Source organism: Anabrus simplex, chromosome 3, assembly GCF_040414725.1.
Source record: "Anabrus simplex isolate iqAnaSimp1 chromosome 3, ASM4041472v1, whole genome shotgun sequence".
NCBI classification, from domain to species: Eukaryota; Metazoa; Arthropoda; class Insecta; order Orthoptera; family Tettigoniidae; genus Anabrus; species Anabrus simplex.
In genome coordinates this window covers 12,136,484-12,208,572 of record NC_090267.1, presented here as the reverse complement: position 1 = coordinate 12,208,572, position 72,089 = coordinate 12,136,484, and the positions used below count along the sequence as shown (strand labels likewise).

At 39.0% G+C, this 72,089-nt stretch overlaps 1 protein-coding gene across 1 annotated transcript; it reads left to right on the top strand.

Moving 5' to 3' along the window:
* Nucleotides 1-13,687: 13,687 nt before the first annotated feature.
* LOC136866937 (zinc finger protein 860) lies at nucleotides 13,688-61,703 on the top strand. The gene is made up of 5 exons (XM_067144026.2): nucleotides 13,688-13,711; nucleotides 14,645-14,727; nucleotides 33,212-33,343; nucleotides 56,903-56,961; nucleotides 58,872-61,703. The coding sequence occupies exons 2-5, from the start codon at nucleotides 14,659-14,661 to the stop codon at nucleotides 59,149-59,151; spliced, it is 540 nt and encodes a 179-aa protein (XP_067000127.2). The 5' UTR covers nucleotides 13,688-13,711; nucleotides 14,645-14,658; the 3' UTR covers nucleotides 59,152-61,703.
* The last annotated feature ends 10,386 nt before the right edge of the window (nucleotides 61,704-72,089 follow it).

Sequence of the window (72,089 nt, the reverse complement as noted above, 5' to 3'; positions counted from 1 at the left end):
TTAATACTGTATATTTGTGACGCATTTCTTCCTTACTGTATCTAAAGCTTTATCATTGAATTATTTGCCAAAGTTGCCAGCAGTGCATATATTAGTTGTTCATTTGTTTTATTCCAAGAGTAGTGTGCCGAATTAGACAGTGTGTTGCTATCTGTTGTGGTAAATGTAAACTATTTGTGCTCTCTCCTTCGTTCCCAGAAGTCATGAAGAGCCGTCTGCCAAACCGGATGAACGAATGAACGAAGGCACCTGGAGGCGGAGAGCGGCCTGACATCCTCGGCTCGCTCCAACCTTCTAGCTCCCAAGAGTAGACTCTTTTGAACGACTTTCAGCTGGGAGCGGGAGCGAAAGAGCTAGTTCAACCCATCACAATTTGATGGTACATTGAAATCATAGCCTTGATATCGCATTCGTGGAAGCTCCAGCCTGTCCATCCTTAGGTGGACTTAAAATCATTGGTGTGCAGATATGGGGTTATGTGCAATTAATTTGTGATATATAGGTTAAATCTTTGGTGTTGGATTGTGAGGGTGTGTATGTGCATATAATATTAATTCACATATCATTAAACATTACAGTGAGAAACGTACCGTAGATTTTTATGCTTGTCAGTTATTTGCCACTGGCAAAGTGTAGGCGAAACTGTACATCAGTGGGCTCATAGAATACACCAGATGGGAACGGATCTACAAAACACCGCGGTGCAGGGAGAAGAACCCGTAGCAAGGGAGCACCAGGCGCATTTAATCCAAAAGCTTGTGAAAGCTAGTTTCGTACAGGGTCTGTGCGGTGAGCGAATTCAGAGTTTAATTAAAAGCTGAAAAAAAAACAACTCGTGAGCAGGCCATAGATATTGCGTGCGAGGAAGAGACAGCTGTATTATGCAGTAGGGCTAAACAACAGATGATAGGTCAAGAGAGACGACCGATTGAATTCCGGCCGATGCCGAGGCCACAAGTGCCGCAGCCGGCACTTAGGCCTAATAGCCAGAAATTTTATAGAAAGGCTCATGTGCGAGTGATCTATTATAATTGTAACCATGAGAAACACATATCCCACTAGTGTAAGGCTTCGAAGACCAGCGAAAAGAAGCCCCCATTATGCAGACACTGTAATAGGACGGGCCATACGGAGAAAGAGTGTAGGATTAAACAAAGAGATAAAGTAAAGGATACGTTACAGGAAGTTAAGGTTTGTACCATAATCCATTGCTGTAACTGCAACAAGACGGGACACAAACAGTCTGAGTGATGGGAGTGGCATAGACAAGCAGGCAAAAGGAAGTATTTTACCTGCGGCCGCAAGGGCTACTTGCAACGAACATGCTGGTTCAATAAGGCAGAATATACTGTATGTCTCGCAGTAGACAAAGTAATTATTTGAGTAATCGAGTGACGTCTTCACACACCTCTGAACGAACAAAAGAACAGATAGGAGGATAACCACACAATCAGGGGTTAACCGGAAAAGGGACCGCCGAGTGGAACACTGGATCTCCACAGAAAAACAGTACTCAAAGACATCATGAAAGAGGATCGTAAAATCATCAGAAAAATTCTAGGCCCAAAACTGACTGACGAAGGATACCGACTGCAATCTCGTACCAAAACCGGGGAGCTCTCAAAACTTGCGGCCGACATCAGAAAAGAACGGCTGAAATTTTAAGGACACATCAAACGCCTTCTAGAAAATAGACTGACAAGAATCTTGCCAGAGCCAATGAAAGATGTTGTTCATGTGTGAAACTTACTGAGATGTATTGTAATGTTTTAAGCTCAGCCATAAGGCAACATTCCTAATGAAGCCACAGTTCATTTGTATGAAAGAAACTTGTTTTCAAGGATAAACTCACATGTTTTCGATCTAAACCCAATGGACACGCATGTTTATCATCTTATTAATATAATTTCATCAATGTTCTTAAAAATACGTGGGAATCATGCTTTAAAAGAGTTGAATGGAAACGGGATCTGACCATAGAAGGGTCTTAAGAGGATGGCGATTTTCAAGCATTTATAAATTGATATACCAATGTTTCCTTTTCTTAAGAGTAAACTAAAGGAGCTAATAGGTCTAATTAATCAGTATTATTGTTATTATTCCGACGTGCATTTAACTATTTTAAGTATTACCAGTCAAATATTCCATTTCGGCGACTTCAGGATAGTGCAGTGTGGGATGTAGCGGCGCCTTCAGAATCTTGTTGTTCATTGCCAGTCTAAATCCATATGTCTGTGGAAATAAGTGTCACGTAGGACACGTGGTGATTTTGAAGCATCAGAAAAATACTTTGTTCCAGAGTGTTCCAGGACACTCCCCCGTTAGTTTAGTGGGAGGAACACGTGAGCCAATCAGATGGAGACACAACAGCACTCTGCAGTAGTAGGGAATGATATTCGGGAAGGCGCTGGAAAAATTAGAGAAAAAAGGTAGTGAGCATATGAAAAGGAGTTTGGGAAGCTTTCAGGGATAACTTGTCCAGTTACCGTGACTTGCGCATCGTGGCAGTGAGCCACAGGGATAGTCTAAGGCAGAACCTGTGAGGCTACTATGAGTTACGTGTCATGGTAGTGAGCCACAGGGACAGTGAGTCAGAGAGACGGAGAGAAAGAGAGAAACCCCCCCCCCCATGTTAGAGGGGTTCAAGTGGTGGCATTGTGCCATGAGAAGGTGCACAGCTCGACTTTGTGGATCAGCACTTTCCTACGACTAGACTTCATGACGGCTATGGCATCGCAGAGAGAAGAATCAAGAGAGAAGGCAGAAGAGAGAAGATCCTGACATACGAGCTAAGTATTCTCCAAGTTTCACAGACATATTTCAATTGTAAATTAGCTTGTCTCAAGAGAATTCAAGAGGACACAGACTTGAGAAGACCTCTCTCACACATAAAGTGTTGTATACAATTGCAAAGAGAAGTTTTTTGTTTAACTGTGTAAAAGTAAGAGAGTGTAAATATTTTTTTAGTAATACAGAGAGTTGATGGTACATTGAAATCATAGCCTTGTTATTGCCTTTGTGTAAGCTCTGGTTTTACAATATTATTTTAGAGGATTGTATGTGAGATTTAATTGCTTTAAAATGCCCTTGCCCTGTTTTGTATTCTGTACTTCGACATTTTCATAGTGCAGTCAAACGAAGGCAGGTGATGTAGGAAATATTAAATTAGGAAATGAAGTAAGGAAGTAGATGAATATTATTACTTGGGTAGTAAAATAACTAACGATGGCAGAAGTAAGGAGGACATAAAATGCAGATTAGCACAAGCAAGGAAGTGCTTTCTTATGAAAATAAATTTGGTCACTTCCAACATTGATACAGGAATTAGAAAGATGTTTTTGAACACTATCGTGTGGAGCGTGGCATTGTATGGAAGTGAAACATGGACGATAACTATCTCAGAAAGAAAGAGAATAGAAGCTTTTGAAATGTGGTGTTACAGAAGAATGCTGAAGGTGAGATGGATAGATCAAATCACAAATGAAGAGATACTGAACTGAATTGGCAAGAGGAGATCATTTTGGCTAAATTTGACGAGAAGAGACAGAATGATAGGACACATCTTAAGACACCCAGGACTTGTTCAGTTGGTTTTTGAAGGAAATGTAGGTGGTAAGAACGGTAGGGGTAGATCAAGGTAAGAATATGACAAGCAGATTAGAGCAGATGTAGGATGCAGTAGTCATGTAGAAATGAAAAGGGTAACACATCATAGGGTGGCATGGATACTGCGTCAAACCAGTCTATGGACTGATGACTCGAACACCAACACATGTGTGATGATGTAGAACAAGATTTCTATCAAGTAGGTATATTATCGATGTGATGTGTGATGTCATACACACCGCTAAAATACCATGCTCTTCAAAAATATGATGAATTGCTTAGTCCAGAGAAATTGTGAAAATTAATCATTTTTGCATCAAAATTTGCTTTTTGGATATGGTAGAATTATTCATCCTTTAAGCACACTTCCTTAAGAATGCACTGAGAGTGGATATATCAGGACCTACAAGAATGGTTTATGTACTAACCAAGGAGACCTTCTATGTTTTGGACCTGAGGAACCAATTGTTCCGGTCTTCTTTTCCTTCTTAAACTGTTTACCCTCCAGGGTTGGTTTTTTCCTCAGTCTCAGTGAGGGATCCCACCTCTCCTGACTCAAGGGCAGTGTCCTGGAGCGTGAGACATTGGGTCGGGGATACAGATACAACTGTGGAGGATGACCAGTACCTCACCCAGGCGGGCTCACCTGCTTGGTGGGGGATGGGTAGATAGGAAGGGATAGACAAGGAAGAGGGAAGGAAGCAGCCGTGGCCTTAAGTTAGGAGAAGTGGGAAACCACGGAAAACCACTTCCAGGATGGCTGAGGTGGGAATCGAACCCACATCTACTCAGTTGACCTCGCGAGGCTGAGTGGACCCCGTTCCAGCCCTCGTACCACTTTTCAAATTTCGTGGCAGAGCCGGGAATCAAACCCGGGCCTCCGGGGGTGGCAGCTAATCACACTAACCACTACACCACAGAGGCGGACTGTTCCTCAATTCTACTGAACAATATGCAAAACATCTGGAGAGAAGATTGGCTAAGAGTAAAGAGATAGACATAGACTTCTATGTTACAAGCGTCATGTTAGAGAGAAACTCCATGAAGGAAAACCAGGAACTGAGATATTTCGTGACCCGATACGCCATCCACGGCTTTCATACAAAATATGCGCGACCAAATTGTATCACAATCGCAGTGAAAATTGTATATGTGAACTGTGTAATCAAGAATGTGACAGATATCACTTAACAACGTGCATAAAAAGAACAATGCACTTAACACATTATAGTAAGATATTCTTATTTTCTCTGACCTTTCGGCTGCAATACATTCTTATATTATTCCATGTATTAATAGGTCCACAATCCTTGTCTTCTTCGTGTCAGCACTGCATGAATATTGTTTTCTCATAATTTACTCAGAGGCAGCAAATCTCAATGGCATAGAGTACACTTCCTTCATTATTCTACCAACTTCTAAGCAGAATTTTCAAATAATTTTATTTTGGAGAAAAGGGGTACTAGATATATACAAGAATAATGCGAATACGTCTTTCCGCATTTACAGACAATGATTCTGCCTGGTATACACAACTTTCTCCCTAAATCGTTGAATCTAGATAGCATGGCGAAACTCGGGTATGAATTGGTATATAACTTGCCGGCAATTTTTTTTTTTTTTTTTTTCTATTTGCTTTACGTCGCACCGACACAGATAGTTCTTATGGCGACGATGGGACAAGGAAGGGCTAGGAGTGGGAAGGAAGCGGCCGTGGCATTAATTAAGGTACAGCCCCAGCATTTGCCTGGTGTGAAAATGGGAAACCACGGAAAACCATTTTCAGGGCTGCCGACAGCGGGGTTCGAACCTACTATCTCCCGAATACTGGATACTGGTCGCACTTAAGCAACTGCAGCTATCGAGCATATTCGAAAAGAAACCTAGTTATAAGGTAAAGTTTACCAGAGCAAATTAGAGCTTGCACAAAATATGTGGAATTCTGAAACAGTTTAGCCAGATTCCTAATTATTAATGCTAATTATTACGTTGAGGAATATTGGAAAATGAAAACTTGTAGGCCTACGCCATTTCATTCTCTGCTATTAGGTATATTACAAATATGTATTGTTTGCCAGTAAGATTAATCCCTGGGTAATATTTAATGTAGACAGACTAAATCAGTCATAAAATAGAAATATGTGACGTTGGTTTTGGTTTAATTGAAATAAGTGTACTGAAAGATAAAACTTACCGTAGGTAGGCCCACCTGTTTCCTTTATGTTTCTTACTGAAATCTAGAAGATTGGTAACAATAGTGATTGAGGCTCGAACCTTATGGATGATGTGTTAGAGGTTATGGATAGAGTGTAAAATGAAAGAAATCGCAGTGCGTTAATGAAGAAATTCTTAGAGAAATAATACAATTAACGGAGTGAAATTAACAAGGTAATACGATATAATAGACACTACCCGCAAATGAATATCAATATTAAATAAACAAGCCTCACACTTCGAAACAAAACCTGGATAGAATAAGTGCAAAATTAAAACATCATTAATCTGCATTTAGGTCTGTCGCTTAGGTGGCAGCCACCTTATCAGTTGTTTACCTAGTCTTGGTTGTTAAATTATTTTCCAAGAACTTAGATATATATCGAACACAGTGGCGTATCCTGGAATCTCCACTGAGGCATGCAACTAGTAACCATGCAGTCAACACAATGTATTAATAATAATAATGTTATTTGCTTTACGTCCCACTAACTACTTTTTAAGGTCTTCGGAGACGCCGAGGTGCCGGACTTTAGTCCCGCAGGAGTTTATTTACGTGCCTGTAAATCTACCGACACGGGGCTGTTGTATTTGAGCACCTTCAAATACCACCGGACTGAGCCAGGATCGAACCTGCCAAGTTGGGGTTAGAAGGCCAGCGCCTTAACCGTCTGAGCCACTCAGCCCGGCACACAATGTATTAAGTGAACTCGAACCAAAAAGTTTTACTGTAAGGTTCTGGATTGAACGTGCGTACACAATTCTTGTTTTCTGTTTTTAAATTTACGAGAGTCCACCTCGACCAGGGTCCGCCTCTGTGGTGTAGTGGTTAGTGTGATTAGCTGCCACCCCCGGAGGTCCGGGTTCGATTCCCGGCTCTGCCACGAAATTTGAAAAGTGGTACGAGGGCTGGAACGGGATCCACTCAGCCTCGGGAGGTCAACTGAGTAGAGGTGGGTTCGATTCCCACCTCAACCATTCTCGAAGTGGTTTTTCGTGGTTTCCCACTTCTCCTCCAGGCAAATGCCGGGATGGTACCTAATTTCAGGCCACGGCCACTTCCTTCCCTCTTCCTTGTCTACCCCTTCCAATCTTCCCATCCCCCGCAAGGCCCCTGTTCAGCATAGCAGGTGTGGCAACCTGGGCGAGGTACTGGTCATCCTCCCAAGTTGTATCCCCGGCCCAGAGTCTGTAGCTCCAGGACACTGCCCTTGAGGCGGTAGAGGTGGGATCCCTCACTGAGTCCGAGGGAAAAGCCAACCCTGGAGGGTAAGCAGATTAAGAAGAAGACGAAATTTACGAGGGAAGGTAGAGGTCTCCCGGCTTTAACTATTTGAATCTTTTCATCAAACGAAACGCCAGTAAATGGGTTTTCAAACTGATTTACAATTATATCCGTTTTAGACTCATCCATTGTTAATACCACATGTGCGCAAAATATAAAACACCGAAAACGACGAATAGCACAGGAACAGCACACACAGAATGAACTCACTAATCAGCAAAACACAATGAATTAAGTCACTAGTTAACTCGAGGTAAGTCACCCCAGTGGCATTGGTCAGTTTCGTCACGTTGGGTTCTCGCTGGGGGGTAATTGTGGGTCCTCACACCAGGCAAATGCTGGGGCTGTACCTTAATTAAGGCCACGGCCGCTTCCTTCCAACTCCTAGGCCTTTCCTATCCCATTGTCGCCATAAGACCTATGTGTGTCGGTGCGACGTAAAGCCCCTAGCAAAAAAAAAAAAAAAAAAAAAAATTGTGGGTCCCGTTCGGTACAAACATGCCGACTTTCTCCAAGTTGCTAACAGATGGCAGAGGGTGGCACGGGTATGGGGTGACAAATTCTGACCAAGTTTAAATTGCAGCGACATCGTTCGGAGGGTTCAGAACTAGGTCTGCCACCGCACGGCCGACTTGATGCGTCGCTCTAGCTAGCTCCTTACCGGCCTTGACAATCGGGTCCACGCACTGTAATAGGAGTAGTTATACAGCTCGACACGTAGCGCTGGCGGCCGACCTATTTGCGGTAGAAATGTATGCTTTTTTATGGAAAATATATTGACTTTGATTGCCGATTTATCGTAACTTAGAGTTATGGAGAATGTTACATAAGTTAATACTGTTAGAATGATTAATCCTAAAGGTTACTTTCGTTGATATTTGCCAAAATGATGTCGTGAAATGAAACTGCGGGGAGATGACTTAGTCCAGCTGTCGTTCTGATATTGACTGTGATTGCCGATGTATCTTAATTTAGGGAATAAAATAGTATGTTACATTGACTAATATTGTTGCTATTTTGTTTTACGTCGCACCGACACAGATAGGTCTTATGGCGACGATGGGAGAGGAAAGGCCTAGGAAGTGGAAGGAAGCGGCCGTGGCCTTAATTAAGGTACAGCCCCGGCATTTGCCTGGTGTGAAAATGGGAAACCACGAAAAACCATCTTCAGGGCTGCCGACAGTGGGGCTCGAACCCACTATCTCCCGATTACTGGATACTGGCCGCACTTAAGCGACTGCAGCTATCGAGCTCGGTGACTAATATTGTTAAAATGATTAATCCTAAAGGCTACTTTCATTGATATGTGCCAAAATAACGTCGTGAAATGAAACTGCGCAGGATGGAGTAGTCCTGCTGACGTTCCTTAATTGTGAGGAATAATAGTAATCGTTTTTATTATCATGGCATTTAGATACGTAGGAGAACTTACCACAATGCTTTTGTCTTCTGATGTTAATATTGAGATTAAAAGTCATTGTTCAATTAGAGTTTTAAAATTCTTCAAGCGCTGCTCTCAGGAACGGGGCTGGACAAAACATAAAAGTCTTATTTTTCCATATTCTCTTATGCATAACATAAATATTTTGACTTAAACATGTTTAAATTTAAATTTCAATATATGTAGTTTCAGATTACATTCCATTCATACCTGTCACTAGAATATTAAATACCGGGCAAGTTGGCCGTGCTAAATTCAGACAATTTTTAACTTGAAATGCAGTAGGGTGAAACAAGTTGGCCATACGGCGTGCGGCTGTGAGCTGTGAGCTTGCATCCGGGAGATAGTGGGTTCGAACCCCACTGTCGGCAGCCCTGGAGATGGTTTTCCGTGGTTTTCCATTTTCACATCTGGCTGTACCTTAATTAAGGCCACTTCCGGTTCCTTTCCACTGCTAGCCCTTTCCTATTCCACCGGCGTCATAAGAGCTATCTGTGTCGGTGCGACGTAAATCAAATAGCGAAAAAATAAGAATTTAAATAAAAATTCAGTGAGAGAAAAGCATTTTGAGTAAATAAATTGTAAACTGTTCTCTGTTCGATGATGATGATGATGATGATGTTTATTGTCTAAAGGGGCCTAACATCTAGGTCATGGGCCCCATTGCTTAGGTAACAACACTTCATACGTTGGCCTTACCGTCATAGCAGTAGTGATTCTTACTTGTCAATGTTTAAATGTTAAAGTTCAGATTATCTTCGATAAAAATGTGCTGTGTTGCTGTCTTATGGCAAATAGGCCACCACCTAAAGGATTATTCTATGAAAGGAAATTCATGGGTAAAATACCTGATTAGCGTGATTAGCTGCCACTCCCGGAGGCTCGGGTTCGATTCCTGGCCCTGCCACGAAATTTCAAAAGTGGTACGAAGGCTGGAACGGGGACCACTCAGCGTTGGGAGGTCAACTGTGTAGAGGGGAGTATCGATTCCCACCTCAGATATCCTCGAAGTGGTTTTCCATAGTTTCCCACTTCTCCTCCAAGCAAATACCGGGATGATAACTAACTTAAGGCCACGGCTGCTTACTTCCCTCTTCCTTGTCTATGCCTTCCAATCTTCCCATCCCCAACACAAGGCCCCTGTTCAGCATAGAAGTTGCGGCCGCCTGGGCGAGGTACTGGTCATCCTTCCCAGTTGTATCCCCGACCCGCAGTATCACGCTCCAGGACACTGCCCTTGAGGTGGTAGAGGTGGGATCCCTCACTGAGTCCGAGAGAATTGCCATCCTTGGAGGGGTAAACAGAGTAAGAAAGAAAGAAAGAAAGAAAGAAAGAAAGAAAGAAAGAACTAAGGTAAATACCCGAAATAGAAACGGAAATCTAAGATGAGAGTGCTACCTGCTTTTAGCCACTCCGTAGTTTTGTCCTGGTCTTCATAGAATTCGTGAAATGATAGTGTCCCTTTGCTCTTTTTTTTTTCCTGTTCGGAATACAAAAAAGGCAACAGCAATATATATTCGAATATTTCCAAACACAGCTACTAAAGCAAATCACCACACCATTAAAAAACGAATTAGCGCATAAATTAAAATCCTTGTTCAGGACGAAGTTACACTTTGTTCTTGTTTCCATAAAATTTCTGCTCGAAGTACGAAAAGGTGCATAAGAATGTCAAAAATTCCAAGATTTGTAAACACAATTTTAAAAATATAATCACCACACTACACAATAAAAAAATAACTCACTGGCGCATAACTATCAGATCTCAATATCAAGCCAACAAGCACCTCATTGCGAAGACATTGCCAACATTTACGACAGCAAAACCATATATATAAAACTGGAAATGCGGCAATTTGCGGTATACAGCTTCCTGTCAGTGGGTAGTAGGCCAGCGCTCCAGCGGCATTACGGTGAAACATTCCAATTACAGCTTTATGCTGGGCTGCTCAAGCGATTGTCGAGGCCGGTATAAGGAGCGCAGCAACGAGCTAGAATAACATAGAGGGGCTGTATGCCTGTCATCAGCGCTCCCAGCTTGAAGCAAGTTGATAAGGGGCAGCCATGTTAACGGTTGTCAAAACAAAGTGAATTGGCGCGAGAGCATATGTTGAGGTGACAGGGAGATCGTGCATGCCAATTTAATTCCCTAAGTTTTAAGAAGTGAAAACATAGATTCTCGCTTTCAAGAATGCCAGCCGTAAGCTCAGCGTATGGTTGTACTAATCGGAGTAATAAAACCAAGGATATATCGTACTTTAAGTAAGTATTACTGAATTATAGCCGAGATTCCTTTTTGTAATTTCTGTTTGTAATTAAATCCATTTTATTATCTACTTAGCGAAAGTACGGATAGCCACGGTAATTGTTTATCGAATTTTGCTTCAGATTTCGTTTAAAGAACGAGGAATTAACGGAACAATGCGTTGTGAGGGCGAAAAGACAAAAATGGTATCCCACTCAATTCAGTTGCTTATGCTCTGTACATTTCCAGCCCTATTTAATTTTCATTTACAAATAAAGGAAATGGAGCGCCCACCACCAAGAAAACGTAACCACAAAAAAAACAAAAACAAAAAAAAAACACACTTATTTCGTTCAAAAGTACACCAAGTATGGTAAATACAGTATATTTTACTGCTATTTTTGAAATGTATACAGCCTTTATTGTAGATGTCTGTTGCCTTGGTTTTTAAAACTATGCCACACTTCATAATGGACAACTTTCAAGCTTACCTTTCAGCTAGTAATCCCAGTATGATATGGTAATGGGAAAACATGATATCCCCCCTATATTATAATAAATAATTACACTAAACGATTATTGTGGTAAAGTATTCATGGGCCGCCTCTGTGGTGTACTGGTTAGCGTGAGCAGCTGCCACCCCTGGAAGCCCGGGTTCGATTCCCGACTCCGCCACAAAATTTGAAAAGGGGCACGAGGGCTGGAACAGGATTCTATCAGCCTGAGGAGGTCAACTGAATAGAAGTGAGTTCGACTCCCACCTCAGCCATCCTCGAAGTGATTTTCCGTGGTTTCCCACTTCTCCTCCAGGCAAATGCCGGGATGGTACCTAACTTAAGGCCACGGCCGCTTCCTTCTCCCCCCCCCCCACAAGGCCCCTGTTCAGCATAGCAGGTACAGCCCTCCCTCACAGTTGTATCCCCCGACCCAATGTCTCACGCTCCAGAACACTGTCGTTGAGGTGGTAGAAGTGGGATCCGTCGCTGAGTCCGTAGGAAAAACCAAGGATAAACAGGGTAAACAGATTAAGAAAGGAACACAGTACTCATGAGGATGCAATAATTTTAAAAATATGAACAGAATGAGGTTGTAACCTATTGTAGATCCCTATGATTTTAAGGCTTCCTGTCATAAATATTTATGTCCATCGTTTTTATTCTAATTTACGCTTAACCACAACAGCCAAGCAGGGAAACGCTCTTGTTCCGATTTCGAGGCCTATTCGTATGTCACTGTGCGATGATTTCGAACTACCCTACAATCAACTGATCGTGATGTTGGCCTCGTGCCGCAATATGATGAAGTGGCGGTATTCGCTTTAATGCTTCCAGCTTTCGGCAACGGTATTTAATTCTCCCCCAGTGATTCTAAAATTCGTATTTTCTACACTTTTCGTCATTTAAAGGCCATGCCCCCTTGCTTCTATGACAACAGGAAACATGGCGGACGTTCGTTCTATTAGCTTCACCCAGGCAGCGCTTCCGCCTCTCTATGTTATTCTAGCTCGTTGGAGCGCAGCGAGGGATCCACTCGGCCGTGGCCACCGAATACAATTTTAAGATTGAATGCCTTACATCCTTAACTCCTCCATTTGCTGTCTCTTTCTTCGTAGAGTGGAGTAGACGGCGAGACTACACGATCACCACACGTAGTCATGCAACGGAACTAGTACAGCTGCGCGGAACTTTTGAACTTCTGAGAGATGAAATCGTTAATATTTGACTTTAAACAACCTAAAATCATACATCAGACAGTTCTTTGTGTTATCATAACGCATGCAATGAATACCTTGCATTCAAGGAGAATACGCCCCTGATCGAACTTCCCCCTTGATAAATTATTCCATTCCTACAGATATTTTTTTTCTTTCGTCTACATAAGTTGCTTTAGGCCGCACCGACACAGAAGGGCCTTACGGCGACGATGGGATTAGCAAAGGACTAGAAGTGGGAAGGAAGGAAGCGGCTGTGACCTTAATTAAGGTATGTCCCCGGCATTTGCTTAGTGTGAAAAACCACGTAAGACCACCTTCAGGCCTGCCTACAATCGGGTCCAAACCCAATATCTCCGGAATGCAAGTTCACAGCAGCGCGCTCGTAACCTCACGGCCAACTGGCTCGATTTTCTATACGAATATAGGGTACAGTATCCCTGGTTCTATACTTCAGAGAGAATCTAAAATATATCATCAGAGAAAAGTGAATCTAACAAAGGTAGAAAAGCAGAACTCCAAACAATATCTGCTACACGAAACTATGTTAAAAAATCAGTACCGAAGTTCTTCCATTATGTTACATTTCGTGACATCCTCCTCTGGGTGGGGACGGTGGAATAACACCCTTGGTATCCCCTGCCTGAAGCGACTAAAATGGGGCCGCCTAGCTCAGTCTGGCATTCATCACAGGCTATTCGCTTTTGTCCTTCTTTTCCGTCCTCACTTGGTTGAACCTTATTCTTTACCGACCCCAACGGTATTAGCTTTGCGAGGCTTACGCGCCTTCTCTTTCTTCGGTCGATAAATTCATTTTTCGAAATTATATTATGGATGCAGAATTTTTTTGACGGAACTGGAGTGTTTATCGTAGAGACAGGTTGGGAACGATAAGAGGGGGAGTATTCATACTGGTGAAAGGGCATTAGCTCAGTTACTAGACCACTTTTTCACCGGTTACAGCTAGGCGTGATTTCACTGTCGTTAGTTTCTTTCTCGCAGTCGCCGAGAGATCCGATCATATTACGTTGCAGCAAATATTGTATTTGGTTGCAGATATTGGCTTTGTTCCTTCACACTTGTTGGGAGGAAAACGGGAAATAGTACCTGTATTTATAGTGTAATAAATATTCGAACTCAGGTTGGCAGGCGATAATAATTAGTCATCATTGCTATTAAAAATACAGCTCGTTTCCTGTCAAATTACGGGTACAGTTCTCTTCCCATTTACAGAGAAACTGTGCAGTATTTTGAGTCTTTGTATCACCGTTGAGAATATTCATAAAGACAACAATATAGTATTATTTTCCCCGAGAAATTTAAATTGACGCAGTACTTACATCGTAACGTAAATAAATGACACGAATGCATTCCAGTTCAGGAAGTCGTGTTAACAGAATAACTAAGTTTAATACCAAAATAATAATAACTGCTTTAGGGAAGGATATACGAGAGGAAAAATAGGTGATATGATTAATGAGTTACTTCACTTGTAGCTGTTTGGATAGTGAAGGGCGGATCTCGTACGAACTATGCGATATGCAAAGACAGATAACCCACAATAGGCGATTTCAATCTTTGCTGTTTTCGCTTTCCATTCGAAAGTGATGCATACAAAAAAATTTAATATATGTGATTCTGAAAGGATGACAAGGATTAAATATGTTTCAAGTATAGAGGCTGAATCGGATAAATTGTTTACATCAAGTAACTCGCAAACTGTGAGAAATATCGAAAACCTATAGCCTATTCAATTTCGGTGATGTTACCACGGGACTCGTTATTGTCCCGTAGTCACAGCGTTAGTACTTCAGGGGTACAGTTTCTTTTAACATCCCCCAAGAGTTCGTAGAGAAATGGGAGCCACGTGCATCTCCGTCCGCCGAGAATGAACTAGTGCTGTGTTTGAAACTGGCTCCCTCTCTTGGGAGAGCGAGGTAACGTGCACAGACCAACTGGGGAATGTTCAAACAAACGTTTACATGTATCTTAACATTGGAGTTTATTAGACAGTGAAGTGAAAGAAAGATAGCAAGAAGGAATTTAAAAGCAGTTATACTTTATTATTCTGATCAAAAAAGCTTGAGTAATGTTATTCATGAAGTTATTTAAAACATTCAAGGGGTTGTTTTTGTTTTGTAGGTTGTTCAGGCAGCATGGAGGAGCCACACTTCATCAAATGTGAGTCAGGATGGCTGACAGTTGCAGAAGAGACTGATAATTGTGTAAGTGAATTCCTAATACATTCACTCAATTGATCAGTCATAAATGATTTGCATTTAAGTCTCTTGCCAGGTGGCAGGTTCCCTATCAATTGCTTGCCTACCATTTCTTAAAAATTTCCTAAAAAAACTTGGAAATTTATCGAACATTTCCCTTCATAATTTATTCCAGTCCCTTACTCCTCATCTTGTAAAAGAATATTTGCCCCAATCGGTCCTCTTGAATTCCAAATTTATCCTCATAGTATCTTTCCTAGTTTCAAAAACTCCATCCCCGATTATTTGCCTACTAGTGTAAGTCCACACCATCTCTACGCTGACTGCTTGAAACATATCACGTAGTTGAGCATCCTGTCTCCCTTTTTTCCAAATTTTCCCAGCCCAAAGTGTGCAAACATTTTTGTAACACTACTCCTTTGTTGGGAATCACCCAGAAGAAATCATGCTGCTTTCGTTCGGATCTCTTCCAGTTCTTGTATTGGGTAGTCCTAATGTGGGTCCCATACACTGCAGCCATGCTTTAAGTACCAGGGACATATATGCCCACTCCTTTATATCCTTACTACAACTGTAAATACTCTCATAACCCTATGAAAAGATCTGTAACCTTTCTTAACAACCTCATTAACATGATTATCCCAATGATGATCATACCTTAAACTAACACCTCGATACTTACAGTAAGAGGTGGGAAGTAATTGCGTACAAGTAATCATATTACTTGTAACAATTAAATTCTTAGTAATTTTTACTTATAATTGTGACATTTTTAAAAAAATCTAATTTTTACTTGTAATTTACTTCTTGAAATAATGATATAGATGTTGATTCCCATAGGGAACCTGAAACATTTGTTCCGAATGAGTAAATTTATAATTCCAATATAAATGGTCCGTTATTGGACATTATAAATTTTCCAGCTAACTCATTCCTGGTTGCCAGCGTTTTGCCCCCGTGTGCTAGGCTGGGCTCATCAGTTGGTACCTAGCACATGGCCATGCAGGCATCAATCTTTGGTAATGAGACAAAGTCTGTCATAGTGCATTGGCACTGCCGGTGGCTTTACAGAAAAACAATATATATACAAATCTCCACCTTATCAATACAAATTTATTTCACATTAAGCAAGTAAATATAGTCAAATAGTCAAGACTAGTTTCGACCCCTAGGGGGTCATCCTCAGTTGACATGCAACAAAAATTGTATTGTTCATAAAAACATCACATATAGTGGTAAAAGTTTGGACTAATTTAGACTGATCATTAATGTTGGTATGTCTAATGCATGACTAGTGTGCATCGTTCATGAAGACACATATCACCTTACTGCTACTACCATCCAATTTTTAGGTTATATAATATGGAACACACATATGTTTGTGTAACTCAACAGTGGCAAGTTCAACTATGTACACAATTGGCTATTGATTAGTCACATGAAAGTACAGAACACTGGCTTGAACATTTCTGATTGAGGTATCAATGCAACACCTTATTTGCATACATCCTAGAAGCTAAATTCAGTTCGTAAGGCCCATTACTTCTGATTGAAACTTAGTATGAAGTTAAAATTTGAATAAAAATATTTGCTAATGTAGACATTAAAATGTTGTTAAAATGGGCATATAGTCAAAAACAGTGGTATGTATGCCACACATGTCTAGTTAAAAATACATTACATTGATGTTGTTGATGTGCGGTACGACATGTACACTGATTTGGAATAAATGAGGTTTGTATATATAGTGTTCCAACAAAATGGATCCATAAAAATATTATATGTAAAGACAATTGGTATTATAATGATCCGCTGCAGATCAGGTAATGCTGTTTATTTATATGGAGATATTATTGGCAGCTACAGATGTTGGAGTTATTAGACATGTTAATGGAGCATTTTTTTCCGTAGTCGCGATGTTTATAGTTGGTGGCATTAGTCAAATATGTTGAAAGTTATGCGTCTTGGTGCACGTTGATTTGTCCTGAAGCTTATATGTTGTAAAAAACAAGGTGGAGTGTGTAAAGTGTTGGAACCGTGCGTTCTTTGTAGCTGCCTGCCTGCCTTCCAACACTTTACACACTCCACCTTGTTTTTTACAACATATAAGCTTCAGGACAAATCAACGTGCACCAAGACGCATAACTTTCAACATATTTGACTAATGCCACCAACTATAAACATCGCGACTACGGAAAAAAATGCTCCATTAACATGTCTAATAACTCCAACATCTGTAGCTGCCAATAATATCTCCATATAAATAAACAGCATTACCTGATCTGCAGCGGATCATTATAATACCAATTGTCTTTACATATAATATTTTTATGGATCCATTTTGTTGGAACACTATATATACAAACCTCATTTATTCCAAATCAGTGTACATGTCGTACCGCACATCAACAACATCAATGTAATGTATTTTTAACTAGACATGTGTGGCATACATACCACTGTTTTTGACTATATGCCCATTTTAACAACATTTTAATGTCTACATTAGCAAATATTTTTATTCAAATTTTAACTTCATACTAAGTTTCAATCAGAAGTAATGGGCCTTACGAACTGAATTTAGCTTCTAGGATGTATGCAAATAAGGTGTTGCATTGATACCTCAATCAGAAATGTTCAAGCCAGTGTTCTGTACTTTCATGTGACTAATCAATAGCCAATTGTGTACATAGTTGAACTTGCCACTGTTGAGTTACACAAACATATGTGTGTTCCATATTATATAACCTAAAAATTGGATGGTAGTAGCAGTAAGGTGATATGTGTCTTCATGAACGATGCACACTAGTCATGCATTAGACATACCAACATTAATGATCAGTCTAAATTAGTCCAAACTTTTACCACTATATGTGATGTTTTTATGAACAATACAATTTTTGTTGCATGTCAACTGAGGATGACCCCCTAGGGGTCGAAACTAGTCTTGACTATTTGACTATATTTACTTGCTTAATGTGAAATAAATTTGTATTGATAAGGTGGAGATTTGTATATATATTGTTTTTCTGTAAAGTAATATCCATCAATACGGAAATGAAACTTATAAATAACACTGCCGGTGGCTACAATTAGCCTACGCAGTGGCCTCCACGGTATGCACTAGCCATGCATCTTGGTAGGTGTGCTAAGTACCAACTGATGAGCCCAGCCTAGCACACGGGGGCGAAATGCTGGCAACCAGGAATGAGTTAGCTGGAAAATTTATAATGTCCAATAACGGACCATTTATATTGGTATTCTTGAAATAATATTGTAATTGTTACATTTTAGTCTTTGGTATACATCGCACATATGAAACACAAAAAATTAAATTAGCATGATGAAACCTGTTACGGTGATATCCATGGAGCAGAAATAGGTGAAAGAAGGTGCTGGGTTGAATGGGTCTAACTACAATATCAAGAATTGAATTAAAACTTTAAAAGGTTATATTTCTTTGAGAACTTCAAACTTAACAATTTCTTCACTGAATGAACATAACAATGAAACATCAGGTACAATGCCAATCTTGAAACAAGACTAAGCAAATCCAAGATTAGTGAAATTTTACAGATTTAGTGCTTCAAGCCCTTAGTTTACAATTTCAGAGATACCGGATTCAGTTTACAAGACTTGCGAACTCTCAATGTTTCAACAAGGACGAAAGTATCCCAATTTAAGAGCACATGCCCCAAAAGTTACAATTTTTAGCCTTCCAGAGGCACTTCACACTATAACAAAACATTGAAAAGAGCTTACATGCTCCTGATTTCTTACAGCCCACTCAAGGCAACATTACATAAAAATCTTACACTCTCTGACCTCACAAGGCACAATTTATCAATGGAAACAGTTTTACACAGGGGTATCTAGTACCCAACCTACTGGGCCTTTGTGAAAAAAGAACATGTTAAATAAATGGCCCGAACACAAACTGAATGGAGGCGTAAAATGCACTCCCAGAAAATGAAATATTAAAAACCTACTGGGCTCCCGGCCGGTGAAACTGGGGCTAGTCCCAAGCTACTGAGGTGGCTCGCATGTATATAACTTTAATATATTAAGGAAAGAAAACAGTTACGAAATCGTAGTCACCTCGAACCAAGATGAAGGGGAGCTAGAGAGGGTAACTCACTCTCTATCCCCGATTTACAGTTAAAGACTTTATGAAATTTTACATGAACAGGAAAAGTTTACATTAAAATGGTTACACAGTTAGAAATTTGGACCTTCCCCTGGGATAAGTGTGGAAACGGCAAGAAAGATTGAATTTGTGTGGCCATTACCTGGCTGATGTTCTTCCTGCCGAAGAAAGAGGTGCCGGACCTCCTGCCTTAACATACACACTCAGAAAGATGACGATCAATAGACAAGGAAACTCGAAAAGCCACAACTTATATACCCTCAAGGAAGGTTCGAGAGAATTCAGGACTAATCCGGACACACCCTCTCAATTTTTATTGGCTAATTCAAAGTGAATAAGAAATGCAGGATTGGTTGAAAATTAATTACAAAAATTCATGATTGGCCAGATTCAAAACTGGCAGAAAGAAAGAGAAGTGTTTCCAACCCAAAATTACATTAACACAAGTGAAAGTTGAGAAAACCTATAAACACAAAATTTCTTTCAATAACACTTCCTTTACCTTGCACCAAAGTGCATGATCAGAGTTTTTGAAATGACGTCTATGGAGGAAAATTTAAACTTCTTGAAGTAAACCAATACAAAGCAAATAAATCCAGTCAGTTTAGGAAACTTCCCAACAACACAGTTACTCAATACTTCAGTAGTGACATCTTCTGATTAAAGTTCCAACTGCATGTAGTATCAGTTTCACCTTTTGGTCGATAGAGGAGTTCATTAAGGCGCTTATTTTGAATGAGCGGAGTTGAGGTGTACCTCCCGGTACAAAACTTTTTCATTTCTACTACAACAGTACCAGTAATTTCCTATGTCTCCAGTACTTCCAGTGTTCTTAAAATTAAACACATGTATTTCTTCATGTGCCCCTGCAGAGCGCCTTTACAGCAAGTAGGAATATGTACTTTGCCACAAAGGTGTCGAGGCTTAGCGATGAGAATCTTAAGAACCAGTTAATTTATAAATGACAAGTTATTCAAATCATTACAAGTTATTATCTAAAATGAAAATGATGGAAAAGACAATTTTAAAAGTTCCAAGGTGTCACGTTTAGTCTGACACTTGATGTGTCCATGCTAAAAGAAAAGAACACAAAATGAAGGAATTGTTTACTTGCAAACTTTGTGATATTCTGTCTGCAAACAAAAGAAGTTTCAGTGATATCTTAAGAGCAGCATTCTGTAGAGTAATAGTAATTTTACTGAATACTTATTGTAAAAGTAATTTGTAATTGAGTAAAATATTTCTCAGTTAACTGTAATTCAGCCCAGTACTCTTCCCATCATGTCATCCACCCAGTAATTAAAACTGGTGAAACTTACAACATGATTCTTCATCCCTTTTACCATCATACTGCCCCCTTTATTGCCAAAGTAAGCCCAGCCAGTGAGCGAGAGATCCCAAGGGGGACCATTCGTTCATGGCTTTCTGTTTTCTAGAGGCATTTAAGGGAAAAGGAGTGACGATCAAGCACAAAAATAATTTTAAAACAACATTCTGACATTTATTCACATTTAAACAAAAATATCCTTCTTGCATTTTTTTACATTTACACTTTCGTGGTATCTTGAATTCCAGTAGAGAATTTACAAACAACAAAAATTATATCTGTCGATGCAGACAACAGTTAGGCTCTGAAATCAAATAATATCAACTTCGATTAGGCCTTTCTGCCTTTAAAATTTTTAAATGAAAATATAACCTGAGCCTCCTATAATTCATAATTGTATTTACAAGAATCAGCTGGCAGTTATCTCAGTTATTATTTGAGAAACAAAATTTAACTGAAAATTCCATTAATTTGTTAGAGATTTAACACATGGTCACTGTTAGCTAATGATCAGTTACATTACTTTAAGGCAGGTAGCACTCGCTAATGAAATCAGTAGAAATCCTACTATTAAATATGAGTTGACTTCAGAGTCACAATTAATTAATTATTAGTATATGTCATGGAATTATTTGGGTAACATTTTCTTCTATTAATCACATGATTGTGCTCATAAAGTGCATGCAATCTATTAGATAAACTCTCAATTTAATCATGACCCACTTGTTGAATTAATTAATTAATTAATTAATTTATTATTATTATTATTATTATTATTATTATTATTATTATTATTATTATTATTATTATTATTATTATTATTATTATTAATTGTTACCTACTTAGCTCACAGGTTAACTATGTCATTTATGGACATTTAATTTCTATCTGCACAGCATTTAAGGTTTTAGAAATCAGTCAGGAATACATTGAAAAATTAATAATAAATCCATTCAAATTTTATTATTATCACGTGTAAATTAATTTGAAATTAATAAATTGCTTGCCTTTGCTGATGTGGTAACTAAACAATCTTTCGTCTAAATCATCATTAAAGAAAAATAAATTCAAGCCTAATCTTGACAAATTTTTCCTTAAATTACACATCAAATAAATTATCATGGTGGCAAACCAACACTGAAATAATCTGCGTCTTCATGATGAACGCATGACCAGATTAGAGCACAATGAACACTTGGCCACATGAAAATATTTCTAACTACATCACACACACATCTCATTAACACAAGGGTAACACGTATTTATGTACATTATTTACAACGAATCCTGACTTAATTATTCAATTATTTTTAACATGGGCGCGTCAATAAGATTCAATAGATGAGCTTATATCCAGAAACATTATCAACTTAATTAGTGACCAGTGATCGAATTAGAGTTATCACTTTAATTGAAACAATTTTAAAGAACGACGACGATCCATCTAAATTCCAGAAATTTACTCAAAAATACCAATAGAATTTAATAATCATCACCATCACATGGGTTAATGAGTCACAAGTATAGTGTTCGTGAGCTTCAAAAATTTTATTATTATTCCCTTCACTCATGAAGTGCATTCAACACGTGCTCCACATTTATTACAATTCACTGTGTTCCAAAGACACAAGCAACAAATTATTCAAATAATATCCCGCAGGATCACCAATATTCCAGGCGCAATTATGAACTGAGCACATCAAATATTGTATACGAGAATATTCTAAGTCAGTTTATGGCTCACGACCATTAAATTACATTTTAACCTGGTCTTCTACTTGAAATAATAATAATTGTTATTGATTATTAAGTCTATCAATTCTCTAGAAATTGTCGTGATTTTTGATGACCCGATCCTACAGAATTGTAAGTGAAACGTAGATGACACTCAATTCAACACTACTTCTCAAAATTAGGTACAACTCCATATCACAAGATTTTAAATATCACACATAAGTCAAGTCAAGTCAAGTTTATCGCGTGGTCAGTGATTTTTACATGTATAAATCCTGCACTTGAGAATCCATTTAAAAGACAAACTACAGCAACTAATCTAATCTAATAGATCTCAAAATTTAGCAGTCACACAGGTAACTCGCCTACATCGCCACCTTTAAGAATGAAAATGGAAATAAAACAAACTACTGCAAAAACTAATAGAACTATGATCTAGGAAAGAAAGATCATCTAGTTTTACATAGATGAGAAAGATATTATAAAATTAAAAGTAGTACTCAATGGTTAGCTGGTGTTTGATTCCTGGTTGTGGTCCATCATTTCGGCATTTCCCATTCGACACCTTCTCCAGCCAGAAACGCCTTACATGTTTAGCAGGTCATGGCGATACAGCTGTAGACGTCCCACGATGAAGTTACGGTGATTCTTGAAGTAGCAGAATCCATCTTGAGGTTGACGACGATATGTTGAGCTGAGTCTTCGCCACCTGCGAGTAGTGTTAAGCTGCAACTAATACAATAAGCATTAAAATATGCACACACCCGTCAAAATGTTCAATATTCGCGTGGAGAAATAGACTTAATTTGGATCCACTAAATTCGAAGTACCACCTTGTAAATTTTTACTGTAAATTACTGCAGTCAGTGTTAGCAGAGTAAATGTTTGTCTAGAGGATGGAATTAATTCCCACATGGTTCTGATGAACAGCAAGTATGTAGTCAGCAGCGTAGCACAGAATAAGCAGGACGAAGTGAAGGATTTGATGTGAGCACAAAGTTTTATAGTTTTAGCGCGGGGGTGTTTTGCTTTTAAAGGTGATCATTGGTACACAGTGTCTCTTGTAATTGGCTGTGACTGTTCTAGAAGTTTTGTCGCTTGAGCTCGCCTGCTGGTCAGCACATGCATACTCGCCTTGGAGAACCAGTCTGTCACATAATCTGCCCCTGCGCTCAATCAAAGACAGATCAATACTTGCCCCCTCTGATTTGGAGAAAAAAACCAGTCTGGTGAACAAACACGGCTCTCGAAATGATAAAATCCAACTCTTCGCAAACAATAAATTTTCAATGTAGACCTGTAGTAAATGATCTAATAATGACCAAATTTGACGGGGACATCACCATTGTCTGCTGTCCATTTCACAACATTGTCTAGGTCTCCCTGCAGTTGCTCAGAATTCTGCATCTCTTTTACTACTCTATATAGTATAACATCATCCACAAATATCTATGATTCCAGTTCTCTACTCATATCATTTACATATATCAGAAAATACAAAGGACCAGGTGAGTTGGCCGTGTGGTTAGAGGTGCGCGGCTGTGAACTTGCATCCGTGAGATAGTGGGTTCGAATCCCATTGTCGGCAGCCCTGAAGATGGTTTTCTGTGGTTTCCCATTTTCACACCAGGAAAATGCTGGAGCTGTACCTTCATTAAGACCACGGCCACTTCCTTCCAACTCCTAGGCCTTTCCTATACCATCGTCACCATGAGACCTGTCTGTGTCAGTGCGACATAAAGCACTAGCAAAAAAAAAAAAATACAATGGTCCAATAATACTGCCCTGTGGGTCCCCCCTCTTAATGATTACATGATCAGGTAACACTTTACCTACTCTAATTCTCTGAGATCTATTTTCTAGAAAATTACTCATCCATTCAACCACTTTTGTCTAGTCCAATAGCCCTCATTTTTGGTAGTAATGAAAAGCCATCTTACCTTCTGAGGTTAAAATATCTGGTAAATCTTGTTGCTGGAATCCTTCAGGTTGAGCTTCAGTGAAATAACATCTCCTAAACCCAAACTGCCTTCTGTCAAACCAGTTTCACTTGTCTGTAATTATCTGCTTTATGTGTGATGCCTTTTCTCTTTTACACTGGGGTTACTGTTGCAGCACTCCATTCATTTGGTATCACTCCTTCATGCAAACAGTGACCAAATAAGTGTTTCAGATATTGCACTATATCCCAATCTACAGCCTTTAATATATCCTGAGAAATCTCATCAATCCAAGCTCCCTTTCTAGCTTTCAACTTTTGTATCATTTATAAAATATCTTTGTTGTCATAGGAAAATTTCAGTAATTAGCCAGTGTTAGTTTCCTCCTCTCTGGACATTATCTTTATATCCAACTAACTTTTCATATTGCTAACAGAATACTTCTTCATTCTGTAAGTTCTCACTTGTAAATTCTCCTTGTCCTTCCTGGAATCTCTCTCTGCCTCAAAGTATATATACATCTCCTTCCATTGTGGTGTAAATTTCATAGGGCTGCCAAATGTGTTTTTCCATCATGTTATCCTTAGCTGATTTTTTTTTTTGCTTAATTCAATTTCTTTGTAAGTTTGTTGATTCTCTCCTTAATCCCGTGACCACTCCTAAATTTATTTATTTCTAGTCTGCACCTATTTCTTAATCTCTTTATTTCCCTTTTATAAAATAATGGGTCCTTACCATTCCTTACCACTTTTAAAGGTACATACTTGTTTTCACACTTCACAACAATTGCTTTAAACCCGTCCTGTAGGTTGTTTACATTTCTATTTACCATTTACTATTGATCATAATTGCTTTTTCAAAATTTCTCTTTGCCTCTCTTATCAGCCACCTTTCAGTTTCTCTTTAGATCTCATGTGGTTTTATGAGCACTACATCCAGAAAATCTTTCTCTCTAGTTGGTTACGTTACTTTTTGATACAGCTGTCTTTCCCATATTAACATATTTACTATTTGTTGTTCATGCTTTCTGTTTTCCGCATTTCATTCCCAGTTAACATTTGGCACGTTGAGATCACCCATTGTAGTAATGTTCCCTTCTTTGTCATTTCCACTTAGCTGTTTACACTGGTCAGTAGCATTTTTGTCACAAAGAATGAGAATGGTGTTTTGGGATAAGTCATGGGTGTTGATTTAAAAAATGATTCTGTTTTGTCCTTAGTGACACCAGCCTCTATGTATCAAAATCTTTCAAAATGCTGCAAATTGGTTAATCCCTTGTGTATAAGAAATTCCAACTTGTATGTTTGGGAAGTTCCACGTTTCAACCACTTTAGGAACTTTCCACATGTACAAGTTGGAATTTTTTGTGTATAATAACTCCACAAGGATAAAGATGAAGTTTATGACTTGTAATAATTTGTTGTAGGTTTAAGAAGAAGAAATGCCTTGTACCTGTGTAAATAGCACAAATTCTTTTGTTATACAAAGTTGTTAAAACAAGACCTTACCCATCTTGTAGAAAGCTGCTACAAATAGTGTCGGGTATAAAGTTGTTGACCAGGACATGAATTGTACTCCCATATATGCTGTTTGACGTGTGTTACACTCCTGACAGGCTTGGTCAAAGGATCACTTCATATGCCCTTTGCTATTCCCATGATTAAAGGGAAACCAATGGATCACTGAAAAGACTGTTACTTGTGTCTGAAAAAAGTTGCTGGAATCACCTTGAAAACAAAGTACAGTGTGCAATATCCTGTTATATGGGTTGTAAATCGCAGTAAAGAATTGCCAGTATCAGTGCCTCCTGCAAATTTGCCAGTGAATGAAGATGAATACAGTGGCAAACTGAAAGATGATAGGGGAGATTTTCATGCCGATGAAACATTTAGGCCCTGTGAGTCAAATGAGCCACACTTTTTGCTTCAAGGAGATCTCAACAACCTTGTTTGTGATTTAAATTTGTCGAAGTGACAGGATGGCCTTATAGCATGGTGATTAAAGGATAGAATCTTCTTTCTCATGGTATGAAAATAAGTATTTTTCTTGTTGTTGCTGTTGCTGTTGACAAGTTGCTTTATGTCGCACCGACACACATAGGTCTTATGGCGATGATGGGTCAGGAAGGGTCTAAGAGTGGGAAGGAAGCGGCTGTGGCCTTAATTAAGGTACAGTCCCAGCATTTGCCTGGTGTGAAAATGAGAAACCACGGAAAACCATCTTCAGGGCTGCCGACATTGGGGTTCGAACCCACTATCTCCTGAATACTGGATACTGACCGCACTACTTAAGCAACTGCAGCTATTGGGCTCGGGAGTAGTTTTCTTGACTGTCATGCTGCTTTTTCTAAATATTTCCCCACAGAATGCAACCTTTTTTTTGTAATGATATCGACTCTATTATGGAGAGTGCAGGCCATGATTTCAGTGCATATCTTGTGTCACCTGAGGCGAAACAGAAATTCTGAAATTAGTTCTGGATTCATGGATGAATTATCTTCTAGAAATGGCCTTTTTATTTTCTTGTGACAGAAGTTTTTTTGGTAAACCAGTGCCGCATTAGTGTCAGGATCACAGGTAGTCTGACTCATGATGCAATGTTCAAGGGTTCATTCTGGACTGTCATAGTTGGTATTTGAAGAATGGTCACAAGTCTTGGCAGTCCTTGTCATTGCTGTAGGCACATTAAAGGACTCTCATGGTTCATGCAGTGTTACTTGAAGAAATTAAATTAACTCAGGTATGTTATGTGTTTCAGTACATTCTGCTTTTGTTGCTAGAATGCAGCACAAACTCGGTAGGTAGATCACATAAGTGCCACCACTTCTAGAAGGTCTTCATCACAATGGGTGAGGTGGTTATGCAGCTATCATCATGTAATAAGAAAGGTTTCACTGGTTAAGCTTGTATTTGTAAGCACCCTTTTGACGTTTGTTATTGTTCAGATTCCTTATTCTAACACTAAATTGGTTCATTTGTGTCATTGGTACGATTTTACTTCCTCCACTTTTTTCTTTATACTACTATGTTATCCTGTGGGTTAACTTCATACAATCCAACAATCTTCTTTTCAGTCTCGTATAAAGATCAGGCAACTCTATTACCCTCCTTACTGTATAACATTTGTTCTCCTCGTAACATAGCCGAACCATCTCAGTTTTGATTCTTTAACTTGTAGTTCCCATCACACCTAATATCATGCAGTTGACGTCACTTGGGTCATACTGGGTCGTAACAATCAATACTGAGGTTTTACCTAAATAAAGTTTTGGCCATCCCAAGCCCTATTCCTTCCCATCTTCACTTTTCCTGCCTTCATTTGTTGTAGTGCTACCTACACTTCAGGCTTAAAGGATCATTGTAGTGTGCCCATATTTGCTTCTCCAGTTCCTTTGGTCAGCATTACATTTCTGTCATTTAGAATATTCATGTTTTTTTGTCTTCTTACAGCAGCTTGAGGTCATGACTCTTTATTGTGTTTGATACATGTCCCCACTGTGTGTTCATTATTCCCTGTTTTGACTTCATACACATCAGATTATGCATCTCATATTCAGCCTTAGCTGCTGTCTTAGCCTTCCTGATTGAGTTTCTTGCTGTTTTCATCTGTGTCCTTGTCCTTGCTCTTTTTAGCAAGCTTCTTTCCTTATCGAAACTGAACGTTCTTGATCCAGCAACATGGTGCTTTGTTTAACTATGTCTGACCAGGAAATTCCCATCCAGCTTTTCAAATTAAGGCCTATAGTTTTCCACGCAGTCTCCATGACATCAGCTGTCACCTCTTCATTCACCCTCTGCAAATTTATCCCTTTGGATTACTATAGATAAGCAACTACCATTGTGCATTGGAGACCTGGTATGTGGTTTAAAAGGTAAGGTACAGGTATGTTTCAAAATGATAAGATCATCTAACAAAATTATTCTCTGTGAAAGAAAGTACAAATGAAATTTATGTGAATTTACTTGCAACAAAGGTTCATAATCTTTACAGGGGAAAAAATGTACACTGCATTACCCAAGATTTCTAAATAATCAAATCTTTGAATGAGTGTCAGAGGAGAGATGTATTAATTGTAATGTCGAGGAACCCACTGTCTCACTCCCAGAAGTACATTTACTTTTATAACCGATTGAAGACCATTACACACAGTTTTTACTTGTTGAAGTAGGTACTTGTTTTGTTATTGGCCTATGTTAAGTGTAACGTGATGTCATTCCCATCAATCATGATAATTAGATTGCATTACCAGCCACGGAAGAATGAAAGCACTAGTAAACAGAACATACTGAAGGAAATAGTGTAGAATACAGAAGAGCATTTAAGGGGAAGGAGCTCTTGAACAGGGATTCGGCAAGACATGCCAGGAAAAATTGTTTCCTCCTACGGAACACTGGAACCGAACAGCTGCCATGCTTAAAATTACGCCACCTATTTTCAATATTTTGCATTTGTTCATGACCACTCTTTTTGGTGTCCACAAACTGACCACAGTGGTTCACATAGAGGTGCATGAATCCCTCGTCTTCCAACAGTCTGAGATGATAATAGTCCCTGTTTTTCTAGTTCCCTCTTTCTACCTCTCCAAATAGCCTCCACCCTCCTACACCCTCCCTCTATTGAATTTCCTCTTCCCAAATTTACTTTCATCAATTTCCTCAATGATTCTGGGCCCACCTATTTTTTTTCATTAGCCTCGACTCACGCTTTAGCAACTTCCCTACAGAAGTTACACCAATCCACAATAGTTTTATCAGTAAAACTCAAACTCAGCCTCACATTGGGACCCAGGGGTTTTGGTAAAAGACACCACAGAATGGTGAAGTGACCAATTTTAAACAAGCTCAAATTAGAACCTTCAAAGAAAGTGTTTTTTGAACACTCACAAACTAACAACATCTGAATCCCATTCATCTTGACAACGACACGAGAAGATTATACGATCACCACTCTTATGCACACGCAATGGAATATCACATTCATACATTTTGCAAACTCTCTTACGTGAAAGCAAATCATGACGTTGATACAACTACACTAAATCATTCAAATAGCTTTTATATTTGTGTACAAATTCAGTTTTTTTGAGAACACATCCACCACGGCAGCCATTTCACCAATCAACAATCAAGAGATATTAGTGGTTACATGTCTTACTGAAAATCAAATACACTGAATCAGCCCTCATAGAATATTCTCCTATCACGATAGGCCAAAGCGAATCTGCTGTTATTGCCCTTGGACGATCTCTGCATTGCAATCTCAATGAAAAAAATGGTTTTATCCAGGACCTATCCTAACCAGTCCAGACCAATGGTCTTGTCGAGGCTCTACTTTAACCAGTGCAGACCAATGGTGTTTGTACAGGAATTGAGAGACCTAAGGCCACTTCTTGCCTCTAACCTGGAGGCTTTTGCCCCCAGATCCTCTTTGCTTGTCCCCATACCACTGGCCTTGTCCAGGCTCTACCCTAACATATCCAGACCAGTGGTCAAATCCAACTGCTACTTTAACCAGTCTTGCAGCTCCAACCTGTGGTTTTAGTTCCTAATTAGACAGGTTGGCAGCCTTGTGCACTATCCCGTCCTTCGCAAGAAGGCCACGAGAAGTAAACAAATGACAGTCATTCTGTGCATACGTGTACGTGTTAAAAGTTGGGTAATGCAGGATATAGTATTGATTTTACAGGACATTAAAATAATACTGAATGAATGATTTGGTATGTATCTAAAACCTCTTGAAAAATGATGAGATCTCTTCCTCATAATTATTTCTTCACAGCTGTTTGAAACACATGGTTGGTTGTACCCATAACAAAGTTCTGTAACATAGAAATGGTGATCTTCCTGCTTGCAGAAAATATAGGTGTCATCAGTTCTTTTGAATTATCATGCTGCATTTCTTCTTCATATACTGTCATGCAAAGGATTACCTGAGATTTTTCTATAGGATTAAGGTCTGGAGAAATGGCTGGTCACTCCATTATGAACACCTTTGCACTGAAACTATTTATTGGTAAACTAGGCACATTGAATTGATGAATTATCTTTTAGGAATGCCATTCTTCTCTGCACCTGGTGAAACAATCTTCCTGGATTGGGTTTCTTGGGGTGACAAATACATGGATACAGTGAAAGATTTTGCAAATGGTTTCCCAACTCATTTCTAGCACATTGTGATTCTGAACAAGATTTAATAAGTAATTTTCTTGGCTGTGGTACTATGTTTGATGCTCCAAGAGCAGTAAAATGCCAATTTTAACAGAACAAAATCTTTTGGATACTTCCGTGCAGAAATTGGAACAGTAGACTGACATATCTCTACACGGCCCATAGAACAGGAAGAAAGAAGGTAAATCCTTACCCATATAAATGTTCTGTCATTCAGGAGTTGGAAGTTAGTGGGCGCAGAAATGAGCATCTTTCATTGCTAGTGGTCTCAGCATTCTATGGAACAGAAATTTTTATACTGATGAAGCTGGTTATATAAACAGTCGGAATACCCAACTCTGGGCATCTGAAAATCCACTTGCAATTCATGGAACTCAACTTCATTTTCAAAAGATTGATGTTCATACATTATTGGGCGAATAATTTTTAACAGCACGGTAGATTGAGAAGTTTACTTTAATGTGATCTTGCACCTGTTCATTACAAAAATGAATGAAGCAGAAATTATGGGCTCATTCTCCCAACAAAGTGGAGCCGCAGCTCATACCTCCAATTGCTCCACGCAATTTTTAGGATATTTATGCAGGGAATGATTAATTTCATGAGTGCTCTGGTCACCAGATAGTCTTAATTTTTCACCTGATTTTTCCTGGGGTGCTGTCAAGTTGTCAGTTTGCCAGTCTACTCCCAGAACAGTTGAGGAATTAAAAGTGGCCATAACAAAGTTTGGGAACTCCATGCATAGTGAAACATGAGTGTAAGCTTTTTGATAAGTGCAAACATGTTGCCCTATGCTTGAAATTTTGTGGTAAACATTTTCAACACCTGGTAAGTGTACAACGGTCATTAAGCTTACAATTCACTCCTTATTAGCTTTGTTAACAGTCTATCCTTGTGTAATACATCATTACAGAACTGTTGTGCTTTTCATCTCTTGATTCCCTGTGTTGCACAGTGTCTCATGTCACCCGGAGCAGACGTGCTCAGGTACGCCGCATCTGCACTGTTTGCTGTGCAGAGTCATTTCTAACACTTTTTATAAATGCCAGTACCTAGTATTACCAATTGCCAGGGCCATCCAAATAAAATTTATCTTGATTTTCATCTCTGAAAATCAAACATTTCCGTTACTTTTTTCGATTGACATGTTCTCTAATCTACCTAACTCTGTTCTCTTTTGGCACTTGGGCCATGCTGACTGGCTCAGATGGTTTAGGCACAGGCCTTCTGACCCCAACCTTGGCAGTTTCGACCCTGGCTCAGTCCGGGAGTATTTGGAGGTGCTCAAATACATCAGCCTCCTGTTGGTAGACTTACTGACACGTAAAAGAAATCATGAGGGTCTAAATTCTGGCACCTCAGCTTATCCAAAATACATAAAAGTAGTTAATGGGACATAAGGCAAAATAACTATTATTACTTTTGGCATTACTGTCATTTGAAGCTGTCCCATTTTCTCTTGTATTTCAAAATGTTGCACCAACTGACCATCCTAGATAAAGTAAACTGGTGGACACAGTCAGTGGGATGTTGTGAGATATGTCTCAGTGTTGTTTCACCAGCACTGTGCTTCCTAATACGGTAGAAGTGTGTTACAGCAAAAATTGATAATGGCAAAAATCTTTACTCGCTATAACGGATTGTCGTTATATCCGATTTTTTGTAAAGTCAGGAAAAACCCCATACACATTAAAATCGGTATGAAACATCGATCAGTTTGTTCAAAACTTGCATTTACGTGGATGATATCTATACTATGGCTTGCTCGTTTTTTTATTTTTTTAAAATCCAATACTGCGTGAAATTGTATGTTTAATTACATTCTGAAAAACTTACGGAATCACTCCAGAGGCATCTGTGACAATCGTTTTGGTTTTCTTCTTCACACAGCATCACCTAACCTAACCATATATGTATGATGAAAACATACTCAAGCGCATGTAGAGAAATGATAACCTCCCTGCTATAAGTTTACATGGGAATAGCCTTTCCAAAATTTGATCAGACGCAAGAAAATATAAATCTAACCTCCAAAATCAATGATGCCCACTGCCATATCTTGAGGTATATCCCATTCTTATTTAGTCACAGTATTTAACATTCAAATTACGCGATAGTTTACTTCAGCTTTTAGTTTAAAGATTAAACAACTGCTATCAGACACGTTATTTACACATTTATTATGTGCACACTTTCACTTTCATTTACATTTTTCTTTACAGAACAGCAGTCTATGGGTATTACTGATTGCCCTCGAATGTTGACGAGAGAGCTCGCTACCGGACATAGCAAGGAAATGATACCAAAGAATATTGATAGTATGCAATACAATCACTAAGTGCATGAATGTGGATAACGGAAAAATTTGCACACATTTAATTGCTTGTAATAACGGATGTGTCAGTGATAGGGCTTTTGCTGTAACTGATGTATAAAACACAGTTTAATATAGGAATTTGGAAGGGACAGACAAAAAGTGTCATTATAATGGGGTTCTCATTATATGCTGCACTCGTTATAGCGGACTTCTATTGTATCTTGTTCTGGATATTTACCTAATTGTCAGCTTCGGTGGTTTCCCATACAACTTCTTTTTTCCTGTAAATTTCCTTTAACATCAGGGAATTGTTTTCCGCAGTAGCTGCTCTTACGATTTTCTTTGCTATTTCCATGGAAGATAATTCTAGTTTGTAATCTCTCCTTTTTTGAAGTAAGTTATGACTTCCGACACTTTTGGCTTCAGCTTGTAACCTTCCCACACACACTCTGTCACAACAACACAGAATGAAGTGGTGCTCCAAAACAAACAACAACAACAGCAAAAGACATTCGCAAATAGTTTTCCCAGTGTTACCTTTTGGGGACACAGTAGTGCCAGTCCTAGCTCATTGATACCTGCTCTTACTAGTTCTGTGAAAGCAACTTCATGCCCACTCTTGTGTTTAGTCTGTCAAAGTGGAGTGAGACAACATGACATATTTAGCAGCTGGCAAGTGAAGATCGTGACAGGATCTGGTGCATCTCCAACACTTGTACAGTGACTTTTATTTTTGTTTCTTCACACAAAGAATGTTATGAATTATTTTCTGTTGTACTTTTAAATGTAATATCTTTCATGCTGATGTGGACATAATGCTGATTGTTTAAATGGTCTGAATTCACCCACCTTTTTCAGGTGTCTAATCTCCTGCTTTTAACTGCTGATGATAAGTTAGCTGAGGTGAAAGCTGAACCACATAATGTGTTGGCTGATCAAAATTTTCAAGAAGCTGTTATGAACATAGTCAAATACGAATATGAAATTCAGGTAAATATTTTTCCAATAATAATAATAATAATAATAATAATAATAATAATAATAATAATAATAGCATGTCCTCCATAGAGGCCTGGTGCAGGTCTTTCGAGTTGACACCATATAGGCAACCCGCGTGTGTGATCAATTGTAATGATAATGACGGCGCATAGCCAGACAAGACAAAACAAAATTAACCAGTGAATGTAAAAATGGCCGTGAATTAAGCCTGGTACCTCTAGGACCAAAGGCGAACACGCTAATAATTCAGCCATGGAACTAGACTCCAGTAATAATTCAGTATGTCTGAGGAATTTGAAATCCATACACTTCTAATTAGGGTCAGAACAGCGCGCGCGCGCGCGCGTGTGTGTATTTGCTTTTTCACACTTTGTGGACTGACAGAGTGACTCCTGACCTGATGATGGATGATGAAAGCTGAAAGTTTTGTGACACTCCATCTTACTGAGCAGCAAGCTCAGAGCCTTAACTCACTGGGCCCAAGCCACGGAACCGTTCAGTGCTTTGTCTTCGTGGACCAAATGCCGGACCACTGAACTGTTCCATTGTCTCACTTTACAATGTAATTCAACTTTTCCTCAAGACATGGCAGAGTGATTGCATTTTTCGTTTATGTATGGACTATTCCTCTCCAATGTTATATGTTCTTTGTTAGCATATATCGATAATGTGCTTAGTAATATTGGTTTGAAGTGGGCTATCTTTAGAGTTTGAGATTCAGTTGTAAACAAGAAGGCTGTCAGTAAAAGACTGAAGGTTACAGAAAATAATGATTATTAGGAATATAATATTTTCAGTGAAATTAGTAGTAACACTACCCAGCATGATTTTTGTGGCAAAGAATCTGATACATGATTTTAACTAAATAAGGTCTCCTGATTTCAGAAATGTCATTGGTTCTATTGTTTCACATCTAGTTTTCATGTTATTTGCCATTTACTCTCTGAAAATGTGTCATTGCGGCACAGTGCTGCTTTGTGATAACAGCGAATCTGCTATTTTTGGATTCCTACAAGAGGAGCTTAAAGGCTGTACTACTTCATAACGGAAACATTCTAGTTTCGATTTCTGTGGCACATTCCATTTCATTAAAAGAAAATTATATCACAATGCAAACGGTTTTAGATAAAATCAAGTATCATGAGCACCGGTGGGATGTGTGTAGTGTACTAGGACAACAAGCAGGCTACACTAAATGTGAATGGGACAGCAGAGCTAGGGACAAACACTGGCCTACACCTTCCTGGCCCAAGAGACAAGTTTCGACACCTGGTGAGAAAAATATTACAAATGCTGCCTTAGTTGACCCACAAAAAATTATTTTGCCACCGCTACACATCAAACTGGGAATCATGAAGCAGTTCGTTAAGGCCTTGGACAAAAGTAGCCCCTGTTTCTTTCCACATAAATCTGATGCAAAAGTCAAGGAAGGCATTTTAATGGACCAGAAATTAGAAAGCTTCAAGGAAAGTAAGACCTGCCTATCTTGCCCATGTTAAATCTTCAAACTTTTGGTGCACTTAACTCAAAACCTGTTTGTGTTAGCCACTTGAAATTTTCAAGGATTACCAGTTAGAGCATTATCTACAATAATAAGAAGGATTATTGGCAGAAACAAAATATGATTTTTTTCTTAAGGTACAATTTTGTACACTAAAATAATGTCGAAAAATATTTATATTTCATTGTGTATATTATTTAAAGGCGTATCCCTTCTTATTACTGTTAAACAGGATGATGTTGATGCACCAACAAAATTTAATGGACCTATCTTTATTAGTTTACTTATAAATGGTACCAAAGTAGTGAAAAATATTAAACTGATAAAAATGAGGTTGAAGTTTCTCATTATAATTTGTTAGCTCTGACAATTCTTAGAACATTCCTGCCACATAACTTGCATCATTTGTGTCCTCCTTAGTCCTCTTAAGGTTTCTCTCCAGTCTTCTGGCACTTTTACTAATTTCTTCCACCATGAAGTCTGCTTTCTTTATTCGGATGTCATCCAACTCCATTAGGATGTTCATCATCCGCAGCACCTTAGCCCTACCAATAATTCCATCGTTAAAGGATATAACAGCATCACATAGTCCAAACTTGAGTGTAGTATTACCAACAAACACTGTTTTCGGAACTCTGGACCACAGAACATAACTGAATGCTTCATTAGCGTTCTGTGTTTTTCCATGCAGGCACTTTTTAAAAGATCTGGGTGTGCCAAATCCCGATATACTGGCTTTATAGCTTCAGCCACAGCATAACGTAACTCGTGGTGCTTATCATTTTGGTCTTTCCTGTTATATTTGCACCATGTATCGTCTCCCTTAGGGAAACAGTTTTTGTTTTGATGAACTTGAGGGAGATTCAATGTATATTTCAGGTCCAGAAACACTACATGGAGAGCATATGGAGATGTCATTTTTAACCTCTACTACATTGGAACTAGGCATATCTCTACTTTCATGTAAACTAACGTTATTTACACCGGGAAGTTTAAGTATGTGTCGATTTCCTGTATACTTCCTCCATCCAAAAGATTTCAAACGACCCATTCTTCAAAACGTCAATGCAAAATCACAAGCATTATAATGTTACAACGATGTCTAGTAACCACTCGTAACATAAACATGCAATACTGGAAGTTGTCATGGTTACCAACACAAAGAGTATGCTCAACAGAGCAGACCAGAAGTTAGTTAAGAAATCTACGTATAATAGTTCAGAAGTTATACGCACAAACATAGATCTCTGTAAAAGTGGGCGTTGTCTTTCATGGTGCAGCATAGTAATTTATATGTCATAAAATGGCCAATTTTCATAATTTTATGACTTTTTTAACAAATTCTTGTTCTCAACATTGTAAACAAATAAAAGCGCTTAAAAAGAATTTTTTCGTTTTTTTTTTTTTTTTTTTTTTTTTTGCCCCGAGAAGGGTCTTTCTTACCTTTAAAGACAGAAACTTTGAACAGAGGATGAATGCTGTGGAACTGGATGCATGGAATTCAGTAAGAGATGTCATAATGAAGTTCCTAGGAAATGTAAAGGATGAACAATATGAAACAATAGTGAAAACAATGTTGGGTGATATGAAAGAGTTGCGTAGAATGAATCTGAAACTGCACTTCCTTCATTCTTATCTTGATCAATTTCTGGAAAATATTGGGGCTGTTAATGAAGAGGTGGGAGAGAGGTTCCATCAGGACATCAAGGAGGTAGAAAGAAGATACCAGGGGAGGTGGGATGAACCAATGATGGCTGACTACTGTTGTTTGAAAAGAGAAGGCAAACTTTATGCAGTCAGACGCTGGGGAGCCAAGCGTTCATTCCAAGCGGACGTCTATGGCAGTTAATTTTGTTCACATTTATGAATTCATAAAGATACTGAATTAAAGTTACATTGTTTGCTTGTAAATCATGTTTAATTGTCAAAATAAAATGCTTTCATTGCCTCAGAGTTGTTTGTTTATGTGCTTTTGTGTAAATAAGTATTAGGCCTATATTACAATAAATGCTAAATATTTCATTGTAATTCTATACTCAATAATTATTCACTGTATATAATAATTCAAGACAATATTCAACTATTTCAAAAAATATATACAGTAGAACCTCGATAATTCGAAATCGGTTAATTCAAAATCCCGCCTAATTCGAAGAAGCTCTCGTTCCCGGAAACATGAGATACAGTTTTGCATGTTATTTCAATTGTTTAATTCGAAATACAGATAATTCGTAATTCGAAGTACAATGTCGGCCCCATTACCGAAATTCAGACTTTTAATTCGAAACTGCCTTTACATTTTAAAACAATAGTATGTTAGAGAGTAATTTCAACTCTAAATTTATCTGCTCCGCGTCATAATAGAACGCGCATTCCGGAACGTGGAGGGATAGCTTTCCGCACTTACACTCACTTCGGTGGGTCTACAGTGCGCTTCATGATTGCTAAGTTGAATGAAATCGGAATTCTTGTTTGTTCAACCTTTTAAGGAACGCCGTAATATCACGCAACATGCAGTGTGCGGGAAAACAGAATCCGCGAACACTGGCGATGCCGACAGTTGACGAAAAAACGTGGCAAATATAATAAATTCGTAGGCACCGAACAATATTCACATTGCCGGTGAAACTGCATTGCTTTATTTTAATGCGAGCCCAAACGGTCTTATTGTTTTAAAGGAGAAATTGCCAGCCTGGAAACTGTACAGTGTGAGGGATGGGGGTCATAGTAGTGCGTTGCAATGCGCATGGAAGCGAGATACTTTATTCCCTCATCATAGGAAACTTTGATAAGACACGATGTTTTAAGAGCGTCGGGCACTTTCCATGCCAGTACAAAGCATTTATAATTAAAATGCAAACAGTAAAGAAATCCAAAAAATAATTCATTTGCACAGGGGAACCGGCATAATTTATCCTCGTCTTTGAATCGTGCTTTTTTTTCTTTCTTTCTTTCGTTGCGTGAGGTTATGTTAGTCAGTGATTTATCCAAGTGCATTATTTGAACATTGTAAATGCACCTTGTTGGATACATTTCGGAAATAGTTTTTTCCATGGCATTGGAAAGGTTTAAACTGTGAATCGAGGTGATTGCATGTATTAATGGGTCTTAGAATACTTCGTGACGCGGCAAGTGTTTACATTTCTGAAGTACGAGAGAAGTGCCATGGCGGGAAATCGTACAAGGATAGAGTCATACGAAAGTTCGATTTTAAGGGCATCGGGTACTTTCTGTGTAAATACAAGGCATCTAAAATGCTTACAGTATAGTAATCCAATTAATAAAGCACTTGCACATGGGAGCGAGCATAGATTTCTCCTCGTCTTTGAATCGTGCTTTTTTTTTCTTTCTTTCGTTGCGTGAGGTTATGTTTACCAGTGAGATAGTGTATTATTTGAATACTGTAAATGCACCTTCTTGGATACATTTTGGAAATAGTTCTTTTTTCATGGCATTTGAAAGGTATAAACTGTGAATCAAGGTTAAATGCGTCGCCATAAGACCTATCTGTGTCGGTGCGACGTAAAGCCCCTAGCAAAAAAAAAAAAAAAAAAACAAGGTTAAATGCATACAGTAACGGGCCTTAGAATATTTTGTAACGTGGCAAGGGTTGGTACTTCTGAATTTCGAATTGGCGGTTAATTCGAAATCACGTAATTCGAAGTCCGATTTTTGAGTCCCAACGACTTCGAATTAACGAGGTTTTACTGTAATACTACAAAGAAATATAAATATTTCCAAAATTATCAACATTTTTCAGTTCTTTTTAAATGCAATATTCAGGTCAATCTCTTATTTTGATATACCTATTGCGAGAAAATGTGACGTGATACATAGAAACGGACAACGGATTTGTGTTCAGCAACCCAAAATTAGTTAAGATCACCTATCACACCTCTTGCCGCGAGAAAAAAGTTTGAAAATGCTGGGTTGTGTAGTGTGCACAATGCCCCTGATGAACAAATAGATGTGGAAATCAAAGAGGAAGTGCAACGAGATGACTGTATTACAGCTCAGCAGGCAGACTGAGCATGGACCCTTGATGGTAATAAATTAAAATATATTTAATATATTTCTTGTTCCACAGTTCATGTCATGAATGCAGTTTGTTTTCATGTATATGAATGTCTTTAATGCTCGTGCAAGTAAGAAATTTCTCAGTATGTGCAGTATCACTATTGTTACGTTGAACCCGAAAATCTACCCGATAAAATGGAATTCGTCTGATAGTTACACAGGTGATGACTTTTATTATTTTCCACAAACTTAAAACTTTATTTACATCGTTCTTTCCTGTACAAAACAAAACTGTTCTCAAAACCAAAGAGTACAAAATCTGGTGGGTGCATTCCATTTAGTCTCTGGATGTAACATACCTCCCACCTTTTGGTTTTCTTTATTCCCCTGTTAACAGAAAACCAAAATGAACCAATAATAGAATCTGACAATCATTTCACCTACACAGTTTAACAAGACAAAAGTCCTATATCGTGCAGGGAGTTTCACCAAACGTCCACTTTTCGTTTTTACTTCATCTTTTACAGCAGAAATAACACTTTCTTGCTCATTATCTCCATCATCTTCCACTTGTAAGGTATCCTGTGATGAAGTAATCTCCAGTGGGTAGAAACGTTGAATGGGCCTGATCATGTCCCGTCCAGGACTCTGCACTCGAACTACTCTTGTGTTACCATCTTTACCAGGAAACATCTCAATCACTTTACCCAAAGGCCAATCGAGTCTTTTCCTTTGATCAGAGCCTACTAACACAATGTCACAATCTTTAGCATCCTTCAACACTTTTCTTTAACTTGTGGCTGCACTAAAAGGCTCAGGTAATCATCACGGAACCTTTTCCTCAATTCCTCCCGTAAACGCTGCAGGTACTTGGCCTGTCTTCTGAGATCAGTCTTGTCAAAGCAATCCAGATCAGGGACTTCAATCGACCGGTTGTCCTGCAGGAACATTGCAGGAGTCAATGGCACTAAGTCGCTTGGATCCACAGACAGGTACGTTAAAGGCCTAGAATTTACCACAGACTCAACATCGCATAGAACAGTCAAAGCCTCTTCGTAGGTGAGAGAGGCTCTTCCCAATGTCCTCTTCAACAACTTCTTGACCATTTGAATGATCCTGTCCCACCATCCACCCCACCAAGCAGCCGTGGGTGGAATGAATTTCCACTGGATCCTTCTTGAAGATGTTTTTCTCTTCTATCTTATGCCAGTCCAAATAGTCAAAGAAATTCACAGCTCCTGTGAAGTTGGTCCCATTGTCACTGTATATAAGTCTGGGTCGTGCCCGCCTTGCAATAAATCTAAGACCTTGAAGAAATGCTTCTGTGGAAAGGTTTAACACCAGATCAATATGTACAGCTCGATACACAGCACAAGTAAACAACAAAATCCAAGCTTTCTCTCCACCCCTTAAAATCAGCGGCCCAGCAAGATCAACCCCACTGACCTCGAAGACGGAAGAATCTTTCACTCTATCTTCTGGCAATGGAGCAGGTTCTACATCAATTTTCTTTGACTCAAATCGTCGACATTTGACACATTTTGTGATAACCCTTTGTACTGTTTTCCAACCTCTTAAGATCCAGAATTCTTCCCTTAATATTCTAAGTAGCACCTCAACACCCGCATGAGAATATTGTATGTAGTAGTCTCGGATTAGAATCTCCACAAGTTAGTGACTGGAAGGCAGAAGAATGGAATATCTAAAATTTTCCTCATCTTCTCTTTGAACAGTTTTTAGTCTTCAGCCTCAGAAGATCATCTTGGTCCACAAAGGTGCAAAGGGAGTTCAATCGTCGTCTTTCAGTTTCTTCCAGAACCCCTGTCTGGACAAGACGCAGGAGCCTTCCCTCCGCCTGTGCTAGTTCTGAAGCAGAGAGATCACCCCCACTTTCACAACTGCTACGTTTCAATGATTTTCCAACAAATCGCAGTATCCATCCTACGAGCCTGACAATTTGAGAAAACTTGGAAAATCTTCTTAGTTACCAGGCATCTCCATTCTCCGCTGAGGAATTAATCAGTGATGGAGATATTTTTCTTCTCTCTTGTTTGATGATGTCATCATCCACGTTGACCTCTGATGTTGGCCATTCCCCTTCTTCCAACTTCAACCAGTGAGGACCCTTCCACCATTTGGAGTCTATAAAGACTTCTACAGAACAGCCTCGAGATGGAAGCTCAGCTGGATTCTGCTCCCCAGGAACATGCCTCCAGTCTTCTCGTCTTGTCAGAGATCTAATCTCCTTCACTCGATTGTTCATAAATACTCCCCATGACTCATCTCTTTTGATCCAATACAATGCCACTGAAGAGTCCGTCCAATAAAACTCGGAGGCGTTCAAGTTCAGACTTTCTCTGACCGAGCTTGCTAGTCGACTACCAATACAACATGCTAGGACATCCAATCGCGGCATTGAAATTTCCTTCAGTGGTGAAACTCTTGTCTTTGCCATGATCAGCTGAACAGAAACAATCCCTTCAGTACCGGCACAGCTTCGTATGAAGACAGCTGCAGCATAAGCACTCCGACTGGCATCACAAAATGTATGTAAACTCCAGGTTTGTTCAGACCTACTTACTACGAAATGTCTCGGTATTTTCACTTCAGAAAGTCACCAAACTTCAGCTTCCCAGTTTCTAAACTTCTTCTGTACATCCTCTGGCAATGGACCATCCCACCCCATCTTCGAATTCCAGCTATCCTGAATGAGAAGTTTAGGGAATAAGGTCAGAGGAGATGAAAAACCAATAGGATCAAAAATCCTCTGAGCAGATGACAAGATTTTTCTTTGTGTAACACATCCAGTCTCATTTTGAGGCCTCACATCACAGTACAATACAACTTCTTCCTTGTCCCATAATAATCCAAGAACAGGAGAAATCTTCTCAGACTTATTCTCTTTTCCCCTTAAGGTGCATTCCCAGCCACGTAGTTCAAATTTGGCTCCTGAAAGTACTTTCATAGATTTCTCAAAAAATTGGGTCATTTCCTCCTCATAATCAAGGGATGTTACGCAGTTGTGAACATAGAATGAGCCTTTTAATAATTGTGCTATTTCTTGCAGTTCAGGAGGACTGTTTTCGAAGTGGAGATCAAGAACAGCACCCAACAAGAATGGACTACACTTGAGCCCAAATACAACTCGTCAATGTTGGAATATCTTGAATTTATTCATGGAGGAATCCTCCCACCATAGGAATCTCAAGAAATCTCTGTCTGAAGGAGCAATAGAAATTTGCAGAAAGGCCCTCATATCCAAAATTACTCCAATTTCACGACGGCGAAACCTGATCAGAATAGGTGGAATTTGTTCCAGCAGATTTGGTCCTTTCTCCAGGCACTCGTTTAGAGATGGACTTTCCTTCCCCCTGCAAGAAGCATCAAATACGGGTCTTAATGGTGTGGTTGAATTTTCTTTGAATACACATCTGTGAGGTAAATAGTGACATTTATTTTCAAGGTCTTGAAAGGGTACCTCTTCAATCACCCCTTCTTGAATCCAGTCCTGAAACACAACATTGTATTCCTGATAACTGTTGCCACTCAACAGTTTGTTTGTTGTTGTCCTGCACCTCTTCTCAGCAGTTTCCAAGGTGTTGCGGAGCTCCTCAAATACCTCATTCCATGGTAGATGGACTTCGTCTTTCTTCGATGTCTTCTCAGCAGGACCCCTAATTCCCAGGGTCCCCAACTTCCATAAATCAGTGATTGCAGTATTTAAAGTCAACATCGACGATACCACCATACTGGATGAGTCTGAGAGACTGTTCAGAGATAGCCTCCCCACAACAACCCACCCAAGTCGAGTCTCAACAGCCACTGGTCCACATTCCATGTTTTTTATTCTTCCAGTGAGAAATGTTCCTTAGGTGTCCGATCCTAAAAGAAGTTCAATTTCAGGCATCCCTTCTCGAGAATTGGAGAGAAAGATTCTATTTTTTTCAAGTTCTTTCATCCAAGGACTACTTTGTATTCTAGGGACAGTACCACAAATAATTGGTTGATCTAATACAGGGATCTTACATGCGTACCTGCCATCTAAGCTGCTCAACTGTATTTGATAATTAAAATGTAGATACTCTTTTGATTCAGGTTCTCCAAACAGAGCATGAATCATGTTTTCAGATCCTGACGGTTCCAGTCCGATGGTATCTACCAGTTTCTTTAATATATATGATCGTTGTGATCCACTATCTATGAGTGCTCTTATTACCCGATCCCCTTTTCTTCCTGTGTTTTTCACCAACAAGGTCTGCAGAAGAACATCCTGACTACAGTTTTGGTTACCGAAGGTAGCACAGGCACCTTCCTTTTCATCTTGTGTTTCTTCCACATTTTCCTTGGAAAAATTTGAATGTAATGTTGGACACATTAGAATAACATGTTTCTTTCAACAGAAGTTGCACAGTACATGACCCTTACAGATCTTGGCAACATGACCAGGTCTCAAGCACTGAAAACAATACCCTGTTTTCATCGAAATATTCTTTCTTTCCACTAGAGTCATCTTCTGCGCCTTGAAGCACTTTGTGCTGTCTACAGAATACACATACATTTCCAAGATCTTTAATGTCTACTAGCAGTTTTCTACTTTGTTTCACCTAGGTTTCTGCTGTGTAGGCTTCTGATTTGCTGTATTAAATCCTCCTTGGGCAAGTGTGACCCTCTGTTCACCTTCCACTTCATTCATGAGGAATGAAATCAGTTGCGAGAGTTTGTCACACTATAAATCCTCGGTAGAGTCACTAACAGGGTGATGAACAGAATTTCTAAGCCATATTCTCAGCAAGTCTTCTGGTAGAGGTGACTCAACTAACGGAAACAAGAATGCTGCGTACTTGTCAGCAGTCATGCCCAGAGATTCAAGGGATCGAAGGTGGGATTCTAAGCGATCGTAGAGCTTTAAGAGAGTTAGTCTTTGTGTTGAAGAAACATGTTGAATCACATGTCCAAGTAGTTCGCAAACATAAAATTCTACGAGTGATTCTTCTTTTCCGAATGTACTTTTAAGGCACTGAACTGCACTATCATAATTTTTTGCTGTTGCAGGGAAACTAGTTTCCACCTCCCTAGCTCTACTTCCTTCAACAGTACATTGGATCAAATATTGAAATTTATTTTCTTTTTCTATGTCTGAGTCGTCATGAATTCGATGGAACTGACTCCAAAACCCTAACCAGTCCCTAACGTCTCCGGAAATTTTTCGAAGTTTGATTTTTGGCAGTTTCAGCTTTTTCTGTGAGAAACCTACAAAACCATCACTCGATATTTGATTTCCTTCATTTGTACGTTGTGTTAATACAACACACTCCATTCTCTGACGAGCTTCATCTACTTTATCACGATATTCATTCACTTTGTCGTATTCATTTGTGTATCGTCCTTTGTCCCTGTCCTCGAGAAGCACTTCTAATATTTTCTCATCGGCATCCTTCAGTTCATTTTCTAGTCATTCTAGTTTAGTAAAATGCAGTCTTACCTTGTTGGGGTCTGTTTCCGCCATCACCGCATCGTATGTTTTCGTGAACATCGCACGTATTGATTTTCACGATTTAGTCAACTTATCCATTTCAAATTACTGCTTTGTTCACGTCCAGTCGTGGTCGCCACTAATGTTACGTCGAACCCGAAAATCTACCCGATAAAATGGAATTCGTCTGATAGTTACACAGGTGATGACTTTTATTATTTTCCACAAACTTAAAACTTTATTTACATCGTTCTTTCCTGTACAAAACAAAACTGTTCTCAAAACCAAAGAGTACAAAATCTGGTGGGTGCATTCCATTTAGTCTCTGGATGTAACAACTATATATCCTTCAAAATAATCCTAGCCCCAATGCAGTTTCAATCCAACAAATATGCAGGGCTCAATGGGTTAAATGTCGTTGTCCACAAATCTGGTAATCTCTCCAGCCAGACCAACTTTGCCTTATGGGAGTGAAAGCTGGGTGGACTCAGCATATCTTATCCATAGATTAGAAGTAACAGACATGAAAGTTGAAAGAATTATTGCTGAAATGAACGGGTGGGAACAATGTCAGGAGGGTACTCAGAATGAGTATATAAAGGCTAAGTTATGAATGAACTTAATGGATGAAGCCGTATGCTTAAACCAGCTTCAGTGGTGGGGTCATGTGAAGTGAATGGATGAAGATAGGTTACCTAGAAGGAAAATGGACTCAGAGAAGGTAAGAGATATAGAAGGATACCAAGACAACAATGATCTTCAGGAGACATTCGAAGATATTCTTGGGAGAATTGGATGTTGTGAGGCATCGTCAAGTGGTTATCATTTTAAACGAATATAGACCGTAGGTTTATTTTTTCTTTGCTTATGGGCAAGATCATTCTTCAATTACTGGATAGCATAAAGCGTGCATATATATATCTTTGTCATAGGCTTTCCTTGGATCTCTGGGCTGTTATTCCACCATAGGATTGTCTAGCGAGGGTAATATTTGTCTACCAAGGATGGTTTCTGTTTTTAAAGCGGCCTATTCTGGTATATCACCCACATTCCTAGAAGCTGTTATGTTTCATGATTCATTAATGCAGTATTCATGATTTTATTCATCCCAATTGAGTGAGGATTCAAGTGTAGTGTTATTTCATGTGTCATGTCATTTATTTTAGGAAACAACTGTGAATTTATGTTTTGATTTGAAGTCCTTATTGCGATATTTGTTTTGAGTGCAATGTATTATTTTACAGGGATCAGCATTGACAGAGATGTAGTTTAATCTATTTTCTACCATGGAAATTTAAGATCTTTGCTGGTGTGAAAGTTGCATGTTTTTGGGTTTAGAAAAATTGGCAATGTGTATTCAAATATGCCTTGTGATGTTTTATTGATATGTGATTTTGTTGTATGGGGTTCCAGTCCATGCCTGATTCATGTGTTTGTTTATTCCAGCGGTTTTGTGCATTTTGTACTCACCATCCCACATAGGCAGTTGTGTACAGTTACTTTTATGATTTTCCCCAAAGCGATTAGGTCTTGTGCAGTTATGGGGCATGAGTACTAATTCTAATGCTTAAATAATGCAAACAGTATCCAGTCGTAAAATTGTTATGATTCAAGCCCAGTTTGTTAAAGGTTAAATGTGTATATCAATGCATAACGAGCTTGCTTCAAGTTGATCTCTATCAGGAGACATGACTTGAGGGCTATTTTTGTATTTAAATTTTATTGTTCTGATCCAGTTCAGTTTTATGTCATAGTTAATACATTATTAATCAGTCTTATGTCGTGGTCGGCCTATCATAATTTATTATATTACTCTCCTTGTTTTTTCCATTTTGTTAAGAGTATAATATGTTCTATAATTTATCAGCTTCATTGTCCGTATTGATATTTTGAGCACACAAGTATAAAGGATGAGAATTTTCCACCTAATCAATACTTTATTATATAAATTGTCTAAAACCTATCAATCACATTAAAACACAGTACCGGTTTCGACCTGTTAATTAGGTCATTGTCAGCTGCTGATGAACCTACTTATTCAATATAATGTAAAACATAACTTAGACTAAACATAAATGCCACATATCCCAAAAATATAATCTTATAATGTTAAAAATATATACAACACAGTACAGTTCTTGAAGTCTAAAAAGGCTTTGACATCCTTGTGTCCCTTAAAAGCCACACTGTTCACAACACTTTGAAAAGACCATGCTCAATGACATATCAAGTTTGCACGTAAGTAACACACAGATGATAGTTCACAGCACATTCAACAGGCACTCTCTATTAGTTAATCTAATTTCTATTTTCATTTTCATCTTTCATAGATCGTTTGACTTTACCCCAGTGGAACACAACTGTGAAAAGGGGAGCACTCACACTACTATTGATACCCATACTTCAATACAGCAACTTATATCTCAACAAGAAGTCTTAGTTAAAACAAGCTTGTTTATCAGCAGAATAATGGACTGGGGATGAGCACATTTCATCATATACTGATGAACAAAACGTTTTCCGCATATTTGCCGCCCAACAGTGCCTTTTGAATTTACCTTGTACAATCGTTGGATATAATGTTGGCATTACAGCACAAGATATTTAAACCTGACACCAGGATGTCAGAGACTCTTTAGACTTTAACACATTAACGACGGGCTACGTTAATTAACGTAGTTTCGTATTGGTGCACGGGCGACCGGCTACGTAAATTAGCGTTTTCTCACATTGCTTCATTCTTGTGTGATTTTACCCTCTCCGCCCTTTATTAATTGAAATATTTCATGTTGTTTACAAACTAACATCTTTGTTGATCGGAATTTAGGTATATTCCTTTCTTGACAATGCTTCCGGCACAGGATGTGTGATTTCATAACACTCAGTACCACGTGACCGAGTGTATTGTCAGGTGTCAACATGGCGCGCCGTAGCAAAGACAGCTTGAATGATGAAATATTTGGAGAATTGCATGCTGATAGTTTATCTGATGTCCCTAGTGATTGCAAAATGGTAAGTATTAGTGATTGTGAAGATTTGTGTCCATCAACATCAAAATATACGCGCAGAAGTGAAAGTGCGACATTCAGTTCAGACGAGTCTGTTGACGGCGACAATAATACGAGTGAAGATACCAGTGATAGTAGTGACAGTGGGGTTGATGGATGGACAAATAAGGATAAAAACAGATTCCTAGAACCATTTGCAGGTCATTTGAAAGTTACAAGTATTTATATTTCATCCTACTTCTCTTGCCAGTCCACAGGAAAGAATGGAGTAGCGCTTGCCCAGACAGCAATGTGTTAAGAACTGTACCCTTATTATAACATTAGCATAATAGTTTATTGGAATATGTGGCATTCATGTTTAGTCTATGTAATGTTTTACATTGTACATTTGTTATTGAATAAGCAGGTTCATCAGCAGCTGACAGTGACCTAATTAACAGGTCAAAATCGGTGCTGTGTTTTAATGTGATTGATTGGTTTTAGACAATTTATATAATAAAGTATTGATTAGGTGGAAAACTCTCATCCTTTATACTTGTATGTATAATATGTTCCCCAGTACCTATATCCAAGGTGTAATCTCTGTTCGGAATAATTTTATTTGTTGTGGACTGAGCAAGCCTTTCGAGCTGCTGAGTTGCTTGGGTCATTACCATTCTGGGACTCATACGGGGACAGTACTACACCCTAAATCAGCAATTTCTTGCAGTAAACTCTAAAGGTTAAAACACCTTTTCGAGAATGATAAAGGCAAGATTAACATCCTATTGAGCCATAAACTGCTTCATAATAAAGTTCAGTATACAGGGAGAGTGCATGTTCAGGATTTAAATCCAGGAGAATGCATTGCACAGAATAAATATGCGCACGTCCGCGATCTTCCTCCATGCAAATTAAATCGACATACCGTGAACATGGTAAACCTGTAAAGAAATGCACGCATAAACACCTTGTCTTTGTTCCGAGCTGATGCCCGATCACAGGTCTGGCCAGATCAGTAGGCAGTCAGTGGCATCTTCTTGTTTGGCCTTTCTGGCATGGGTAATTGTTTGCATTCTTCTTCACTCACATGTCACTTCAGCTGGTCATTACAGCAACTCCCTCTTTTTAGTTCGTAAGTTACACCCCGTTCTCATTAATGAAGTAACGGGTCCTCTAAAGGCTAGGACTACTGTTCAGCTGAGACATGCTTTCCCCTGTCACCTCACTCTCGGACGCTTCCTTGCAATGACTTGTTTTCAACACAAGACCAGGTTGCTCGGCCAGAAAACAATCTGCCTTAACACGCAGTAATAAATCTCTTAAAATATCCATGTCTGGGACTCACTCACGCAGATTTGATCATCTCTCTGATGTGCCTTTTAACATTCAGTCATTCAGGCTATCAATATTAACCTCAGCAATTCTCATTATTCAATCCGACAGACCCCCATTTGATTTGAGAGCATAACATAGAACCAACCAGCAGTAGCTTTCCTCAAGGACCCTTTTTTGTTGATGTTGGAGAACTATTTCCCTCATCTTTACCTGCTATAGCTGAAATATCATGCAATATCCTGACTTGTGCCCTAACTCTAAATTCCCAGTTAAAACTCTCGTATGGATTTCCAACCTCTCATAACTGATGATCCTACCAACTCACATCTCCGTTCATACCATCAAGACAAATATATGAAGTAACATGTTACCTAACTTCAACCCAAAGTATAAGGGCGCTTTGAAAAGATCTCAGAATCACCGCTAGATGTCAGTGCTGGAGCAATGAGGTTCCCATGCAATAATCACACATCCTTAGTGAGTGAACACATGGCGCGTCAGTGCTCTAGCTGCAGGAGTGTGATAGTGATGACTCTTTGTTGTTTTTCCCGCGTAGTGATTTGTGACAATAGAAAAAACTGAGATTCGAGCAGTGATTAAATACTTTGTAAAGAAAGGTATAAAAGAAAAAGAAATTCATGCTGACTTTCAGAACACACTGGGGGACTCTGCTCCTTCATTTTCAACTGTTGCCAAGTGGACCAGCGAGTTAAAATTTGGTCGGGAGAGTTTGGATGATGATTCGCGTAGTGGACGGACAAAAAGTGTTAAGACCCCAGAATTTATCGCAAAAGTGCATAACATGGTCACGGAGGATCGTCGACTGAAAGTGCGGGAGATTGCTGAAGCTGTAGGGATGTCTTCTGAACGGGTATATTATATTTTAACTGAAAAATTGGGTATGAAAAAATTATCCGCAAGATGGGTGCCGCGGCTCTTGACATTGGACAATAAACGCACCAGATTGGAAATGTCCAAACAAAGTTTTCAGTGCAACCAACAAGATTTTTGCGCAGTGGAAACATGCTGATTCACTACCACCAAAGAAAGCAAAGGCAGTGCGTTCGGCCGGAAAGGTCATGGCCTCAGTTTTCTGGGATGCAAAAGGCATTCTGCTGATAGATTATCTTCCTACTGGCCAAACAATTATGAGGCAATACTATGCAAACCTCCTAGACCAACTGCAGGAAAAGATACGCGAAACAAGGCCTGGTCTGGCAAGGAAAAACGTCATCTTTCATCAGGACAATGCTCTGCCACACACAAGTGTTATTGCCATGGCAAAACTTCTTGAACTGGGGTACGAATTGTTGCCACATCCACCTTATTCACCTGATTTGACACCATCAGGCTTTCATCTATTCCCCAAGCTGAAAATTTTCCTCGGTGGATGGAGATTTTCTACAAGGGGAAAACTGACAGCCGAATTGGAGAGGTATTTTGCAGGCCTGGAGGAATCTCACTTTCGAGATGGGATCAAGGCATTGGAACATCGCTGGACCAAATGCATTAGTCTACAAGGAGACTATGTTGAAAAATAAAAGCAGTTCCACCGAGGTAAGATAATTCTAGTACATTCCGAGAACTTTTCAAACCACCTACTTACAACATTTCCCTCATCCCAGTACACACATAAATCAAAGCTATTCGCAAAAATAAAAATACTGAGCTTGATAGCTGCAGTCACTAAAGTATGACCAGTATCCAGTATTCGGGTGATAGTGGGTTCGAACCCCACTCTCGGTAGCCCTGAAGACGGTTTTCCGTGGTTTCCCATTTTCACACCAGGCAAATGCTGGGGATGTACCTTAAGTAAAGCCAATGCAGCTTCCTTCCCACTCCTAGCAATCTCCAGTCCCATCGTCACCATAAGACCTATCTGTGTTGGTGCGACTTAAAGCAACTTGTAAAAGTATTCCCAAAATAAACGTGCACCGATCTCGACCATACTTAACTATCTTGCCAAATTATCTACACTATTTATGAGATGACTGAATGTGATCTACTATGTAATCATAACTGTTTGTTTCCACTTGTCTGCTTTCCATCACGTAAATCAGTTGTGCCCTCTGCTGCTTAGCTCTGCATCATGCTGCATCTACTCGTCGGGCAATCTGTGGATTTCTGTAACGGAGCACAAAATGATTGAAATATTGTTTTCCATCACACATGTCTCGTATTCATGTTCGCTGATATAGTGATCTTAGAAACTCTGAATTAATGGCTATTCCCGTTGTTAACCCTTACCCCTCGAATTAAAATTCTCTCTGCTGTCTGTATGCTGTCTCTACTACTCTTATTTCAAATGTGAATTTCTATCTTATATGATCTGTACTCAGCTTTCATGATTTTAGAAATAACACCTGCTCTTAAATGATGTGTTTAGGCCTATAAACATTTACAACGAACTAAAGTGGGGCAAATAAATGCAAAATGTACAATTGAAACAAATTATTTTACATTTTTGTTATTAATATCGTTATCATAAAAAAAAAGTACAATTATCAAATTCAACTAATGCCCTGTTACATAGATACTTGCAAATAAGATCACAGTTAACAGTCTCAGTCATCATTATTGAATACACTTTTCAGCATAGATCTATGAGCTGTTTGGAACAAAAGCATCGATGTCAACAGTCATAAAAATAGAAGCTCGCAGAGTATTTATCACAAAAGTTATATTAAAAAATGTTCACTTCTTACTAGTCAGGAAGGGTAACAATAACATAGAAGAGCAAGGGGATAAGATAAGATATCACCTAATGATACAATGGCTGTGTATGATACATCTGGAAAAATTTTCCAGGGTGTAAGCGAGGTTTGTGTGTACACGTGTTGCAGTAGAACACAGTTTCTTGCCTGCCACCCTTTACACTGCACAATCTTTAGAATTGTTGTTTTCACAAGCAAAGATGAAATGAGGACATCCATTGACACGTTCTTCAGAATCTGCAGTTGACGGATGACCACATTTTCCTGAAGCAGTATTTCTCACATCAGTCACCAGCTGCTTGATGAGGTTCTTCCTGCACTGCTTGTGGCTGATTTTGACTTTCCCTTCCTTGCTTCTTTGTTCATTGAATAACAGAAAACTATTCACCACACACACTTCCAGCAGCCAGAAAAACATCGTTAGCCAGCATTAAACCGATTTCTGATGTGATATGATACCCAAGGTCCAACGGTTTCTTAGCCTACTCACAGCCTTTATAGTACCTGTCAGTAAACACATGATACCCACTTACCCCATTGGTCCAGTTCAGCAGCTTTTCACACAAATGGGGAACTATTCTGGCAGAAAATGGCAAGTCTGGATGAGGTAGGGAAGCAGTTCTAGGTGCTCCAAAGCAAGGTTCTATTGCAACGATATATCCTGTTGCAGAATCTGCTAGGACCCCATTTAGTGCACTATAGCATTTGAACACTGTCCTACCTTTTCAACCATCGGTACTCTCATCTACGCACACATTCTGTCCTGGTACAAAATACTTTCTGAATTTTGAATCTGGATATTCAACAACATTCTCAATTTTTTAACCTCTGGCTCTCACCCCTATGGGAATACTAACAGGTGGTGGACAGACATGTAGCATCCAAAAAATTTGCAAGAAACATCCACGACTGAAAACATCCTTTTAAAATGAACATTTGTCCAGCCAGTCTTCTGAAAGTAATCCCGCAGTTCTGGCCTAGGATACATGGCCACATTCAAAATAACTCCTATAAATGCTTTCATTCCCTTCTCAGTGATATTAGCCCACTTTTTCCAGATAGACTTGGGACTCGGAGTACCTATTTTACTTTTAGCATACCAATTTATTTCGTTACTTATTTCACTGAAAGAATTAGCGGTAAAAAACGGATTGAGCAAACTCTAATTCGGTCTCTGGTTTCATACCTTGTGGTGGTTTGTAGCCTGAAACCACTGTAAATGGTGATTTCTCTAAATCGGGGTCTGTTGGTTTGTAATTGCACCAGCCGTCAGCATCAGCTACATGTTGTGTTTCAATTTCATCGTCATCGTTATTTTGATCACTGGTACTGCTATCGCTGTTCGTGTCATCACATCTATCACTCTCTTCCAACTCAGATATATCGTCAAGATCTTCAAAAACTTGCTTAATTTCATTGTCTGTCATAATGCGCTCAGCCATGTTTGTTTACTATCGTTCAAGCCTTCGTGCGGTTGAGTGGACTAGACACAGCAGACGGCTACACTGCCGTGTAAATAATAGATTTTTGACTAAATGTCAAATGGTATCTGGATTTACAAAGTTTCACGGTGAACCAAAAGATGGCACTATAGTATAGCATCATGTATTTTGTTGGCTAAGAGACGGCAATTTAGCAGTGGGTGATAAAATATCATGTCGGGCCTCGCTGGACATGCAAGCGGAAAGGGAATTTCATGATGTCACACCTCCCCCGACAGACAAGCAGTAAGGGTTAATGAAGTTAGTTTATTCCTAATAGCATCTAATTATGGGTTAGCAACCCAATCACTTTGATATCTGCCCTGCATTCATGTACTGTTCAGTTAGGCATGCAGTGCTATTAACACAGGTATTAAGTCTGTCCCCCTGATTGAAGCATATATTATTATGATATGTTATTCACTGAGCTATAACTTTATTTAAATAGAGAACTAAGACTTACAATTTCTTTGTTCCTTTATCAGAATCTCGTCAAAAGTGACCCACACTCCATGGCATATACAAAATCAGGAAAGCAGTAGTGAAGTCCCTGTCCTTCCTTATTTAAAGGGTTGCCTCTTCCACTTTCCTCCATTAAAGCCCTGGCTAATACAAGCTTTCGATTGTGTGCTGACCGACTTTCACTGTGATGGACATTCAAAAACTATTTTGCTATTATGGCACAGTTAAATTAATTTATGAGTTATAGACACTCGATAAATCTACATTCACATTTCACCCAAGACAGCCTCATAACAGAAATCAGAGCTCATTTTTAGGTAGATCCAGTCCTGTCTTCCTTCATATTTCTTCAGTTTACATTGGCAATAGGGACTTCCCTGAACAAACCCTAAGTCTCCTATCTCTATCTTGGTCTTGCTTCTTCTCTGCCTCCAGTGCTACACGTCTCATCCTTCTGTGTTCACCTCGCTCACAAAACTCAGCCTCTGCACACTGGTACCCCTCTAGTCGTACCATGGTGAACGTCTTTCATGCACTTTATGCATTACATATTGGCCCTAGGACCACCACATAATATGGCTCAGTTCAGGCTAATAGTTAGTTTAGGAATAAAACAGTCTTATTACAGGATTGGCTGCTTTAAATTGCAGTTGTTTAACCCAAGTGTCCTTTTCAATTAATCCATCATGATTTTCTTAAAATATACTGTACCCGTAAAAATGTGTTCATATCTTTAAGGCGCTTGATATTAAATGGACGAGCATGATTCTTAATCAAGGGGTGGCTTTATCATTGGAGCTGGTACAGAGAGAGGTATAGTTATCAATTTGAGAGATTATTTTGATAAATTGAGTTTATTGATCATCAAAAGCAAGTTCATATCACCTTCGTACAGCAGCATGGAAGTGTCGTGGCTGGTTGGTACCTCCAAGTCCTGGGATGATGCTGGACATCGACTGGGCAGGGACCACACCTGCTGGGATGAGGAGTTCTGGAATGTCTGGAGGTTCTGGAAATGTCTCGACGTTCTGGAAGTCTCGACGTTCTGGAATGTCCCAACATTCTGGAATGTCTCGAAGATTAGCACACGTTCCTGGGTTCGATTCGAGACGTAATTCACACCTGAATTTCCTGCACGGCACTCCACACATTCAGGGCACTGTCTGAACAGATATGACCCTTTAATTATGGTTACTGCACTCTAGATATTAAATCAAAACGTTCTGGAATAATCACTCGAAGAACAAGTACTGGTAGAAATGCAGGTTCATAATGCAAGCCCACTGTAAGTCAGAATGTTCTAGAGGATTACTGTCACTGCAGTCCTAAATGCATAGTTCTGAAGATTTAAAACATATTGGCAATGAACTGAATAAGTAGCACTCGGAAACTGTCTTGTTGCATTAATAAGCGAAGTGAATAGCCATTAAAGAAAATAATATTCGAAAGAAAAAGTCTGACTTCATAAATTATGGATCACTCAAAATACTGGAAAGTTCTAGGCTTTCGGGAAATGCGATATGCGTATTCCGAATTGTCACAGTCTTTAAGAATCAAAACATAAGTCCCTGTGCAGCACTTGGAAAGCATTGCATATTTCACAATTAAACGTAATGTTGAATGTCCCCTAAGTTCAATGTTCCAGAAATCGATTCAAAAATATAAGTTCGAATAAGTTCGAAACGTAAGTTCAATGCGATACACAACACACGTGAAATTCAATCGTCGTCGAATAAGTAAGTCCTTATGTGGCACTTCAAAAAAAACAAAGTTCCAATGTGTAGAAATAACAAAGTCCAATGTGCCGAAATGTTAAAGTCCCAACACGACACTCGAAGAAAATAGTTTCGATGACAGTGTTCCAGTACGTCACCTTAAGAAAATAATAAAGTCTTATCGCGACACTTGGCGAAAATAACTAAGTTCCAATGAGACGCTTCAGGGAAAAAAACAAAGTTCTTATATGGCACTTTAAGAAAGCATCAAAGTCCAATCACGACACACGAAAAAAACACAGTCCCAATGTGGCAATATGACAAAGTTCCAATACGATGCTCTCAAAAGTAAAGTCCCATTCGGGCACTTCAAGAATATGATAAAGTCTTGATACAACACTTAGAGAAAATACCGAACTTGGATTTCGCAGACTGTCGACTAGAAGTTCGACACGCACAACACTTCTCTTGTCACCCGTGTCACAGAGACGGCGGAGTGACAGACACTGAATTCGTAGGTCGGGTGGGCCTCCTTTTATACACGTTCGCATGGAAGTGTCTAGAACTCGGGTACTATCTACCCTTATAACTTCTATAATACTTGGTGGATTTTCTTGAAATCTGAAGAGATGATGTCCATTGTAGAGGCTTTTAAGTTGGCAATGTCAAAATAGCGATAAATTAGCTCAAAATGTACTTTTGAGGACGAGCTGGATCATTACCATATATGGTAGCGGATAGCTGGCTTACGGCGGCCACGTCACTCGCTGGGTACGTCACTGCGTTCGGCGGGCTGCCTACCTTCCATCTCGCGCAAAGTTCAACAAACATACTTCGAACTTCTCTCGTAGCGGTGTTCCTGGTACAATACATTTATATTTACTGCTTGAACCTTACTTATGTATATTACTGAAAAGTTAGATTAATTAAATAATTCAATAATCTATTCATATTAGCCTAACAAGTAATGATCAACAGCCTGGAAAATCCTGTTGCAAATGGGAATAAACATTCCAAGGAAAACCCTTTCCAAATTTTTATTTCCATTCCAAGGGTAGTCCTCTTCCCAATGCTAGTGAAGGCTATGAGGCAGTTTATAAAGTTTGTGATATCGGAAGCCATCTCCTTTCAGTTCTGAATCAGTCAGTTTATAACTGATAAGTTCTTCAGTCTGCCAAGCCTAATTTAAAAACCACCTCTAAATTGTTTTCTTTTTCCAATATAACTCTATTCCCATGTGTTTTCTTTTTCTATTCAACATTAATTTTGGCAGGCTGAAGAACCTAATGACACTAATCATTATGCTACAGAGACAAACAAAACATTTTTTAAGATAAATATGGAATCTAATGGCAGTTACCCCACAGAGGAAATGTTTTATTGTATATTTTAGTGAAACCTTTCATTATACAAAGAGTCCATTAATACACTTGAGCTACTTTGTGTAAACTATCTTAAAGCATTTGAAAAACTTGATTGATAATTTTGAAATAATTTCATAAACACAAGAAAACAGTTCTACTTCCTGTTTCCTCACTTACATGTATTTTTCCTTCAAATATTGAAGCAAGTTTCATGGTGTCTTCATTTTGTCGTAAACTCTTTGTCTAGCCAGCTGTATGTTTCAGATCATACTGCTGGATCAATTATTAAGCTGCTGTTGTATCCATAAATTATAATGAATTCTCTATACTGCTGAATATAAAATTTGCGTATAACTATGCTGAGTTTAGAAACTGTAGAACAATATGCCTACATATTGTGGCTCTTCACAGTCTCATAATATAAAATATCATCCTTAGATTTTTAACAGTATTAATATGAATTTGAGTAAGATGATTTCAATGTTTCTTTTCCCACAGGATGTGAAGAGAGAAACACAGGGTGAAGCTATTAACGAACCAGTAGATGAATTGCAAGTGTAAGTAATAATATAATAACATTTTCAGCATATGGGCAAAGGTCAGGAAGTGGTCATTGCATTGAGCTTAAACTTAAAAAGGCTCAGTCAGTACAAGATGAAATGAAAACCTACAAGCTGTTCTTCAGTCATTGATTAGGTCAGGAATGGAATGAATGAAACCCCCATCTTGCAGCAAGGATAGGAATTGTGCCGGTTGCCAAAGCCTATCCCACTCAGGGGCAGTGGTGAATGACTGGCAAGTGAAATGAAATGATACTTGAAAGAGTGTTGCTGGAATGAAAAATGACAGGGAAAACCAGATTATCCAGAGAAAAACCTATCCCGCCTCCACTTTTCCCAGCACAAATCTCTCTCGCCAGGCTGATTGGCTCAAATGGTTGAGGCGCTGGCCTCCTGACCCCAACTTTGCAGGTTCGATCCTGGCTCAGTCTGGTGTATTTGAAGGTGCTCAAATACTTCAGCCTCTTGTCAGTAGATTTACTGGCATGTAAAAGAACTCCTAAATTCCGGCACCTTGGCGTCCCCGAGAACTGTAAGAGTAGTTAGTGGGACGTAGAGAAAATGACATTATTATTATTATTAGCACAAATGTCACATGGAGTGACTGGGATTTGAACCATGGAACCCAGCAGTGAGAGACCGACACACTGCCACCTGAGCCATGGAGGCTACAGTCAGTTCAAGATATCTGTAATTTGGGGCTGCTTAATCAGTCTGGTAAGGATGTCGTAGGTTCGTCAAGAGGGACAGGATCGACCTAGGAAGACCTGGAAGAGGACTGTAGAGGAGGAGGCTCGTGAAGCAGGGAAGACTTGGAAGGAAGTTAAAGCATTGGCAAGTCGATGACCACAATGGAGATGTTTCATGGATGTCAAAAGACCTATCTGTGTTGGCTCTGACATAAATCCCAATCGTAAGAAATTATTAGCAACTTTAGGCCAATTCTTTCTTTAAGATATCTAATTCTTTATCATTAAATAATGTATTAGTCGAATTTTTGACTGGATTTAAAAAAAAAAATGTTCACTTATGTTTAGCTTGAACAGCTCTATTTTTATATTTATATTGTTTTTCTCTAATGAGAAATCCACTGTCCTCTGTTTTCTTCTCTAATATGAAATATGTTGAGCAGTCAATATCATGATGTATTAGACCCCATGCTAATGTTGGAATTTGTTTAGTTATTCAGTGATGTATGTCATAGGATATGATGTAATGCAGCTTTCTTAACATGTAAGAATTTTATCCACTTGTAATCCATAAATGGTTAATTATTTTTGATTGAGGGATTGACGAGGAGAACAGTAGAAATAAAATGACCCCAGTGGGTTTCAATCAATCTCATCTCACAATGCTGCAGGCTTGCACCATCAGTGTTAACCAACATGTAATAGATATTATGTTTTGCTGCAAATGCATCATCAAGATATTTTGAAATAAAGCCACCAATATATATTTTAAACATTGGCACCTTTAAATTGCCAGTATTTCTAAGTATTCTGAAGGAAGGAATTCATATTCAGCTGCAGAGGACTGACTTGCTATTTATTAGTATAGTGAAATACGATAAGTAACAAATGGTTACTTACATTGATTTTCCTTCTTGAATCTCTTCATCTGGGGACTTCAAGCTGTGAACTTGAATTGGGGAGATTGTGGGTTCTAATTCCATCATTGGCAGGTCTGAAGATGGTTTTCCATGGTTTACTATTTTTGCAATAGTCAAATACTGAGGCTGTTCCTTAATTAAGGCCATGACTATTTCCTTCTCCTTTCCATTCCTTCGCATCCCTGCATCCCCAAAAGTCTTCGAGGAGTTAGTGCAATGCTAAATGGCTATCAAAAATAATTACGTATTTTTTCTATTGTTTGTTGACAAATGGTTGAAAATTTTTCATATATTTCAGTTCGGAGAATGCGGCAGTACTGATTGGAACAGTGGAGCAGTCGCATGATATTAGCCGTACAACATTTGATCAAAGTTGTGATCACAAGCACCATTTGCAGTGTCACACAGATCAGAGACCGTACTCTCCTACAGTTTGCACTAACATGTTTATCCAGGAAGGTGATCTTTCAACTCTTACTCCAACTCTTTCAACTGAAGAATTATTTATTTGTTCGATTTGTGAATGTACTTTCAAAAGATCATCAAATCTAAAAAAGACATCCGCTTTCACATATTGAAAGTAGACCTTTCCCTTGCTCTATTTGCGGAAATATGTTTAAGACACGACAAGCTTTAAATTCGCATTTATCAAGCCATACTAAAAAGAAACCGTACAGTTGCAGTGTCTGTCACAAAATGTTTAAACATAATTCTACCTTACGAGACCACCAGTTAATTCATACTGGATTAAAGCCAAATAAATGCTCAATTTGTGGAAGGACATTTGCTACATTGTCGAACTTAAATGGACACTTATTAGTTCATTCTGGTACCCGGCGTTTTAATTGTAATACGTGCGGTATGAATTTTGCTAAGAAATATAATCTTCAAAGACATTATTCAACACATACTGAGGTCAAGCCTTAATCCTACGCAGTATATGGAAGGGTACTGATGGTGAAAGAAATCTCAACGTCGATATGTTTAGACTGACGTGGAATGTCGATCTGATCTATGTAATGGTGATGAGAAAGTCTCTCATCATTGGAGGGCAGTAGATCATCATAGTAAATTACACAATTCAAAAAAATTAGGGGAACATGCTTTTGAACGTATGCCACGCTCCACAAAACAATACCTCACATCCAGGTATATTACCAACTAAACCTTAATTCTTTACCATTGAAGTATAGAAAATAACATTGATGGATTCGCATTCATTTTCAGAACACAAACCGAAATATCCAAATAGGGGTTAAAACAGTGATAACAGTCCTCCAGTGTGGATATTTATCACAGTTGGAGAGATTCAGTATGATGTATGTCCACCACGAGCATTTATTACAGCTTGGCACCTACGTGGCATTCTCCCTATAAGTCGATGGAGGTCTAGTTGCGGTATCAAGTCCCATTCTTCAATGAGATCCTGTTCGAGGTCTTGGACAGTCTGTGGTGGAACAGGATGCCGACGAACAATTCAGTCAAGCCTATCCCACACATGCTCGATGGGATTAAGGTCTGGTCTCACTGCTGGCCATTCCATCTCTTGAATGTCCAGTTCTTGAAAGACAGCTCTGGTGATGCTTTCATATGAGCCTTGGCATTGTTGTGCATGAGTCCAAATTCAGATGATGATAGTGATGGTCATGCCTGTTGTTTAAAGGGGCCTAATCTAAGGTCATTGGCCCTATGAATTCCTGGCCAACACCGTATGCATCAGCCATCACATGCTGTAGCAATATCTGCTCGATGTACCCCGCAGCGGTAAGATTACCACGGACAATGATATGATCCGTATGGTCATCAATACTGATGCCACCCCACAGCATCTCAGAACTTTGTTTGAATATGTGGCCTTCCTGGACATTTGGTATGTACTGCTCACCACGGCTTCGCCACCCACGTTGACGTCGTCCATGCTGCGTCAGGGGAAATCTGGACTTGTCTGTGAACAACACGTCTCCATCAGCGGAGTTGCCAGTTGACGTGGGTACGGGCAAACAGAAGGCGAGCTGCGCGATGTTGCTGCATTAAACGGAGCACTTGAACAGCACGCCTGGGTCATAAGGACACTTCTCTTAACCTGTTCCTTACTGTCTGGTCAGACACCGTGACTCTAGTGACCCTCCTGAGGTCTTGTTGCAGTTCTCTTGCAGTTGCTGAACGACGCCGCAACGCACAGATGGTCAGATATCGGTTATCCTGTGGGGTTGTCATGTGTCCACGATGTTGTCCAACCCTCGTTGTGAACTAGCCTGTCTCATTGTAGCGATTCCACAAGCGGTGAATAACTGACGCAGAGACATTGAGATCCACAGCAACACGACGAAAAGCCCATCCTTCCTGGATGAAAGTGAGGGCCCTTGCGACTTGAACTTTGTTATGATGTCACATGGGATGTGCTGGTTGACGTACGATGTGCTCAAATGACCGCAGTAGTCTGTGTACCGCACAACGAAGCATGGACACGCCGCTATTCACTTTGTTTTGAGGGGTCACCTGACAGTTTAATGCATGGCTACGCCTACAGTTGGAGTATAACTTCGATTTGACATACTCTGAGTTGCTAATTTCTCAAGGTATGCTGTACGACCATCGCAATCCCATCTACAAAATTAATTTTCACATACCAGATGTTACAAAACTTGTTCCCCTATTTTTTTTTTTAATTGTGTATATTAAAAACTGCGGTTTTTCTTGCAAGCAGCACTAATGTCAGTAGGAATATTTTCAGTTTGGGGGAATAATAATGCAACTGCCAAAACTGTAGTTTTTTGGGAAGTGCTAGAAAGTTCTTTATGTATTGTAAATGTTCACCAATTGAAGAGGTTAGTTCTCTATGACATTTAGACCAGGGCAAATTGTTGCAACGAAGTGCTCAGAATTAGGTACTACAGATCGCCAGAATTTTCTCTTGATTTTCACATCAAACTTGATCACATCTTCATCTTGATACTGCTTTCTGGATCATCACTATGGCTGGAGAGAAAACTTTATTCATATACTAATTGAATTTAGCTGTGATACCAAGCTGTATTTGTAATTTATTTTTGTGTTATTGTACAATTTGTAAAGAAAGACTAATACTTAGGCTGAAATATATTTGTGTTGTGGAGTACGATATATTGGGAACTGCACTCGAAGTCAGTTCCACTTTAATAATGTAAACTTTTCAGTGATTATTAAATTCATACCCTCTAAATCCTCATGTTATTATCCTGAGCACAAGTATTGATTTGTTTGCTTAGTGAGATTTCCTCCTCCTACTTGGTTCTGGTCCCACAAATTTAGGAGGCTTAAGGTAAATGGACACTTACTGAATTAAAACCTCTGACCAGTATTATCAAGGAAACGATGGCTGATCATGATGATAAAATGGAACAAAGATTGATATTTTAGGGAAGCTGAAGGTGGGAAATGTCCTTATTTTGTACATTATTGGAAGTAGTTGCCTGGTGGTTTTCTGAATTCTACTAGCACATTCAAGAAGGCATGTGCAGGGGTCTTTCAGGACAGGGCAGCTGATGACTCCTTGTGCTTCTAAGGGGAAGTGGGATGTTGTGTATTGTAGGGTGAAAATCATTATCCTCCCGTCATGCCCAGCAGAGGCCAGGTGACTGTGGTGATTATTTTTGTAACTTCAGTGTAGTGATGTGCTATCATTTTGATTGAGAATATTGGTAAGTGTTTAAATATTATTTACAAATGTAAACCACAGTAGTCTTACACTGGTCTGCTATTCTATTATTTTAGAATATGCAGATTAATAATTGTGTGTGTTTTAAGTCATTTTTCATGTGCATGACGGCTAAGGTTGGGTGCCCATTATTCCAGCAAAAAAAATGGCGATTAAGAGGCAGTGGACACCAGGTTTCCACTGTAGGTGTCTCAAGAAACAATCTTTTTTCTTTTAATCAGTATTCAAATGTAAACTAGCAGTCTCTCATAGACCATACTGTATTGATTTTGTGACGTGTTGATGATAAAATCCAGTAGTGGAGAGTGGGTCATTAATTACTCATAATTGCCCACTATACCAGCAGCTTTTTCGTTAATTTATTATGCATAATGTTTCCATTTTGTTGTCGACATTCTCATTTCATAGTTTCTATCTCATTATTGTATCACCTGATTTCAATGTTCCAAGTATTGTTCTTGTTTAGGACCAAAGAATGGCCTCTCAGAAGTCAAGTTGGTGGGCTTACGAAAAAGAGCAATTTGGAAAAGCTGCAAAATCTGTTTTCCTGGGCGCCCCTATGTTAACTGCTGCCAGGAATCATGAAGTACCTCGTACGAGCTTACGTAAGTATGTGTAGGGAGGGGGATACAAATTCAAATACATGTAACGTTCTCCTGCGCCAATCAAGGAAGAGGAAGAGCGGATAGCGTCTGTTAATAAGGTAGGCTTTCCAGTTGGTAGAGATGATCTTCTGAATAGTGTTCAGAAACTCTTGAAAGACCTGAACAGGAAGAATTATTTTGTGAATGGTAGGCCTGGCAATCGTGGTATGATTATTTCTTGAAAGGAAATCCTAGTATTTCTACTATAAAGACATAGCCCTAGGATACAATATCTTGAAAGTTTTCACTAACCAGCCCACACAAGAAAACGACCCACTCATACCGGAAGAACATCTTGGACTCAGTCAAAGGAAGAAGTGAGTGACAAAGCGAAGGTCCAACGACACCCCATGTTCATAGATTATAACAAGGCATTTGACCTGCTCAACAGAAATCAACTTGTAGAGAAAATCAAACACGCTGTTGGAAAATCACACTCACTGGTGAGAATATTAGGAAACAAGCTGAAATACAACGGAATAATAATAAATGACTGTCTCAGCATTATCAGAGATCACTCGCTGTGGTGCAAGTCCGACATCCCAACTGCAATACAGAAGACAAGCACCAAGTCATCGCTCTGTATGTTTGCTGGCGATATGGTCCTCACTTCAAAATGCACTGAATGCCCTACCAGGCTGGAAAGTCTGCAATAAGTTTCAAAGAAAGAAAAGATAAACAGTAAATAATATCTTCAGACTGGAAGGAATAATTGTAGGGAAATATCCAGGCATTTTATAAACAACAAATAATTCCTTCAAAGCAGATATAAGAGAAGGAATAAAGGATATCAAGAATATTCAGTAGCTATCAGACTGAACAGCCATATTCTTGTTCTAAGCCAAGGCAGAGTAGATCTGAGATGAATTGTCATTGAACCTATCTATAGAACCCTGCGCGGATATACAATATAATATCCGCGGACATTGTAAATATTTAACTACAGTATATTACACCCAAGCTATTGAATCGGGTAGATCTGTTAACATAATACAATAGGCCTGGCACCAGAATCCCTACAGTCACAGTCGACGGATTGACCTTTGTTCCTTCCTTCCATTAATTCCGGGCAGGAGCCATTTAGGCTTTATGGTCTCAAGGCTCAATATATCAGTATTTTCCCATACCACTGTCAAGGGTCGCCTAACCACAAGCAAAAACAACAGCATACCTGAGTGAAAATCAATAAACGCCATTATTTAGAAATTATTAGCAATATTATCCGCACTGCCATACAGTTCGTATGCGCCAAGACACTAACTTTGCGCATAACCGCAGATAAAGAAGACAGGGTATCGAGCCCTAACTTCGCCACCGAAAACAAAGGCTTTACTAAGTAAATAAATCCGCGGATATCCGCATCCGTGCAGGGCTCTACCTATATGCCATAGAGAAAGTTAAAGCCTGCCTCCTGAAAGCTGCCACTGGTCTTTAAAGGTGCATGCCATCAAGACTGGCCTGCGAACTAGCGAGAGAATCTTTCCTGATGGAGGACTTCAACATAAAATGCTGTCTACTAATGACCCAACGAAACTTCTGGACGAAACAGGCTGGAACGAAACAACCTATAACCTGAGACATGTTACAGACCAGGGCTTTCACAAGCAAACACTTTTATGAGCCAGACGTCAACTGTGTTTGTGAACTGTGCAAATAACTGGTGAGATCTTCAACTGAGTTTTGTAAGTCATAATAGCATACTCTTAGGCATATTCTGCACTGTAATAATAATGATAATAATAATAAATTATGACAGTCGATATAACCCATACTTAACCTTTTGATAGTGAGGACGAGGTCCGTGAATGTGGCAAAATTACTGCTAGTGAATGTTAAAATCCTGTTTACCTGTTAGTAATGCTATTCCAACCGTCTTAAAATCATGAGCCCCTCTAGTGCAGGCTTTAGTGGCGTTTAATGGTGAATTGTGTGGGAGGGGCGGAGCCAGGTTTGTTTACTGAGGGGTTAGAAAACGCATGGAATTTTTTCAAAATAAAATATACATAAATTGACAATTAAGTCGACTCAATGGGTTGGCCCTTGAGAAAATTCACAGAGACATCACTGTAAAACCAAACGATCTCTTGAATCTATACTTTTAAGAAGCCTTGAAAGTTGGATATTAGACTGGAATCTGAACATGCCATCCGCTCTAAAACTGTTGAACACAATCGAATTGTTCTTAATAATATTCTTAATAATATTGTTTATACGTACCACTAACTTCAAATGACATTGGGCTGAGCCAGGTTGGGGTGAGAAGGTCAGCCACTCAACCCGACTCATATCGTTCTTGTTCAGTATTTTTGTGTAAGACTTTGTAGGATACCAGTGCTCCAATCTGAATATAAACATAATTCATTTGTATCAGAGTCCTCATGCATGCGCGCACCACACGAGCATTTCATTATGTTCTATCACCAAACTCCATCCTCCTTTCTTCCACTCAGTCGAACCCGGTTGTGTACTCATTGTTTTCAGTGATCACTACTGATAAATCTTCATCTTTGTTCTTAATGACTTATCACTTGCGTCTCGGTTGATACATTTTTTTTTACCATTTTTCTATACGCCTGATCTCGCCTTCTCCAATTTGCACTAGTGTGCAAAAGTTCAGCATAATCACTAAACGAGGCCATACCGCCTGAGAGGAATGTCAGACGGATTGCTGAACAAACGGAAGCTGACTCACACACCATATGTCACACAACTTGTCCACAAACAGTGTCAGAAAGGTTCTGATAGCTAAGGAACACCTTTGACAACAACTAACAAAACTTGGCAATGCCTTCCACAACAAAGTATACTGTTAATAGGGTGTATGGTTACCCCTAACAGCCACACATGCTTCTCAGCGACGTGGCATGTTCTATATCAGATAGTCCAAGAGCTCTTGTGGCAGTCGATTCCATTCCTCCAAAAGGGCAATGCGAAGGTCTTGGAGGGTCCTTGGTGGAGGCTGACGGGATGCAGTTCGCCTCCCCAATGCATCCCAGGCATATTCTACAGTATTCAGATCCACAGACCTCGTTGGCCAGTCCATGTGATGAATGTCTTCCCCAGCCAGATATTAATCCACCAGAGGAGTGCGGTGCAGTCGGGCATAAACCTCCATTAAGAGGAAATCTGTACCAACCGCACCTCTAAAGAGTGGAACATGTGGTCTCAGTACCTCATCCCTGTATCTCGGAGCGTTAATAGTGTTCTTTGCACCACACTTGAAGATGTGCAGGTCCGTATGGCCATTCAACATGATGACGCCTCACACCATGATGCCACCACCACCATACTGGTCCCGTTCCACGATGTTCCTGTGGTTGTATCGGATATCTCGTTCTCTCCAGATTAATGTGTGATGGGACTCGTTCTGCAAACTGAAGAGCACATGTGGATTTATTCAGTTTATCGTATGAGGTTGGATTATTTACTTTTGAAAATCCTAAAGGGAATTCCAGTTAGAGTTTACCCATCACAATGCTTTGTTTCATAATGTATTTTATTTGTTCCTTTAGATTGAATAGGGGAACAGTGACAAAAAGGATAGTACTTGGTAGTCATGCATGGTAGTAATTCCTTACAGGTACTATACGACTGTTTCGTATAATTAATGACAAATTTAACAAGAAATGTTAAAAACATGTTAAAGAAATTTAAAAAAATTATTGCAGTTTAATTTAGAAGATGAACAGAATTTTTGGGAAACCATTTCTGCGACAATTGATAGTTTTGTTTAGTCAAAGTGTGATAGATTCATATATCTTAATTATTTCAATAAATTGGGTTAATCGCGATTTGATCAATATAGTAAATCCAAGCAATTATCTTGAATGTGGACCTGCAAGTTCTATATTTTCTTCGTGGGGAAGTACATTCAGTAAAGTTATGATTTGAGAACATTGTTTGCCAAATATATTGTTGTACACTTGTTTCATTTTTTATATTTTGAGTTTGTTGAGAAACTGAAGTGCTGGGGACTTACTTAATTAATCATTTGTCCAGCAGTCACACGACTTGGACCTTGTTTCGGTCAATCAGCCTCAGTGACTTAAATAATTTGGCCATCAGCAACAGTAACTTAGTTTTGTTTTGGCCGTGAGCCATATTGACCTAAATCTGTAAAGTAGTACTTGATAGTTATCAGTTCATGACACAGTCGCAGGTCACTCCGACCCAATTAAGGGTCCATGCCGCATAACCAATATCCTACATGGCATACGCTGATTAGACGGCGTTTATTATGACACGAGTCCCGAGCTCATGTCACGTGACCGGGAATACTATGAATGAAGGCAGTGTCACATGCGGCTTCACGTGGAAACCGACTTAAAGGTTTTCCAGATTCCTTATTTTACCCATCTTAATTTTAATTAATGGTTTCCAATTTATGTCGCCCTTGAGGTAGTTAGGTGAATACCTCCTGAACTATGCCATCACCTTTATTTGTCTTCAATATTATTCACCTTTTTAACTTCATTTTAATAAATAATTCAACTAGACCATCTCAGCCTTCAATTCGAAGTATTCAGAAAATCCTGAACGCCTGTAGAATATGTCAACATGTGATGAAGTGCACCTAAGTGATCCCGTAGAGAAGAATCTTATGTTCATACTACCAATCATTATAAGATAATGTATATTTTATCGTGACATCCGGTTCCAATGAGTTGAATATATATATGTATACTAACAGATACCCGCGGCTTCACCCGCGTTTATTAATTCAGCAGTTAGATGTTTTAAGCTACTTATTTAAAAGCAAAATAAAACTTTATATTTTATTAACACATCTTTTTACACAGGTAAATTGGATGAATTCTATTACTTTAATTTTTAATATCTGTGCCCGTGACTTCGAACGCGTTGAAGTTATTTTTGACTTACAAAGCTTCCTTGTCAACTTCTGAAGTACCGGTATTTTGAAATATTTTCGGATTTTGGATTTTCGTATTAATCTCGTTAGAAAATCTCTTTATATTCAGCATTTTGCGTACGATTTCCTTGGGCTATTTTGACTTACAAAGCTTCCTAGTCAGCGTATGAAATGGTTTGATTTTTTTCTTTTTGCTTTGAGTATTAATCTCATTGCAAAATATCTTTATGTACAATGTTTGGTGTACGATTTCCTTGGGCTAAAACAATAACGCTTGTGAAATCCCCCGCTCGTGAACATGCGACGTATAGCTGCCCATGGGTAGAGCAACCCTTAGTTAAGTCTATGCCAGCTGTACTCAGCGTTTTCCCTTGGTTTAAATTACGGAGTAGTATGATGGGCACGCCAATCTTAAGTTCTAATTTGTGAAGGGGTAGACCAGGCACAATTTTACTGTTCAAAATTTTGTTGCATATTAACAGCTTCATAAGGAATTGCAAACTGTATTGACGGACAGGTATGTTTGTGAATCACCAGGAAGCTTATTTCAAATGCGCTGATTAAACGAAGTAACCTGGTAACGAATCTTCTTTTATGTTGAGATTGTGAACGTCATCGTAAATACTATTTATTAAACTTTCAATGTCCGCGGCAACCTGACAAACACCGGCAGGTAGTTCTATATCATGACGATCATTCAGCTGTGGACACTTCCCCTATCCAACATCAAGGAGAATTTTGTTAAATGTTGAAACAGCTGAATTTGTTCTCGTGTTTTCTTTTAAACTTTTTACAAAGTCTCCAAAGTACAGAACGTTTTAAGGAGACGTTAGTTTCATTCGCTCGCGTACCTTAGTGACAACTGGTATCATTTGTCTAATAAAAATGTTACTGCTTCAATGAATAGAGTACCTATTACCTCATTGCTCTGTTCACGGCTTCGATTGAAATTTAATTCGCCATAGTGCATTCGCCCCACACTACAAAGATACGCACTTGTAATAGTTTGGCTGTATGACTATTTGTCGATACACTGCGGACAGTCTGCTTCTATTGGTATTTAAGACATGGAATGTGCTGTTTTTCCTCCGCCTAAGTTGCAACTATTGCGACTGCTATGGCAATGTTTTCCTGAACGTATTTTGGCCAGTAGACGATTTATCAAAATGTCTTGCCAGTACCACCTGGCGCGTTTAAAAGTATACACCACCAGCGTTGGCAGCATTCACACCGTCAATGAGCAGTTGGTAAACTTGATTTTGTACGTTGTTTAATATTTGTTCATTCTGATTTATCGTATATGGAAGTTCATCTAGATCAAAATTTGTGTGTTCAATATATTCTCGGTTCATATTATTAATAATCCCATCGGTCGCTTGTGGAGATGGTAAACCATAATGAGGGAGAGTATTGCCGCCTATTGAAAGAAGAATGTCTCGTAACGCAAACAGAGCACGATTAATGAAGTTACGTCTGCATCTGGGTAATGTCGTTGGACGACTCTTACATAATCTCCCATGAAATGACCCTTAAACTCCTCCCATAATTCTGACGGATTAGAAACATTACAGAATACCAATATAATGGCAAATAGCTCTCGAAATTGAGATGTGCTGCTGCTTATACTGGTATTTGTTAATGTGTCGCAGCAGTGATTATCGCCTTCTAGTAAACCAAGTACAAGGCATGCTGCTTGATATGTAGGATGAGACTTTCGAAACAAGTTGGTCGCTGACAGCATTTAATAACATCTTTAGGTAATAACATTCCGGATTATTAGGATGAGTTGTATAAATTCTACCAAGAGTATGCTCGTGAAATATACCGAGATGACCTCCACAGGAGTACCTCGGCGTCGCCGTTGGAATGTGACATTTTCTTTATTAAATGTGTAACAAACTGGTACTTCTTCATACAATAAACTGGCTGCGATTTCCTCGTTATGGCACAGATCGTCACACGCAATCAATGTGGTTTCTGTACTGAAAGATTTAGAAAATCTTTTACTACTAACACCGTTCTTCATAAACGGAGATTGTAAGGGCCACATCGACCGGTCTGGCAATTCTGCTCCAATAAAATCATCAATTTACTGTGATCGTATTTTCACTTCTAACCATATCAGAACGTTGGGATGGGGCAAACCACGCTTCTGTATACACACAATAGCGAACGCAACCGTAAATTTTTCCTTTCACCAGGAGATCCGTATTTTTTAAGTTTTTCTTTAAAAGCTCTTGCTACAACACCATGCCGAGCAGAAGCCTGCTGCCAAATCGCTCGGATTCTCTACTTCACGGATATTTATATGAAAATAAATTATCTGACTATTTTTTAAACTGATATCCAGATGCGTTACTGCAGGGGAACGTTCGTGAATCGAAAATGGCAATATGCGCCAGATTGCTTCGGAAGTACTAATATATCTTGCATTTTGATATGAAGTCACTTCATCGATAGCATCTTGTACTCCAAATACTGCCAAGGCCATACCTTTGTTGACATACTTGCAAATATATTTTATTGATTTTACACTGCTACAAAGTTTAACGTTGATCTGTGCTCTAAAAGTGCGCAACAGTACCGGGACAAATGGAACAATCCAGCGATTATCGATATCAATAGCGTTAGTTCGTGATCGAATTGTCGTTCGTACACCACCGTTTTGAGGCTAACGACGTCTGTAACATGGATAATCCTCTTTTTTGCTAGTTGTTTTACGTCGCACCGAGACAGATAGGTCTAATGGCGCCGAACATGTATAATCATCCTCATCTGTAACAGTTTCTGTACTTAAATATTTAGGAAATATTTTACTAAAAATACCGTTCTTCATACACGGAGAGTGAGGATTGTGAGCGCCACATCGACCGTGTAGCACCTGGATTTTTACAACATCAATTAGTTTTGGATCATCTTCTCGGTCTGGCAATTCTGCTCGGATAACATCATCAAATTGCTGTGATCTTATGTTCGTTTCTAACCATAGTAAAATATGGGCATGGAGCAAAGCACGCTTCTGCCATTCTACACTGTACATAAAACAGCGAAGGGAGCGGTACATTTTTCCTTTCACCAGGACATCCATTTTTTTCCAGTTTTCATTTAAAAACTCCTGCTACAACATCGTGCCGATCAGAAGCCAATTGCTCAGTAAAAAGTTCTTTTGTAATTTCATCCCATCTAGGGTAGGTCGTGAACGTTATGAAAATATCGAGTCGACCATATTTCCTAGCATAACAAAACGCATCCTGTGTACGGTTGTGCATATATCTAGGCCCAAGTCCCCTAAATCCTCATTTTGATTGATTGCGTCTTGAAGATGAATATAATTGTCAACTCGAGCTTTTTCTTATTAATTCGTATAAACACGAGTCTCTCCGTTTCGATTTTAGCATATACGTCAACAAGTATTGATTAAATAATTGTTTGTAATAATGCAAATGGTTGTACTCATTCTCTCTTATCATTAATCGGTAACGATGGTATTGTAATGCGGAAACATTTTTTGAACATTTGATTGGCTTGTGTTTGGGTCGACTTGATAGATCGAAAAGTTATATCCGTCTTCCCCATAAACAAACATTAAATGATACTGTAAGGCATAATAAGATCTGTGAGTGTCGGCGATTCTCTGCATATATAGTCATGTCTGCGAAATACCACGTCCCGTTTATCACATTCTTGATTTACTAGGAACACAGATAATTCGTTTGTTGGCAGTTCATTAAAGCGACCACTATGTCCCGATTATCACAATCTTGATTTACTAGTAACACAGATAATTCGTTTGTTGGCAGTTCGATATGGCGACCTCTGTTCTCTGCTGAATGTTGCCGATCAGCTTTTATAACTATTTTATAGTTATTTTCGTTTGAATTTAGTGTGAAAGATTGAAGAGCAGTTTTGATATCAAGGATGTAACTCTCTATTTCAATAAGCAGACTTTGCAAGCTTTCTACTACCGAAGTGTTTAGATTTGGAAAACATTGTAATCTTGCGTCCTTTGTAGTACAAAATCACTAATGAAATATATTTCTAAATATTATTCTCTCGCATTATCTACTGGAAGAAGGGAACCAATTAAAAGATAAACCTGCCCCTGTATTTTAAACGTGGGCACATAATTCCCAACATGAATTTCCTTTCCCCTGAAAGAAGTAATTTGAAAAGCAGAATTATAACGTCTATTATTATTCATAAAATGTTCAAATTGATCATGTTTGTCACATAACAAAGACTTAAGTGGCTCAGGTGGCTGCTGAATAGAGTCCAAGCGAACTTTCCCAGAAGCTTTACAGTAAA

Bases quoted from the DNA above. Each gene is read 5' to 3' on its own strand.
- LOC136866937 (XM_067144026.2), top strand. From the start codon at position 14,659: ATGGAGGAGCCACACTTCATCAAATGTGAGTCAGGATGGCTGACAGTT. The intron at 14,728-33,211 runs GTAAGTGAATTC...CACCTTTTTCAG, and splicing joins CAGAAGAGACTGATAATTGT to GTGTCTAATCTCCTGCTTTT. The intron at 56,962-58,871 runs GTAAGTAATAAT...CATATATTTCAG, and splicing joins CCAGTAGATGAATTGCAAGT to TTCGGAGAATGCGGCAGTAC.